The sequence below is a fragment of the Crocuta crocuta genome, unplaced genomic scaffold, assembly GCF_008692635.1.
Source record: "Crocuta crocuta isolate KB4526 unplaced genomic scaffold, BGI_CrCroc_1.0 scaffold218, whole genome shotgun sequence".
Lineage (NCBI taxonomy): Eukaryota > Metazoa > Chordata > Mammalia > Carnivora > Hyaenidae > Crocuta > Crocuta crocuta.
This window is the reverse complement of record NW_027533170.1, coordinates 2,337,482-2,409,570: the sequence shown is the minus strand read 5'-3', so window position 1 is coordinate 2,409,570 and position 72,089 is coordinate 2,337,482. Positions and strand designations below refer to the sequence as shown.

General features: G+C 41.6%; 1 long non-coding RNA gene across 1 annotated transcript; it reads left to right on the top strand.

Moving 5' to 3' along the window:
• Window positions 1–31,796: 31,796 nt before the first annotated feature.
• On the top strand, window positions 31,797–35,596 carry LOC144216850 (uncharacterized). Its single transcript, XR_013330771.1, has 3 exons — window positions 31,797–32,097; window positions 32,871–32,991; window positions 35,296–35,596. It is a non-coding gene; the product is annotated as an uncharacterized LOC144216850 (long non-coding RNA).
• Window positions 35,597–72,089: the final 36,493 nt, after the last annotated feature.

Genomic DNA, 72,089 nt, shown 5'->3' with positions numbered 1-72,089 from the left:
GAAACAATGAAAGTGGAAGAAAACATGTCTCCACAGTCACACTGTTATATATAGACATGACTGTAAACATGTAGCATGCCTACATTAAACTCCATAAGTAGGCCTTTTGTGTTTACTTTGAGAGAGACAGAGAGAGGGTGAGTTGGGGAGGGGCAGAGACAGAGGGAGACAGAATCCCAAGCAGGCTATGCACTGTCAGCATGGAGCCAGATATGGGGCTTGAACTCATGAAACCCTGAGATCATGACCTGAGATGAGACCAAGAGTCAAACGCTTAACTAACTGAGCCGCCCAGGTGCACCCCATAACTAGACTACCGACTGTCTCATCTATATCTCTTCAAGTTTACTTACTCCTGTTTGGGGGAAAAAAAAAAAAAGAAACATCTCATCATCTCATTGAGAAAAAAGAAGATGGGGGTCACCTTACAGATGGAAGTTTACAGCCAGTAGTGAGTAGGAAGGGACCACCATCATCCTAGGAGCCCAAATGGCAAAATGTAGGACGTGGTCTGGATAGCCAGCAAGGATGCTCTGAAGAAACACACCTTAAACTGCTGGCAAGAGGCAGAGAAGTCAGGGGATTGGGAAGGATGTTCCAGGTTAAGTCCCAAGTGGGTACGGTCCCAGGGAGGAAGAGTCCCAGCACTAGGAAATCGGAGGGAAGTGACTGGAACAGAGAGAATGAAGAGTAAGGTGAGGCTGGGATGTCCGTCCAAGGACAGAAGGTGCAGGGCCAGGGAGGGGTGCTGATCATGTTGCCTTCATCTGACGATAAAGAGGGGTCTATTGCAGTAAGATGCAATTGCAAGAGATAGTGGCATCTTTGTAGACCAGAGCCAGACCCCAGACTACACAGGGCCCTGGTAAGGACTTAATGGACTGGGGGTTTGGTTTTGCTTTGGTCTGACTTTTTCCTTTTGTTTTGCTGAAGTGCAAGGGGAAGCCATGGAAAGGTCATGAATGTGAAAATGAAAGGATCTGACTGGGGTTTCTAAAAGAGCAATCGGATTGCTGAAATGAACGGCAAAAGGGCAAGAGTTGGAAAAGGAAGAACGACTGGGTGATCATCCCGTCCCATCCTGCAGCAGGTGCGTGGTCACGGCGGAAATGAAAACAAGTAAATGCACTGACCAGAGGGAGGCAGTCTGAAAGACGTCCCTATATCCTTATCACCAGGATGCTTGTACATTTCATGGAAATAGGGAACAATGAAGGGAATGACCTTTGGGCAGAGAAAGTCCCAAGAGAGGACAGAGCATAATGAAGAGACCCAAGGATTCCTGCCTTTGTACCTTTTATTCAGTGGCAAGATGGGCAGTATCATGTTAACGTCCTATCCATTACAGGCGTGGAGACTTTTATGTTCCACACACTGCATCAGCAAAAGAAAGTTCCAAAGTACATTTAGAACTACCCACTTTCCTCCATGGATGTGGAAGCTATGGTAATGGTCACCTACCCTGTCTGGGAAGAAAGGAGGTCCTTTCTGAAGGAAGCCCCATGGTCACCACCAAGTGATGCTGTGCTGTTGGAAACCAGGGGATCAAGAGGCTGATTCCGGGATCCTGAATTATTAAGGACTGAACAATTAAAACCATGGTGGCTCATCAGAGAGGACCTCCTCTTATCAGACTCTAAAAGACAGTGTCTTTGTTTCAGAAGAGAAGACTGGTTTTGATATAGAAACCTAGCACACACAAAGGAGGCAGTCCTGTTTGTTACCTGTTCTCATGGCCTCACACGTGGCTCATTATTTTGCCTCCATACTGTAAGATGGAGCCTTGAGAACAGATGGATAACATCTTTGTCCACAACACTGGAACCACATAGTGTGAGCCAGCACGAACACCAGGGACCAGCACCCACTCAGAACCCAGGCTGTATCACTCACACAGATGCTGAGCAGACAACTCCCAATATGGGGAAACACACAGACTTGGCTAAATGCCTTTTCTTATGGGAAGGAAGAAGGGAAGGAGTGCCTCTGCGATACATTCAGCAAACAAGGAGTTAAGTGTGCCGGGCCATCTTCCCTAATGTGCAGGTAGTGACAGAGCCAAGGAGGTCACCATGGATACATCTGGCTGCATCTGCCTGAGTTATTTGTATTGAACAGATTGCTACAGGGTGTTTTTTTCTGGTCTCATTATGTGTGTGTAATGCCAATTAAATAACAGGAATGAAAATTAAAAAGGAAAATATCTGCCCCTGCTGGGTTTAATCTCATTAGTGCAAAGTCAAATGATTAGTCCTAAAAAGGGCTCCAACAGGCAGCAAGACTGCATTAAAGTTGCAAGTATCTTTTGCTTCACAAGAAAATGAATCAGAATCGCTCACTCTGTTGAAGACACCGGAGCCATTCCCTATAATAAGACGATGCTATGGATTTGTGTAGCATTGTGTCTCTACCTGACACAGGAGATACATCTAACTGAACAGCAGGAGGGCCACCATGACACATCCCAAACTTCAAATCCATAACATGAAATTACTGTGTCAGGCATTTTCAGGACAGGTGTCTTGTTTCCCTGGGTTGATTGTGAGCTCTGAAAGATGCTTACTTTACAGTGCTCAGGGCTTACATAATCTTCATGCATCAGACTTTTTTTCTAATTAACCAAACCAGCCAGCTATAAATTTGCCGGCAGCATTGGGTATCTCTCAGAGGGAAAAAAAAAAAAAAAAAGCAAAATGTAAGGGTCTGTCCAATTTAAGCCTCAGAGTGCATTTAAAATGAAGGGCTCGAGCAGCTGGGAAATATAGCAGCAGGCTGCTGGTCCTTAGCGAAGCCTCAGGTGGAATACCAAATTTGCCCTTCCTTCAGAAAGTTTGAGAAATGTCAGCGACAGCTGTTTCGAATCAAGATGATTCAAGAAGAAGAGTTGGAAGAGTAGACTATGCAAAAAAATGGCCAATCCCAGAAAATCTTCTTCAGTGACACCCTGACATGTAGCTTTACTTTCAACAAACTTTTATATTTTATCCCAGTTTGCGTTCACCCTGAGAAGCAGAGAAAACAGGAATCATGCTAATATTTCAGGTGGAGAAGGAGGCACACAGATACGGACCCCAAACATATTGAACATCTTTAGTGTATAGCCCTACCGAGCTGACCACTGCAAGGAAGCCAGCAAACGTGCAGAACACAGGCAAATACCTACCGAGGAAAAGTCACCTGGGGTGAGGCATGTCCAACATGCCCTTGCGCAGTACTGAAATAAATTCCTTTTCTGCCCCAAATAGAGAAGATGGGACATTTTCCCAGCCCCTGATCAGTGAAAAGTAATCTTCCTGATCAAACAACCTTTAACAGAGGTCCAGAGTTAGGCCTCTAGGGGTCTCTGAATCCCCAGAATTGTTATGGAAAAGTGTGAAGTGTGAAGTATATGTGTGTGTGTATTTGTGTGTGCATGTACAAACACCTGTGATAATTCATAAGGATACTTTTCAAATTCTCTACCTCTGTGACCTGTAAAAAGTTAAGAATCCTGATCTTAAGGCACCTGAGTGGCTCAGTCCATTGAGAGTCCAAGTCTTCATTTCGGCTCAGGTCATGATCCCAGCATCGTGGGATCAAGCCACGCATTGGGCTCTGCACTGAGCGTGGAGTCTGCTTAAGATTCTCTCTCTCTCTGCCTCTCCCCCTCTCTCAAGAAATAAGAAATATAGATAAATAAGTATTTAAAAAATAAATAAAAGTTTAAAAAAAGAATCCTGACCTCTAAAGATGAAGGGGATCCCCACATTTAGTTTGATGAGCCTGAAAAATAAATTAGAACTGCCTGTCTGAGTGTGGAACTAGGAATAGTGAAGACAGAAGGGCCCTGGATAAGGAGCCAAAATTCTAGTCATCAAAACTGGAACACGGTCAACTCTTAAAAGCAATGGAAAGCCCGGAGGCAGGACACTCTCAAGGGGAGGCAGTGCCCTGGATGGGATGATCATAGAGTTTTGGACTTAGATGTAGATTTGCCAACACCAACCGTGTGATCTTGGCCAAGGTATTCAACATCACTTATGTTCAGTTCCCTTCTTCTTGAAATAATAAAAATACGAAAATAATCAGTCCAATCACTTAGCATTGTTTCAAGGATCCAATAATAGGATATAGGTCAAGTTCCTGGCAAACAGAAGACCCTCAGTAAATTCTGGTTCACTTCCACTTCCCCTCCTTGGGAAGCTTGATAAAGGATAATAAGAAGAAAATGGAAGGAAGGAAGGAAGGAAGGAAGGAAGGAAGGAAGGAAGGAAAGGAGGGAGGAAAGAGGGAGGGAGGGAGGTGGGGAAGGGGAAAGGAAAGAAGGGGAAGGGAGGAGAGAGGAGGTCAGGAGGTAAAGGGAAGGAAGAGTTGAGTTGGGTTGACCCTGACCCTGGCCTAGAAAAATTATAAGGAATCAAATGAAAGTCAACATGTAGTTGGACAGGAGAGTAGAGATGGAACGATACAAAGACTACATAGAATGAGGCAAGCATGAACAGAGACACAGATATCCCTGGACCAGCCCTGAGACATGGGAACTTGGACATCAGGACTCAAATCCAAGGATTCTTGGATTTCTAGTCCAGTACTCTTCCTGTTATTTTTCCCTAAATCCTGCTCCTATGGATCTTGGTTGTTTCATGTTTGCCTTCCGTCCCTTTGCACTTAATTATATGACAAAACACAATTTGCAATGAAATGAATAGATCTATTGGCTGTAAACAACAAAAGGTAAATGTATAGGTATAAAATAATATCTGTATCACAAGCCAAATGTCAGAGCAAAGGCAGCAAAGAGATTATCAACACCTGTGAAAAATGCCACGTGGAGGGTGGTCCTCCATTATCGGGGGGGGGAGGAGGGACTCCATGCTGGACTCGGACAGTACCCTTCCTCCTCAACCCAGCAGGGGCGGCTGGCAGTAATCCAGTACAGGACTTTCCAACGTTGCCTGCTCTCTGCACCCTGGATCCCCTAGGATCATTCTGATTTTAAATTACACACGGGTGCCTGGGTGGGGGTAGGGTGGGGGGAAGCTCAGTCAGGTAAGCGTCTGACTTCAGCCCAGGTCATGATCTCACTGTCTATGAGTTCAAGCCCCACGTCGGGCTCTGTGCTGATGACTCAGAGCCTAGAGCCTGCTTCAGATTCTGTGTCTCTCCCTCTCTCTCTGCCCCTCTCTGCTCATGCTCTCTCTCTCTCTCAAAAATAAATAAACACTAAATAAATAAATATTCCTGGAAACAATCATTTGGCCTATCAGTAGAATAATGAACAAATTGTGCTTTATAATAGATAGACAGGTAGAAAAATAGGTAGGTAGGTAGGTAGGTGTGTGGGTAGGTAGATGATAGATAGATAGATAGATAGATAGATAGATAGATAGATAGATAGATAGATAGGTCAATCCAGTCAACATTCACTGTCCTACATTATTCAGAGGAACAACAACAACATAGAACAGAAACAGCCTTGGGGTGCCTGGGTGGCTCAGCCGGGTAAGAGTCCAACTTAAGCTCAGGTCATGGTCTTGCAGTTCATGAGTTTGAGCTCCACGTCGGGCTCTGTGCTGACAGCTCAGAGCCTGGAGCCTGCTTTGGATTCTGTGTCTCCCTTTCTCTCTGCCCTCCTCCTGCTTGTGCTGTGTCTCTCTGTCTCTCTCAAAAACAAGTAAACATTAATGCTCTTTTATTAAAAAGAAGAGAAACAGCATAACAGTTACATTCTTTCCTAAATATCTGTTGATCCTCACCTCTTCCAGCTCCTACAAATGCACAGACACACACCTACTCTGGAATTAAAGTGACTTCAAGGTAACCAATGTGAGTAACATTGTTCATTTCTCTGCTGTCAGAGCATGAAGACAGCAGAAGGACAGACGGTAACAAGGTTTCTACAGACCAGGGAAGAAGGAGTCCAAGAGCGCTGGGTTCCCTGAGAACTGGGGTGGAGACAGAGGACAGAATGGCAGGCACAGTCTGCTGGCTGGTTTAGTGATGCCAGAAACCAGTGGGCAAAGGTGGAGGGAAGCTTTATTGCCGGTCTCCATACAGCCTCTGGGAATAATGGGGTCTGGGCACTGTGTCTCGCTCCCCTTTCTCGGACTGCCCTAGTCTTGGCACTCTAATGTGCTTGGATACTTCCTACCAGGTGAGACTGAGAGAAAGCCACTGTTTCCCATTTTGTTTTGCTGTGTTGCTCCAGAGTACTCAGAAACTCTCCATCGGATCTATTTTGGTGCCCGACATGGGGAAAGTGTGACACGCAGTGCTTCGGATTTGGAAATCGACGTCCTGAAAGTGAACAAATATCTTCTCCCCTGCACATAACAGGTGCTTAAGGAAATGAGCACAGCCTGGGTCAGACGGCTGGTAGCTTTTGTATCCAAACACTCCGACATCAGTTCAACTGCAATCTCTGTGGAGTCAAAGAAGATCCCAGAGACCCTGTGTGGGATTTTGCAACAGAAATCCCACACTCAGCAAACCGGCCACAGATTTGCCTCCAACAAGAAAATGATTGTGTCACATTTGGCGGCAGAGAACAATGAGGTCTCTGTGTACAACTGTGAAATGACCCACCAGGAAATGCCAACGCAGCTGGAGGACTCCGGCCTCTACTCAACACTTTGAATCCTTTTTGGAAATGGGGAATAAATTAGATACAAAGTAAACAAAGGGAAATCTATCCAAGGTGTCGCACTGGGGAAAGAGGCAGAGGTCTGGGGAAATTAGCCTATGATTTCAGTTAAGGAATCGTAATCATTGCACAGCCACTAAAAATGCTTCTGGGGCTGCGAAGTCACACAGCCACTGACAGACATGAAACCTAGTGGCTTTGGGCATGACAGAACAGTAAATACCTAGTGTTTGAGGTAAGGACAGTCACAACCACAGTGCTTCTTGAAAAAACCTTTCTTTAAAAAATTTGAGTATAGTTGATGCACAATGCCAGGTTAGTTTCAAGGCCAGGTTAGTTTCAAGTTCAACCACAGCACTTTTTGAGCACTTCCTCTAAGGCAGAAATACTCAGAACTATTTCCAATACATGTTAAATACATCCTGGATATACAAGTAGAGTTATTGTTAACTTTCTTAATTCTCACAACTTTATGAGATAGGCCTTATTAGTAACAGACAGGTTACTTCACTTGGCCAGAATCACACAGCTATCAACTGTCAGAGTCACAATTCAAAGCCAATCCAGAAGTCTGATGCCAGAGGTATATTTTAGTCAACCATACGATTTTAGGGTCATTCGGTAATATCAAACTTGGATTCAGGTCCTACTAGTGTCCTGTTTATTTCTCTAATGCAGTTTTCTCAGAGGATGAACTGTGAGTAACTTAAAAGAAACTGCCTTAAAAAAAAAAAAAAAGAAAGAAAAAACGTATTTCCTAGTCCTGTTTATTCTTCCCAGGAGCACCATCTTCTAGAAGAGGAACATTGGAAGTAACCATACATCAGACACCTGAAGCAATCAGGCCTCAGAATGTAACACTGTTAAACAATCTCAAGGTAGTAACCTCAAACATTTAATGTTTCATTACTGGCAACTTTTGTCTCTCTATAACCTTCTTCAGAACAAATATGAACATTTTTCCCCTATAAGTATAAAGTATTATGTTTAACATGAATCGAATATAGCCCATTTTTCCTATCTTTCTTTCATCCGCCACAATGATCTTGAAATATAAAATGCATGTGCTCGCTAGGGAATGGCAGAAAATTAATTCCCAGCAAATTTTGTCAATGACTGTCACTCAGTTTCTCCCTTAAAGGATTGTTCTGTTGCAGCACAGACACATCATTAAGCATTACTGTGAAAAGAGATAGATAACACATTCCTATTTTGCAGGACTCAAGTCTGAGGGGAAATCAGATCTTGCTTAGTATTGTCATAGTTGCATAATTGCCCTTAAAATCCAGCTGTGAGTCATGTTCCTACGCGCAGTTACATGTGACCCAAGTCTCTTCTGAGCCGAGTACATGAATACTCTTTCCTCTGGCTCATTTGTGTGACAGCTGCTCACAGGCTCGCCATCGGTCTACTTCAACTCATTTGCTCCACAGACACCTCTCTGTCTTTGATCACACTAAATCGCTCTTAGCTATGTTCTCCTTGAGGGCAGGAAACCTATAGTTTATATGTCTCCTGATGTTCATATATAAATACTATGCCATCAATAAATAATAATCCAGTGAGTAAATTGCTTCACTAACAATGCATGTTTTAATGCATTCCCATATTTTTCTTGTCCAGTGATATTTTGCTAAACATAAGACAGAAGACACAAAGTGTCTCATTTCAGCCTTCCAGATGATAGTTGTTTAAAAATATTATCGGGAGCAGATGAGAGAAGACACTTATTGGATTATATAATTGTCTTATAATTATTACTCTGAGTTTCCTGACCCAGTTACTCTGCCTTCGGCTCTCAAGATGTGAGCTCAACTTCCATTCAATTCAAACTCTCCCAGATTGATCAGGCAAGAATAAAAAGTCACAAGGGAAGAAAATCCTCAGCTTTGAGTGACAGTCGTGGCTACCAACCTCAGGAAATAAACTCGGAGTGGAAAGTGTTCAAGGTACCTAAGAGAGAGTCTGGGAGGCAGACGGGACGCTGTAGGTGGGAAGGGTAGTTTTAAAGCAAGGGCAACTGGCATGTGAGGAAGAGGTGGACCTGACCTTCTCCACCTTCACTATGTGTTCAGGAAAACACAGAGAATCTTGTCATCTCATCAGTAAGTCCAGTAAGAACATCACAAAGGGTACATTAAAACGTTTAGCTGTTTCATTAAAAATAATGGATTGCACTCAGTTATAGGCCCCAGCAAATGGCAGGGATTTCGATTTAATCTCAAAGGACTGTCACCCAATTATTAATTGATCAGCTGTAAACAAAGTCCAGAATTACCATCTTTATCCCAAACACCTATTATATCATAACTACAGACCCAAACAAACTGGTTGGTAAAATCGGCTTAAGCACAGAGTATGCACTTTGGGAGTTGAGGCCTCCCAAATTATTCTAAAACCCTACACATCCCACACATTTTCTGGGAGATTAGGTCTCACACATTCCTCAAACTACTGAAGAACGTTTGCCAGAATTCAAGATGGAGTGAAAGCTGAAGAGAATACAGACCATAAACCCTTGCTCCAAGCCCAGCTCCACTCAACAAAAGTACCACGTTCATTCACAAAATACAAAGGGGTGCAGTTTGATATTATGTCCTTGCTAGTTTCTGATATCAGGCAAGCTTCAGAAAGTCAATCTGGACATCACTGTAATACTTACCAACAACACATCACCATTGGAGGCCCTGGGACAGATACATCTGCCTTAATGAATAGGAATGGCATCCCAGAATCTGAGAGCCACCTTTTGCTTCTCCTGTGTCTGTGACAAGACAGGGAAAGCCACCTGAGACAGGAACTCCGTCTACATCTGAACTCTTAAGGGCGGATCCATAGAGGAACATCGATCCCAGTTTGTGGCAGAGGGCAGCAGTAACTCACCTAGCAATACTGCCAGCAAGAGGAACACTGAACAGTTAATTACCAGGCTGGCTTCTGAACCTAAGGGGGATCTTAATAGACAGAACTAATTAAAATCAATACTCATACGGTAATCGCGAAAAGGAAAAAGAAAAGGGAGGCTCAAGATAACGTTTTTAGTGCGAAACTGAGCAATCTCCATTCTTCAGGCTGATCTTGCATTCTGGTTTACCAGCAAATGTGTACCGACGGATAGTCCTGCTGGAAAGGCCCAAGCACAGGCGGGAAAGACACCATACACACGAAGCCCGCCGGAAGGATTTCCGGAGCCTCTGGATGTGTGGTCAGAAGTGGTTAGGGACATTGCATTTGTAAAATGGGACCCAGGCTAAGATTAAGTGTACTGATGCTGAATACAGGAAAACTGGAAACAGAACACCTCTGGCTGTGCGACCTTCGAAAATTTATTTAATTTCTCTTGGCCCCAGTTTTTTCATCTGTAAAATGAGAGGAGAAAAACAGATGATCACTAAGATCCCTTTGGTTGTGTTTGGAACACCGTATTTCAGAGATGCAGATGGGAGCCAAAACTAGATGTTCAAAGAGAACAATATAAACAATGGGCCATCCCTTGTAAAAAAAAAAAAATTAATAATAATAATAATAATGTTTCAGGGCACCTGGGTGGGTCAGCAGGTTGAGTGTCTGACTTTGACTCAGGTCATGATTTTGTGGTTCACTAGTTCAAGCCCTAAACTGGGCTTGCTGTTGTCGGCACAGAGCCCATCTCAGATCATCCCTCTCTGTCTGGCCCTTCCCCACTCGCACTCTCTCTCTCAAAAATAAATAAACATTTAAAAGAAAGCAATGTCTCTTGTTCTGATTTTCCTTGAAAACATTGGAGTGTGTCACACTCTGTTCTTTGTTAATAGCTTTCCCACCTTCGTACTGGTGTGTGACCTTCAAGACAAATGCGGAGTTCAGTTTTGTTTTCAAAAAATTCTTTGGCAAAACGGTATGTGGAAGCTTAAAATCACATCCCAAAGCTTGATTATAAAACCATATTCTGGTTTCTGTCTAGATTGTTGTAGCACTGTTCATTATAGGGCATAACCCAGTAAAAGGCTAATCTTCCAATACAGCAAAAAATGTCCTCATACAAGATTCCAGTGCGGCTGAACTAACATTTCAGCTCCTTTCCTTTTCAATTTAATAATATGTACTAATGCCAGCCAAGAACAGCTCTGCAGGACCATGGACCAGGATGATAAGAAATCATTTTGACACACAGTGGCTGTGAGTGGCAGAAGGGAGAGAAAAAATATTTTTTACTGTATTATTTATCTTTTAATTGTTAATTTTTTAATTGGACATCCATATTCATGGTACAACATTCAGATAATACTAAAAGGAAACAGAGTGGAAGTTAAGTCTCCTTTTGGCTCATGTCCTTTAATATCCCCTCATTGGAAATGCCCGCAGGGGAAGCCACCATCATTAGTTTTTTATGTGATCATCCAAGGATACAAGTGACATGTATCCATAGGACTCCGTATCTTTTTAAAGCAAAAATGTTAGCATATTTTACCAATGGCATCTTCTTGTTTAACTTAAATCTGAGATAGTGTGCCTTTATTATTATTATTCCCTGCCTCATTATCTTAAAGGCACCTATTTAATTTTATGGATAGACATACTTTATATAATTGGTTCCTTACTGATGGACATTTAATGTGTTCCCCACTCATGTGTGATTGCAATCACTGCTTAAGTAAATATCTGAAGACATGACACTCTGTGCATGTGTGAATTTATCTATGGGAGAGATGAGAAGTAGAGAATTGCCAGGCCAGAGGTCTATGCATGTGTGATTTTGAAAGCTAGGAAAATTGTCTCTGAGAAGGTTATATCCATTTACATTCTCATAAGTAAAGGATGAGAGTGCTCTTTTCCCCATCTCCCCATCTCCGTCAACATTGTGTATTACCAAATAGTTTTCATATTTTACCTTCATGAGGGATGAAAATTTTTTTCTTGTGTTATTTTGAAATCCACTTAGTATGAGGAAGGTCACCATCTTGTCTTTGTCTAACACCTTGAAGCTAACAGTGAGGACCAGAAGAGTGTGTCTCACAGATCTGCAACTACAGGTGCTCAAAGGGACCGAGGGTCCCAGCTCTTGCCCTCTGCTCCCAGCCAATGACCAAGCATGTCAGGGACCCTGGGGCAGGTCTGTTTCATGAGACTTCTCCGAGAGTGACTTTGGCCAAGGACTCTCCAACAATCCTACAGAAGTTTCCCCAGTTGGTAGGGTGGCTTAGGACACTTTGGCCCAAACTTTCTTTCACTTAGCATCAGATTCACATCATGGTCTGAGAGCTGGTCCAGCCTCTCCCAGCTCCTTCTCCATTTCCTCTCAAATGCATTCCATCTCACACATGTAATCCTGTCTTGACATCCATGCCCCAGAGGATCCTGACTAAGACATTAACTATTCATATTCTTTTTCTTTTATAAATGTTTATTTATTTTGAGAGAGAGAGACAGAGCATGAGCAGGGGAGGGGCAGAGAGAAGAAGACACAGAATCAGAAGCAGGCTCCAGGCTCCGAGCTGTCAGCACACAGCCCAATGCGGGGCTTTAACCCACAAAGCGTGAATCATGTCCTGAGCTGAAATCAGACACTCAACCGACTAAGCCACCCAGGCGCCCCTTAACTGTTCATATTCTTTGCATAACGTTATGTCTTTGTTGGACTTTTCTTTAGTGATTTACAGGTGCTCAAATTTACTGAAAGCAGCACTTCTACCAAATGTTTTGCCACTGTATAATAGGAATCATGACCTATCCAGCCTCTGATAAGTTGTTGTTTTTTTTTTCCTGCTCAGCAGTTAGACTAAGGCCACCTATTTTATAGTTTTGTTATACCAGCTTCTTCTTTGTAGGTCCTAATTTCTATATGAGATGGGATATGTCTGGTTATGCTATGGGAATAAAACCTCAGTGCTTTAGCAAAGGTTTATTTCCTGGCTCACACGACATGTCTAGTGTCCAAGGTTGGCAGACTGCACAACTGTGCTTATGAGTGTCACTCATGGAGGAAGTTGACAGGGCCTCATCTCAGCAGGCACTGCTGTGATTACAGGACACTGAAGGAGATGTGGAGAACCACATTCTTCACACCTCTGCCCATAAGGGGCACATATCACATCCACTCAGGTTATACGAGCCAAGCAAGCCATAGGCCACGGTTAACATCAGAAACGGAGAAGCATAATTATCCAGTTTCAAAGGCAAGAGAGCTGGACACATTTGGTGCACAGGACTCTTATTACTGCAACAATTACTGTCTCTACTCATTCTCCCCCTTCTCCTCCTCCTTGTCACTTTCCTCACCCCACTCCTCTTCCTCTGTCTTCTGCTCCTCCATTTTCCCTCAGCAGACTCTTCCTTCCAAGGCTTCCCTGAAAAAACTCTTGAGTTGACTTTCTTTTTTTTTTAATGTTTTATTTATTTCTGAGAGAGAGAGAAAAAAACAGCATGAGCAGGTGAGGGTCAGAGAGAGAGGGAGATACAGAATCTGAAACAGGCTCCAGGCTCTGAGCTGTCAGCACAGAGCCCGACGTGGGGCTCGAACTCATGAACCGTGAGATGATGACCTGAGCTGAAGTCGGATGCTTAACTGACTGAGCCACCCAGGTGCCCCTTGAGTTGACTTTCATATAACCTTCAGCACCACTTTCTATGCAGGCCCAAGATCTCGCTTCTTCTACCAGTCACCAATATGCACAACCTTGCAATTCACAGACAAACCAAGTCTGAGAGTTCAGTATCAAGTGTCCGAAGTTTGTATGGCTAGGCTGGAATGTGACTTTTTAAAGGAAACCTGCAGTTTGGGAGTTGGGTCACTCAAAATTCACGAGTCCACTGTATGAGCCCACAATGACAGAGCTTCTTCCCATTTCCACAGAACCTATGTCCCAACCCCACACGAAAGTCTGGATTGTCAGGGCTGGCCTGCCCAATCCAAAGTGGTAATCTAAGACACATGTACTGACAGATGCAGGAATCTGCACAAATGGATCCCTCAAGGGGCCAGTCACAGGCTCACCTAAGAGCTTTAGTTATAGCTTTCAGCCAAAGGCAGTTAGGGCTCAAGGTAAACTAAACAAGTTTGGCAGAAATCCAATCTCGTTCAATAAGATATCACTCTTCCAGGTGGCCTGTTTGGCCCCAGGATTAAAAATGCCCCACTTAACTTTGGGGAAAGTGGTTTCTATTCAACTTTCAAAAATTCTATCCAAAGAAATACTTTTACTTAAAGCACTCCCTTTAGATCCACGGGGACTCGGGGACTAGGAAACTCTGCAATTATATTCATTTGAATTCACCAAGAGATGAACTTCTGCGGCTCCTCCTATAGATTCCACAGCTTAGCCTGGGAGACAACATAACAATACCATTGTTTCAGGCGCCTTTCAGAGCAAGAACAGCACCAGATGCCAAGACAAATAATTCAGGTGCTAGTCTTCAAGGTTCTATAAAGTCGCAGTAAGATTTTCAGAAATTGAACTTCTCTAAGATGGGATTTCCACTACCACAGAGTATATTAGTTGGGCTGGATGGCAAGAAGAGTATATCCCAAGTTAATCTTCTGTGACTCAGGTGTCCACCTGAGCCCCCAACATCCATAGATTTAACATTTCCATCAATCTTACCCCAAATTGTGTCAAATACGTCAAAGCTGAAGAATTTTATAATGTGTTCCAGTTAGTCAAAATAAACTCTTAAAAGACTTTCTACAATACACTTCTAGGCTCTCTCTTCAAAACTAAAGACCATCACCATCTTGACAACTCTCCTTCCCACTCCTCACCATCACTCCCACCCCCACCATGGCACTGAACCAATTCAATGTGAAACCCGCACTTCTCTGGCCTCACTCAAGCAAACACTGAATTTTATAATCATCTTCCTTGATTCCCCCTACTTCTGGGCTCCCAGCCAGAATACAAACAAGAAATGTGAAGGGTCATTTCCTGAGGTGAATGTGAAAAGTTTTTCAAAGTGATCGTGGGTGGCTTGCACTGTCTCTGCTTCAAAACCACTTTTTCCTGTTTTCATGCTTGATTTTGTGTGTCACTGACCAGCGTGTGGGAGAAGTGAAATTCTTCCAGCTGTGATTTCAGCCCCTGTTCCTCCCAGTTTTTTTCCAGCCCCCTCTCTATGGGTCAACTTGGCCTCAGACAATGCCCTTCACTTTCCAGAATTAACTGCTGCCATATTCAAATCCAGGCAGCAAGAACTCACAGTTCCTGCATGTAACAACCCTCCACCCTGAGAATCTGCATCCCCAGAAATGGGCTCACCTAGTACTGAAGGTCTATCCCTTACCGATTACCCTGAATAAGACTTGTAAAATACAATATGTAATTAAATATATCCCTTTAAAATTTTTCCTCATTTCTTTAATGAAGTTGACTTTTTTCTCTCGATTTATCTGGAAAAAGAATCATGGCTACACATCTGGTGTTTCGGTTTCTATAAACCTTTACCCTTACTATTTAGGCATGTACTTTCATTATATGTATTTGAGACAGAAAACGCCACGCTGAAGAAATTAATTTTTCTTAGATATTTGGTCTAGTATTTGGATGTGTGGGGATCAGAAAGAGGATGGATATATGGTTAAGGCACTAAATTTTGTGTATTCAGTACTGCTATAAGTGTGGCAAACTCAACAGAAGAAAATCGGGAAGACAGAAGAAGGGATACTTGTGTTACTCGATAATCCTGTTCATCTAAAAAAGAAAATTAAAAAAACAATTTTTAAAAAGAACAGAAAAATACTTAAGAGCCTCAATTCTAAGTCTACTAAATTTTATTTTAAACAGTATTCTTAGCCTCTCTATATTTTTTAAGACATTCGTTTAAAAAGAGATGCAGAGAGATACAAATACATGGATGGCTATTGCTTTCATTTACTAAATCTCAGCAGCTAGTGACAAATTTGGTTTCTTACCTTGAGTTCCTACTCCAGGCATTGACAGACTCCTCTTTTAACTTGACCTGAATTCTTTTTTTTTTTAATGTTTATTTTATTTTTGAGAGAGAGAAAGAGAGAGAGAGAGGTATAGGAGGAGGGGCAGAGAGAGAAGGAGACACAGAATCTGAAGCAGGCTCCAAGCTTGGAGCTATCAGCACAGAGCCCATTGTGAGGCTCAAACTCATGAACCATGAGATCATGACTTGAGCTGGAGTTGCTTAACCGACTGAACCACCAGACGCCCCTTAACTTGCCCTGAATTCTTCATTTGAAACCAAATGTTCCCAGGGTTCTAATACCTCTCGAAACGTTTTACACCAGAAGTCCTTACCAATTATTTTCATCATGTGAAAGCATCCATCTCCCCAGCTCGGTTGTTTTGATTTTGAAAAGAGACCTGGCTAACTTAAAACGAGTCCTCACTAAGGTGTTGAACCACGTTCGTGAGAAATGAGACCTTAGGGGCTGGCGTGCACTCCTGACTGTTACTGGAATGAGCATGTGCAATGAACGGCCTGTCCCCACCTCCCCAATCCCTCACCCCCTCACTACGCCCCCCAGTGGTAGCCGTGCAAAATGCATTCTAGTGGGCCTGCCTCCTAGCGCTGGTGTCTATGCTGTTCGCATACCATGCTCTTAATTAGGTTCCACTCAACGTCAAGCCGGCCATTAAATGGGAAAGAGAAACACCGACGCCGGAAAGTATGCCCTTATAATCATTTACGTGAAATCTCATGATCGCCATTTTTATAAGCACAGGGCCATCATTCCTATTTCTTGCCATTTGTTACTGGCAGCTGGAGCTTGTTCCTTTCCTGGTTTAGGTTGAGTAGGTCCTTGCTCACCACCGTAAGCAAAAGATTAGATACACAACAACTTTCTGTAAGAGTCTGGAATTGTTAAAGCAAGCGTTCCCAAACTTAACCCTTAAAAACATTGAGTCAGGAATTGGAAGTCTCTAAACAGTGACACGATGATCTCAGCTCCAAATGGGGACTCCCTGAGCTCTTCCCCATTTAGAGCTTAGATGTGACTGGGAGTATTTCTTCCGGACTCCCAACATTTCCCTTCTACGAAGGATGCTAATCAGAGGAATCCCTGATTGTTTGCTGGCCCAGACTCACACTACTGCTAGAGACAGTTAAATTTGGGGAGCATAAGAGGCATGCTCACCCCATCCTTCTTTGGGAGATCGAGCTTTATCCAAAGAAAGCACCCATTTTCCTCAACTCCCCCATGAGAGCCTATCTCTGCAGGGAGAAGACTGATTCACTCTAATTCGGACTTGAACTGAATGGTTAAGTCTGCCTAATTTTGGTGTTCGAGACTAACATGGCCACGGAGCTAACAGACTTTAAACCGTATCTGCTATATTTTGTAATATTTTGGTCTCTGTATTTTCTGGTGTTTTTCTCTCAATTTGTCTAAAACATAGAAAAGGAAAAGGATTTGTTTTATTTTGTTCTTAATGGGGGACACAAACGTGTGAACAACATATCATTAGGACTTCAAAGGAAAATATTCATGTATTAATGGGTTAGGAGACTTTACCGGTGCCTGGGAATAAATATGCATTGTTATATTCTAATGAATTAGAAGCATTCACCTGAAGGAGATTATCTATAAATTCTGGGCTATGCTATAGACATAACTCAGCATTAGTAGATTGGAAAACCAATAATACTAGACAGATGATCTGTATTTTAACATTCGTGCATTAGAGAAAACTAGTATGCAAATGAACCAACTTTCCCACAGCTTTCTGCACTTTCCCAGAGCTACAGTGTAAAAAAGCTAGAAGTTGTAATCCTCCCTAGAAGACAATATCAGATAAATCAGAGATCTTATCACCTCATACCTATTCAACTATTAATTTTTTAAGATGCAGGTTAATGGAGTACTACTTGGCGATGAAAAAGAATGAAATCTAGTCATTTGCAACAACGTGGAAGGAACTAGAGAGTATTATGCTAAGTGAAGTAAATCAGTCAGAGAAAGACAAATATATGATTTCCCTTATGTGTGGAATTTGAGGAACTCAACAGATGAACATAGCGGAAGGAAAGGAAAAATAAACTAAAAACAGAGGGCGGCAATCCATAAGACTCTTAAATAAAGAGAAAAAACTGAGGGTTTGTTGGTGAAGCAGGGAGTGGTGGAGGGGGAAGGGGTTACATGAGTGATGGGCATTAAGGAGAGCACTGGGTGTTGTACGTAAGAGATGGATCATTGGGTTCTACTCCTGAAGCCAAGACTACACTGTATGTTCTCCGACTTTAATTTAAATTAAAAAAAAATGATAGCAAACAAACAAAAAGAGATGCAGGTTACAATTATCCTCTCTAGGACCTTCACTGTATTCCTTATGTCAGAATAAGCCAAGGTATTTTTCCTCAACCCCTTCCCAAGACAGCTATCATCCTTTCCCCCTGCTAGTATCACACCTGCCTTCCTGGTTGCTCAAATTGTAATTTCTCATCTTCCCACCATCTGGAGAGTGATGGGCAATGAAGGAGTTGTTAGTTGTTTAACTAACTCTCTACTATGGTGGGATTGCTTTAAATTCCACTTCTTAGGCTCCACCATCTAAGCTTAGAGTCACAGTTCCCAAACTGTGCACCAAGGTGCCCTAGGACACACAGTGATCTCAGGTGTTTTAAACTTTTGAGGAAAACTTTATGATACTGATATTGTTCAGACACAGCACAAACTCCTAGCTTGAGATAGTGCATAGTTTCGACATTAGGTCACACTATTTCTTCCTTTTGATGATGGTCACATCTCTGCAAAACCCTGTTTTGGGAAGTTGCTAAGATAAACAGCAAGTATTTCATGAACATCAAAATGCAACTAGAAGTCTGATTCCAAAGTTTCAGAAACTGGAATTGCCAAAGAGATACATAGTAAGTAATTGGGATGTTTCAAGATTTTTTTTTAATTTTGGGGGGCACCTGGGTGGCCCAGTTGGATGAGCATCCAACTTTGGTTCAGGTCATAATGTCATGGTTCATGAATTCAAGCCCCACATTGGGATCTGTGCCGACAGCTCAGAGTCTGGAGCCTGCTTTGGATTCTGTGTCTCCATCTCTCTCTCTCTCCCCTTCCCCTGCTCACACCCTGTCTCTCTCTGCCTTTCAAAAGAATGAATAAAAATGTTTAAAAAAATTTTTTAAGAATATTTTTAAAAATTTTAATTCATGTATATTATTTTTTCAAATGGCTATTAAGTTGTTGGGCATAAATACATATTGTTTGGACCTAAGTAGTTAGAGGAAGAAAATTAAAAAAAGAGATTTCAGAGGTGCCTGAGTAGTTCAGCTGGTTAAGCCTCTGACTTCAGCTCAGGTCATGATCTCACAGCATGTGGGTTTGAGCCCTGCATTGGGCTCTGTGCTGGTAGCTCAGAGCCTGAAGCTGCTTTGGATTCTGTGTCTCCCTCTCTCTCTTCTCCTCCCCTGCTCACAGTCTGGCTTTTTCTCTCTCTCATAAATAAGTAAAACATCAATCAATCAATCAATCAATAAGAGATTTCAGCTTCAGCAAGGAAACATCCCTCTGCTGATATTTTTATCTCCTGTTTTTATTTTAAAAAACACTACCATAATGTGAAAAATCTACAAAGTACTATACATCAAAAGACATATACTGAGACCAACCCCCTCCAAAAAGGTGCTTTATAATTTTTTTTTTTAAATGTATCCCTATGTAAGAGAAACTAATTAGATGCATTGTCCATTGAAGAGTCTGAGGAAGAAGTAAACCAATAAGAGATAAACATGCACCTTTGATGCTTTTGAGAAGAGAAACCATGGAGGAGATGGTTCAACTCTGATGCAGAGACGCTCAAAGAGCCATGTGGCTACAGCTGGCATGAAATCTATCCCCTGAGACTTATTTCCATTCCTTGGTTCTCCTCAAGGTCACAGTTATATATGCCACTCACACAGCTATAACCATGGTGCACAAGGAGTGATTAATCTCTTCTCTCTATGCCACGTTCCACCCTAAAGAAACTCTGCCTGCATGTGCAGAAGGCTCCAACCTGGAGCCAAGCACTGGGGACCATAAAGCAAAGAAACTGTCTCTGCCAACTCTTCCTATCTTTTTCCTTTTGTCCAGGTACCCAGTGCATAGCTTTCTACACTTTTAAGCTCTTGGGGTTAAGAAAATCAAATAACCGAAGGAAATCAGCTATAAATGTATTGTCTTGTCCCCAAGCAAACATAAAATCATCCTGCAAACCCACCCAAGGCACAAAGATTTCCAACCCCCTGCCTGATGTATCCAGAGGGTAGGGCCCTTAATCACATTCTGCAGCAGTTACCATCATGTTTCTATTCTCCAGACTATTGTTTTTCCTTCCTTGACCATCTTGTTGTCCCTGTTCCCAAAGTCTGCTCTCTTTTTATCAGCCCTCATCATTGTCAATCTTGTCATCCTTGTCAAATCATAGCCCTACATTACAGTCTTGCTTCCCAAATTTAACCCTGATCTTCTATAAGGATTCAAAATCATCAGATTGAGCTCTAAGTAACAGAGGATTCGTAACTGTTAGAAATTTAAAAAAAATTTTTTTTCTAATGTTTATTTTTGTGAGAGAGAGAGACAGAGCCTGAGTATGAGAAAGGCAGAGAGAGAGGGAAAACACAGAATCTGAAACAGGCTCCAGGCTCTGAGCTGTCAGCACGGAGCCCGATGCGGGGCTGGAACCCACGAACCATGAGATCATGGCCTGAGCTGAAGTCCGATGCTCAACCAACTGAGCCACCCAGGTGCCCCTGTTAGAAACTTTTAATATCGTCTTATAATCCAAACCTTTGACTCTTCAAGATGAAGAAAACAAGTCATATAAATGATTTGTCGAGGTTCACATGGATTTAGGGAAATCTAAGTAAAGAATCTACCTCATCTGTCTTGCTGTAGACCGTACTATTTTAAAGTCTCTAGGATAAGCATAAATATACACCAAATATTAACGCAGTGTAGATAGGGATCATTAACTGATGTCTGAGCTCCGCGTTTTAAGCGGCTTCAGTGCAGCCCCAAATAACACAGCCCACCCCTCTGAGTGATCGCGGCAACTCCGTCCTTTCTGGTTGGGGGTGTGCTGGAGTGTGTGAGAAGAAGATGAAGGTACACAACGGAGTCGGGCAGTCTCTCTACTGGGCAGGTACCTCTCCTGATGGAAGTACTGCCCTAGAGGTATTTCTAAATGAAATCTTCCCGGAGGTCCGTGTAAAGGACAGCCGACCTAGTCCTTATGCGCAAACGTGGGCGCTGCGCCCTCTAGTGACAGCTGTCCAATCTGCAGTACAAGATGTGTTGGAACTGCGACCCTACTTTGAAGCTCCTTTCAGGTTTCCACCATGGAAATCTTTCCATCCGGAACCTTTTACAAAAGTGCCTATGATCCCATGAGCCCAGAGACACCAACAAACTGCATCTCTTGGGGCTGTGATGCTGAGAAGCTGGACCCAAGGCCATCCTCTTATCAGGACCCAAGGTTTCTCATGATGGCTGAGGGGATCTTTTAGGTTTAGACAAAATTCTTCTCCATTACGTTTGTCTATGACACTTTTTCTACGCCTGTTATTTCTTTTTATTCTTTATTTCTTGACACATACTAAAAGAGTACATGGAAATACCTAGAAAAGAGCCTGACACATAGTAAGCACTCAACAAGTGTGAGTCGCTATTCTCTCTTTGGTCTTTCATAATAGGCCTTAACGGCACATTATATTCCAAGATCTTGAATCAAAGATGTTGAGACATTATTCTTGGTCAAAAGCTGTCATTATTCATTAGATTTTGACCAATAATAATATCTGATGTCAACTGAACACTTACTATATGTATGCATTGTCCTAATTGCTTTATATACTCACTCACGTAATTCCCAGATCTATGGAGGTTAGTACAATTTTTATTCCCCTTTTATAGATTAGGGAACTGAGGCACATAAAAAACACATAATCTTCCCAGTGCAGCTGGTACGCACTGGAGCTGGGATTCGAATCTATGCAATCTGTTGCTAGAGCTCACACTCTTAATTATTAAACTCAACAAACTTTCCAAATTCCTCTTTACCTGAAGGCAGAAAGAACTTATACTTTTGATACACATAGGGAAACAAATAATGGAAATAACAAAATGGTTAAACTCCATTTTCAAAGGCTATTCTTATTAATGTTGACACACTATTTACATGATGTGCCCAAAGTATTATAGTGTATAAAATACACAGTTCTACTCTATCATATTTGGACAATTCTAAAATAAAGTTCTAGTTATAATACATGTTAATCCAATAGTTGATTAACAATCATTGTTCTTTTCTTTTCTTTTTTTTAATGTTTATTTATTTTTGAGAGAGAGACAGAGCATGAGTGGGGGAGGAGCAGAGAGAGGGAGACACAGAATCTGAAACAGGCTCCAGGCTCTGACCTGTCAGCACAGAACCTGACGCAGAGCTCAAACTCAGAACTGCGAGATCATGACTTGAGCCAAAGTCGGTGCTCAACCAACTGAGCTATCCAGGGGCCCCAGCAACAATCATTTTTCTTGTAACGCTTGGGTGGCTCAGTCAGTTAAGTTCAGTTGGTTAAGACTCTTGATTTTGGCTCAGGTTTGTGAGATCAAGCCCCAAGTCAGGCTCCTTGCTGCCAGGATTGAGCCTGCTTGGGATTCTATTCTCTCTCTATCCCTCTCTCTCTGCCCCTCCTCTGCACTCTCTTAAAACAAATAGATGGACATTAAAATAAATAAATAAATAAATAAGCCCATCTCTTTTTCTGTTTGTTTGTTTGTTTGTTTTTGAGAGAGAAAGAACATGAGTAGGGGAGGGACAGAGAGAGAGTGAGACACAGAATCTGAAGCAGACTCCAGGCTCTGAGCTGACAGTGGAGGGTCAGATGTGGGGCTTGGATCATGACCTGATCCAAAGTGGGACGCTGAACCAAATGAGCCTCCCAGACACCCCAAAAGTGCATCTCATTAAAAAATTAAAAAAAAACATTTTTCTTGCCTTCTTAGAATTCATAGTGTTACAGAATTCATACTTTTACAATGTTTTAAATGCATATTACTGAAAAATTATTTCTACATAAAATAATAAATTGCTGTGGGTGGTTTTGCAAACCCTTTAACTTTTCCACTTTTCCTAAAAGAAAAGTTAGATATGAAATCATTTCCCAATGCATATTTATCACAAAGTTTTATGCTTAAATGATATAATCCAGTACCTACAGTCATTACTCTGAGAAAAATATTGATTTTAACTGTAAATGGTTAGCATTAGGAGCATTAATAAGGGTCTAAATTTATTCATTTAGCTCTGTCACGATATGATTAACCATAGCTTTAGAAACATACTTAATCTGGGGTGCCTGGGTGGCTCAGTCGGTTGAGTGGCCAACTTCGGCTCAGTTCATGATCTAACAGTTTGTGAGTTCAAGCCCCACGTCCAGCTCTGTGCTGACAGCTCAGAGCCTGGAGCCTGCTTCAGATTCTGTGTCTCCCTCTCTCTCTGCCCCTCCCCTGCTTGTGTTCTGTCTCTCTGTCTCTCAAAAATAAATAAATGTTAAAAAAAAATTAAAAAAAGAAACATACTTAATCATATGTATTTTAATTCATGACACCTAATTCTCCTGTTAGACTTAAAGACGTGTCCATAAACAAAAATGTCGGTCAACTTGGACAGACACAGACTACCTCCCATGGACATTTCCTAAGAGCGAGCTGTCCAGATAAGGTCCCCAAGGTTCACAGTCCAAACAAGTGTATGTGCATCAAGTAGCAATGCCACTTGGGCCTCTCACTTTTGTAGATGCCAATGGGCACCGCAGATGTCATGAATCCTAACCTGTGTGTGCCCCCTCTTCCAGAATCTCTTCAGCCTCTAACTGCTCTATCATTACGTGCACTTATAGCTGTCAGATGCAATTCACCTTCATATCAGCAGGTGTGTAGCTCGACGAGGTAGAATTCTCAGGTCACCGAGGACTCAAGGCTACGTCTCCCTAACAGCCGCAAATTCCAAAACCCTCCTGTCCTCACCTGCTTTCTCTCTGCTCAGAGGCTCACAATTTCTACAAGTATCACTGCAAAGGCCACCTTGTTTCCCTCACTCCAGTCCTACTCCAGTTATGTATATCACATATACAGCGTGATAGCCCTTTTCATTGAAAACATTATAAAACGAACACCTGCACAGTTCTGAACAAGAAAGAAAATCTTTTGCAGCATGGAAACTATATAAGGAAAAGTTAAGTCTCCAACTTGCCACATCCCTCGGCCCACTTCCTAAAGGATATTTATTTCTGTATCCATCACACACATTTTCTTTCTCTTTTAGCATACCTGCAAACCAACGCTGGAGTTTGCCTCTTGGGTTGTAACCACCCCTACCAGGGACGGGAGGGCTGATCTGATGAGGGCATGTGTGACAGCCCGGATGGCCATTCCTTCAGAATGAACCAATGATGCCGACCATCACCATTCAACATCTAACTGATTTTATCTCATGCATGGGACATTTTCAACTGAACTGACAACAGTGGCCTTTTTCCATTGGAGGCAACATCTCACCTTAAACAAGAGAGCATGTGAATCTGGGAGGTGTTTTCCTAGAGCGGCGATATCCACAGTAGTTAGGGATGCAGGCTCTGTAGCCAGACAACTGAGGTGTGAGTCTTGGCTGTATCACTCATGCACTGTGTGATCTTCTACAAGTCACTTAACCTCTCTGTGCCTTAGTTTCTTATTTATAAAACAGGAATGATACCAATAATATCTATTTCATAGAGCGGACATGATGACTTAATGAGTTAACATTTGTATTGTGCTCATAATAGTGCCTGGTACATACTAAATATTATTAAAATGCCTATTAGGTAAAATTTAAAATAGTCTATGACACTAATTATATAAACACATACCCTGACTCAATGTGTTTCCCACTCAGCTTCCCTTCCAATTCCTCCTCCACATCCTATCTTTGTCAGTATTGGAACTACATGCAGAAGTCACAACTTACTAAGTTAATCATTTCATTTTATGAGTAGAATTTCAGTTTAAATCTTCAGTATTTGGATTTCAAATTAAGTGCATGATCAAGCATTAATGGTGTGATGATGGTTACTTTTAAAATCAGAAATACTGTTACAAAGGAATTTTCATTCCTTTTGAGGCAGGGAGAAATTATTTATTATGTATTAAATTTTTTGCTCTGCAAAGCAATAGCAGATTGATGAGCTGTTGGGGCCTGAATTATTCTCGAGGTTGAAAGATGCCTTTTGGTTGTATTAATCACCTCGCCCAGAACTAGAGTAGACACTGGCAAGCGGTGCTTCCACACAGCCCAGCCCAGCCCACACCGGCTTGCTCCGGGTAAAAGCAGATTTCTGTCGCTGCAGGGCTGGGTAGACCAAAGCTTCCCTGTCCACCATGTCCTCACCCATCCTGCAGATTCCATTGAGGTTTCTTGTTTACATTGATTGTAAGAGTACGAATCAAATATTAGGTTTGATTTAAAATGTCATTTTAAACCAAATAAAAGCCCACTTCTCATCCAGAAAATTCGTTGTATAATGGATGTCCCTCTCGGGAACACAGCTCCACACCACTGACCTCACTGGGTTCCCGTTCTTTCTCTTCCTCCTCATCTCCTCCTCCATCTGGCTATCTCATATGGTCACATATAAGGAGAAATTGCCAGCACCCCTCACACCTTTAAGTAAATTACTATTTCAATAGAAATGTTACATGGTGGCTTTAAAAAACTGAAGCATGGAGGGGTGCCTGTGTGTCTCAGCTGGTTAAGCGTCCAACTTTGGTTCATGTCATGACCTCACAGTTCATGAGCTCAAGCCCCATGATAGGCTCTGTGCTGACAGCACGGAGTCTGCTTGGGATTCTCTTTCTCTCCCTCTCTCTCCACCCATCCCCTGCTCTTGCACTCCCTCTCTTTCAAAATAAATAAACTTTTAAAAAAATGATGCATGGATACTTTCTGACAGGTGATAAACAGTTTTAACAGAGAGAGGACACTTAACTCATTTTCATTTATGAAGCACTAAACTAGACGCTGAGGATACAGAAATGGAGCCTATGTTCTGCTAGGAGGGACAGACAAAACATGTTATTGGACAATAAATAAAATGTGCACAGTTGGGATTCAATTAAATGATGGCACCAAAAGAAAGTCTAGAGCAAAACAGAAGAGAATCTACTTTAGAACAGGAGTGTTCAGGGGCGCCTGGGTGGCTTAGTCGGTTAAGCGTCCAACTTTCGCTTAGGTCATGATCTCGCAGTTCGTGGCTTCAAGCCCCGCGTCGGGCTCTGTGCTGACTGCCAGCTCAGAGCCTGGAGCCTGTTTCGGTCTGTGACTCCCTCTCTCTCTGACCCTCCCCTGCTCACGCTGTCTCTCTCTCTCTCTCCTAGAAATAAATAAAAAACATTAAAAAAAAAAAAAAAAGAACAGGAGTGTTCAACCTTGGCCATCACATTAGCATCTCCCGGGGAGCTCTTCAAACCCTCATCACACCTCAGATGAACTAAAGAACATCTGGGAGGTAGGATCAGCCACCAGTTTTTCAAGTTCCCCAAATGACCCCAAAGCATAGCTGAAATTGAGAATCAATTGCTTTATTCTTCCAGAAACAACAACAACAGCAACTAAAGAGCTACAAACACCTAAAAGCAATTTGGCCCCTTTTTGATTAAATTTAAGTTACTGTTATTACTACTTGTATGACCTTAAGTGAGCAATTTAACTTCTATACACTTCAATTTCCTCATTTGTGACATGGGCATATCATCATCTTTCTGTGGTGACTGTATTATTAAATAAGATCATGCATGTCAAATGTTAACCACAGTAACCTCCTCCAAGAGACTGTCCCATAAGTGTCAGCTGCCCATAAGAACACAGTTGCTGCTGCTATCGCCGTCATTTTTATTGTTATTGCTCCCTGCATTGTTGCAGAGGGCTGCACAATGGTCCCTTCGGGCCTCGAGCTGTCTACCACACAGACTCAGCACCAGTGCTCTGGCGGGATTTTCTTGGGCCTTTAACAACCTGCAACGATTTGCCTTCACATTTCCCCCATTCCTCGTACCTCCCTTGCACTACTTTTTCTGTTCCACACTTCCTTCTCGCCTTGAAGAAAAACAATTGCCAGCCTCAGCACAAAAGAGACAGGGGAATAGAAGGTTTCCCTGGGGCAGTAAGACACTGAGAGACTAGCCCTGTCCCTGCCCTTACCCCTTCATGACCTTCTGGCACCTACCTTTCCCAGCTCATCCTAGGATTCACTTCCCCAGTGAGAGCCCCATCACCATTGAATTTATCTCTTTCCACTGGGGGCGCCTGGGTGGCTCAGGTCATGATCTCACGGTTCGTGGGTTCAAGCCCCACATCAAGTTCTGTGCTGACACCTCTCAGCCTGGAGCCTGTTTCGGATTCTGTGTCTCCCTCTCTCTCTGCCCCTGCCCCACTCATGCTCTGTCTCTCTCTATCTCAAAAATAAATTTTTAAAAAAGTTAAAAAAATCATCTCTTTGCTCATAAGGTGAACAGGCTTCTACTTTTCTTTCCTGACCTTTGATGCAATCATGGCAGGGGCAGGGAGGGGAAGCATGTGGTTTTTTTTCCAAACATACAATTCATTTTTTTAGCTTTATTTATTTATTTTTGAGAGAGCGAGAGAGCAAGCACAAGCCAGGGAGGGCAGAGAGAAAGAGGGAGACACAGAATCCAAAGCAGGTTCCAGGCTCTGAGCTGTCAGCACAGAGCCCGATGTGGGGTTTGAACCCATGAAATCAGAAATCATGACCTGACCGGAATTTGGACACTTAACTGACTGAGCCACCCAGGCACCCCCAAACATGCAATTTTGATACATGTGCATACACATACACTTACATACAAATATATATACACTTACATACAAATATATATACATTTATATATATAATATATAAATATAAAATAAATGTATATATATTTGTATGTAACTATGTAAAATATATCTTATATTATATATAAGATATAATATATATAATATTAGCCATTGTCATTATTATTATTATTAATAATAATATTAGCCATTATATATTTTATATAATATACTATATATANATACATTATATATATTATATAATATACTATATATAATATATATTATATAATATACTATATATAATATAATACATATATGATGGCGTGTACTATTTCCACACAGCTTCCAAATTACTCATCCTCAAAATGAAGATAATATCTACAATCATCAGGCCTTTATTTCAAACCCATTGGCATTCATGGTAGACGTATAATACCACCTGCCCAAAAGTCAATCTCTGTGGCAGAATCATGACAGCATGCTTATCTTTGGCGATACCAGATATAAGAAAATGATGTTCCTGAAACGGATGTGCAGACACACACTGACGCCTACCACAGTGCAGTTGTGCACAGCTGCTTTCATCTGATTGAACTGGTCGTGTGTCTGAAGACTCTCAGGCATGTGTTCAGAATCCTGGCCAGCATTACTCAGAATGAATTACAGTCAGCAGCCACCTATGTGATAGATTATTAATATTCATTTTCATTTCAAATCATTTCTCCCGGCTTCACATATAAGGGCTGAGATCCACTGTGGTTAGCAGAGTGGAGGAAGCAAATAACCAGTGTGTCAAATTGATGTACTGCCTGTAGTAAGCACACAGTCTCCACCACAACTGTGAGAGCCCAGCCTTGGATGCCTACCAGACAATTATGAAGCATCTATTACTAAACCATGAGAGAGGAAAACGTACTACCACTGCTTTCAAATTTGTAACGATGACCAAGAAAAAAAATATGATACAGCCACACTGGTGGATGTTGACTTAAATATCCACAAAACAGCACTAACCACTTGCAGACAGCCTGTGGGACAGTCATATGGGCCGCTGGATTCAGCAAGTGCAGATTAGTGGAAGTTTTTCTTCTCCTTCTCCTTCTTTATCTCTCTATAACCCAGAACTACTCAGCTCCTGAGATTAAGAATAGGCTGAGAACTCACTGATCCAGCAATCTGACTGCAAAGGTATGACCTCTCACTCAACTGCCTGATCTACACTGGGTTGGAACCATCAAAGGAACTGGTAACCAAGACCTTCATTTCAGTTCAAAGATACCGTAAGATGGCCAAAAGCAAAACAAGCAAAGGAAAACCAATTACAATGACAGCATAAGAATATCTTTCAGACCTCAAGATATTGCCAACTGCAGTTGAAAATGAAAATTTGTCTCTCGCAGGGGTGCCTGAGTGGCTCAGTCAGTTAAGCGTCTGACTTCAGCTCAGGTCATGATCTCATGGTTTGTGGGTTGGAGCCCTGTGTCTGGCTCTGTGCTCACAGCTCAGAGACCTGGAGCCTGCTTCGGATTCTGTGTCTCCCTCTCCCTCTCTGCTGCTCCCCCACTTGCTCACACGCTCTTTCTCTCAAAAATAAATAAACATTTTAAAAAATTGAAATTTGGCTCTCCCATTAGCCATGTAAGTGTCTGTCCCAAATCAAAAGCAAAGTACGACATTCTATACCAAGTTTCAGTTTCTTCTCTAAATGATAGTAAAATCAACGATCTATCTGGAAAACCAACATGATAAATATAACTGCTGCTGAAGGACAGCCACCAAGTGGTTGGTGCATCTACCAGCGAGGGAAAATGCAACGTATTTGAGACACCCATTTCAGAACACTCTTAAACCTCATTGATTTCAGTTGTTTGGAGGAGGCACTCTGGCAAAGAATAGTTGCCTCTGGGTACATATTACACAGTGAAATAGAAAGAGACAGTACCTGCCAAAAGAATTTATAATCCTCTGGAAGAAGATAAACATCCCATACCCGCACCTTATTAGTATGCATAAAGTATACAATCTAATTGTGTAAAAAGGATTTCACATTCTTGGGACTGATGTTCAACTGAGTATGCATCAGTGAGCACATATAGGGGAACCTGGCTATTCAAAAGAAAAAATTTTTTGTAACTTTCTACTAAAACCCATGGTTTACAAACAATCAGCAGGAAAGGCACTACATGCCAGGGATTGAGTGAATACTCTAGCTTATCTTGACCTCAGGTGCCAGAGTACACCCAAGGATAAGTCATAATCCTTGAGAAATGTGCTGATAGCCGGCTCACATTGCTTAAAAATGGAATGCCCTCAAGGAAGTATCTCTGGTGCATATCCTGGGTCCAAACACGTGATGCTTCAGAATCTCCTATGCATGAGCTCCTCTCCCTTTGGTTTCAGAGAGAATGTGTGGTGCAGAGTTCCGAAATATTCTTTGGGAATCCAGTGTGTGGTACCATTAAAATATCACAGAGAAATAAGCAAACTCAGGGAGAACAAGTAGTTCTAATAAATTATCAGTGGTACAGAGTTGGAGTAGTTCATGGAGATACCAGAGAATACACGTCAGTGCACAATTCGGGGGTCACTCTTTCCAAGGAATTGGGAGCGTTGTTCACAAATCACAGTGTAAATGCTGCTTGAGGGACAGAATGGTGGAAACCCCAGGCCCTCTACCCAAGCTCCATTTTATCTGTTTTACAGAGAGTTTTCAGGTAAGATTTCGTGAAAGTTTGAGAACACTGGCCTAGGTTACTTCGACAGAAATCAAATTGCCCTAAAAACCTGTGTTTCCTCTGAGCACAGGGGTGAGTCAGGTGATTAAGCATCAGACTCTTGGTTTCTGTGCAGGTCATGATCTCAGGATGGTGAAATCGAGCTCCCCATTGGGTTCCACGCTGGATGTGGAGTAGAGCCTGCTTGAGATTCTCTCTCTCCCTCTCTCGCCTCCCCCACTTGCACACATTCTCTCTTTCTAAAATTAAACACAAAAAATCTTTAAAAAAATGTGTTTCCTCTACTTGTGGATGTTCCTACTTGTTCAGGAAAAGACACAAAGGAAAGACTTATATTGTGCACAGATACAATTCACACACCATGGTAAGGGCTGAACACTGTAATGTGTGTAATTGCAACTAACCATCCCATCCCAACTAACAACACAATGCTGTGGTTGCTAGTATCCCCAGTAGCCAAATGTCAGCAAAAACTGAGATCCAGAGAGGTGAAGGGGCTCCCTGAGAAAGAGCAAGCTAGGAAGTAGAAGAGCTTACATAGGAAGGACTCTAAAGTGAAGATTTGTTTCCTTGCAACTACCTCTTGCTTTCTAAGATGCAGGACTCATGAAAGCAAGGAGCTCCCTCAGAGCACTGCACAATGACGTACTGCTGAGATTGAAATGCTATCATTTGTAGGGCATCTGGGTACCTCAGTGGGTTAAACACTTGACTCTTGATTTCAGCTCAAGTCATGATCTCATGGTTCATGAGTTTGAGCCCCGTGTGGGGCTCTGTGCTGACAATGAGGAGCCTGTTCGGGATTCTCTCTCACTTACTCTGCCCCTCCCTGGCTCATGAGAACATGAGCTCTCGAAATAAATAAATAAACATTTTTAAAATAAAATAATGAAATAAAACGTTATCATTTAGAGTTAAATTATACACTGTCTTGTTCCAAATTCTACTACAAACAACAACAGAAGCCAAAGATTTGACACCCTTCTCCCCATTAACTTGTCTTTCAAAAGACCGTTGATGGGGCACCTGGGTGGCTCAGCCGGTTAAGCCTCCGACTTTGGCTCAGGTCATGATCTCACGGTTTGTGGGTTCAAGCCCCGCATCGGGCTCTGTGCTGACAGCTAGCTCAGAGCCTGGAGGCTGTTTCGGATTCTGTGTCTCCCTCTCTCTCTGACACCCCCCTGCTCACGCTGCCTCTCTCTCAAAAATAAATAAAACATTAAAAAAAAAGAAGACCATTGAATAGACTGTTCACCATGACTGTTTTATTTCAGCACGAGAACGCTCTTATTCAGGAGAATAACTGGGAGAATTTCAGATGAATCTGCAGGCAGCCTCAGTGCAGTTTCTTCCCCAGAGCTGCACAAAGCTGCCATTTCCTCGTTCTACCAGCTGGGCTTTCCTTCCTCTCCACAAACCTTCAATTCTACAACACTGCCTCACTGTAGAGGGGCAAGTTCAAGGCCCAGAGAGCCGAAGGGTGTGTGTCTTTTTCCATTTTAAGTGCGGGCTCCTCAGTAACATGGTAGAGGTTCCATGCTCAGAATTTTTCACACAGTAATTTTGTGACATCACTGCTTTCCTCTTTTGTGTTTGAGATGATTCTGAATCTACTCTATGCAATTTTCCCACTCCCCCTTCACCCCGCAATCACGACGGTGCCTTCAAGTGTTGTTAAAAGTAGGGACAAAGTACAAGAACCACTTGACCCACATTCAAGAGGCACCTTTTGAATATAAAAAGTCTGCAGTTGTACCAAGTTTTAAAGGCCTTTACCCTACTTCTTGCTGCCATCTCTCGTCCTTGTTCACTGCCATCCACTGGGGTCAAGTCCTCAACTCCGCGACCAAGAAGCCAGAAAGAACAAGGAAGAACAAAATGAAAATACACTGGGACAAAAGAGGAAAAAGAGAAAAGAAGCGTGGTGTGTAAGGTTGTATGATGGCCCCCTTTGTGCATAGTAGAGCAAAACCTTGGTTTGCGAGCATAATTCATTCCAGAAACATGCCTGTAATCCAAAGCACTTGTACATCAAAGCAAATTTTCCCATAAGATAAAATGGAAACTCAGATGATTCGTTCCACCACCCAAAAGTATTCATGTAAAAATGATTATAATACTGTTATATAATACAAAATAATAAAGAGAATACAAAATAGAAAGAAAAATCAATTAACCTGCATTCACCATTGTAAACTTTTGTGGCTGGTGTGAAGGAGACGAGAGAGGAGGGCTATTGTGGAGGACGACTTTCACTATCATTAACAGATGTTGACTACAGTACAGTATTAGTAAACTCTTGTCATATACTGTATTTCATGTAACTGGTAATAAGGCAGCAGAGGGAAGGGTCTCAATCTTTAGGCAGCCTGACCTAGAATGAAACAAAGCATTCCAAAGCTCACTCTTATATGGAAAAGCAAAGTACTGTCCATAAGTGCTTTGAAGTGACAAAAAATGCACTAGTGTCAATTGTAGGCATCTTCCAACGTTCTGAAAAATCACTGATTTCTGTCAAACACTGCGGCTTGAGACCCACCATCTGAGCATGGGAGTCTATCACTCACAATGACGCGCACACGCTCACGAGACAACCATTGGTTCAGTTGTGATCATGTGACACTCGGCACCACGTACTACTCATGTTGTATGACATTGCTCATTTATCAAGTTAAAATTTATTAGAAATGTTTGCTTGTCTTGCAGAACATTTACAGAACAAGTGACTCTGCAATCCAAGGTTTCGCTGTATTTAAAGTGGAGAGAAAGCGAGAGAAGCATCAGCAGTACCGAGTATTTGGGATGCAGCTATTCGGTTGCTATCAAGGTGAGTAAATGCATCCAGCATACCAGCAAACGCACACATACGGCAAGAACCATTAAGGGGAATTAGAATTTGGAGAATACGTACCCTATGCCAAGCCCTAGATATAACTATCAAATCTGTCTCAATAACTCAGTACACGGTTATAAAACTAAGAAACATTTTCTCTAGCACTCAAGGATCTCAATATCCTGAGAATCTAATGAGCCTCTTGTCTGACCCATTTATTTCTTTTCCAACCCTCTAGCCGCCGGACAGCGGGTTGGACTCACCCAAGTGAGGTCTCAAATTACAGTGGATTCTGATGATCACTTTCCCTCATTTCTCCTACTTTCATAAGTAAGCGAGGTGACTCTACAGAGCCATTTTTAAAAAATAAATTGGCATACTTAACTACACAGCTGACCCAGATTGTTACTCACCCCCTGGTCACCCTGACTCATGAAACTGATCTATTGTAGGCATGTAAAAGTCGCCATATACTACTGTGACATTCTTAAATGGTCACAAACTCGCGCTATAAAGGCCCATCTAGCAATAAAGGCCATCTTCAGCTAAAAGGTTAATTCTCTTATCAGCTGAAAAGTCTGCCCTCTTGGGCATATCTCAAAGCTGAGAACTTATTACAGAAGGCACCATCTCATTGGGTATACGGAGCAAATAACCCTGTTAAGAATGTAGAATGAAGAATGCCTATTCAAACAGAGTCAAAGCAGGTGAACAAGGTAAGGGAAGGAGGCAGTCAAGTATGAGGCTGCTGGGGGATATAATTTATGGCAGTTTGATAATTTGGGCATGTCCAGTGTTAAGAGAGCAGTTTGCCTGGCACCAGGGAGGGGCTAACAAAAGCACCCAGCGAGGAGACCTCCATGTAAGGATGCCAAAAATCCACCTCAGTGAACTGAGAGGATGATGGCAAAGGGGGTCTGCAGCGTTGGCCAGCCTGCCCACCATGCTGTCACAAAGGCCAGGCTCGAGGCAGCTAAGAAAGGGCTTAATTATCCAGCCATTCCTCATTTGAGTTGGAGGGAGCCAGCAGGAGGAGCAGGCTGGACCACCAATTATGTTAGTCAGGAGGTTATTTAGTCTAAGATCAGAAATAGAGGTGAGGCAGAGCCAGCGGGGGGCAAAGCATCAAAGGTCCTCTTGACCATCAGGGGGTTCCCCTTCCCACTGTGGGCCAGGCCATTCCCATGACCTAATGCTTCAGTAGGTCTTCATTTCTGGCACGACCGAAATTCTGACCTTCTGTCTCAGAAAAGGATGTCATAACCCAGGATGCCAGGCGAACTTTAATCAGTGATAATTTTAAATACATTTTACTGCATAGTGAGTTGGAATGCCAAATGCTATTTTATAACAACACTTGTTTTAAGAACACGTCACTGTAACAAAAGCATATTTCTCTGACGTCTGCGATCATTACAGCTCACAGAATGAACGTCAGTGGCAGAATCATTCAACAAGACACTTAAGGCTGGAAATACTCGTCCTGGCACCTCCTTCAGTGACGATTCCAGAGAAATCCTTCTCCGTCCTCTGAAAATATCCCTGACCCTTGACAAAAAGGCCTGAATAACTAACTATATTAGCACTACACTATGCCCTAAGTCATGAAATCACAGTGGAGAAATGGGTAGAGAACAGGGTTTAAGAGAATTTTAGCCACTCAACTATTTAGAGGGTCTTCTTTTTACCATACTTTTAAAAGCGGACACACATCCAGTGGGCTAAATACCCTAAACCTGAAACACATAAACTCTCCCTGAAATACACAAACTCTCCCTAACATGTGTAAATTCCAAACGTGAATTATATGAACAACCCTAGCCAAAACCAAACCTTATATTCTCATTTGCCTTTTGGTTGCAAGATATATTCATACTCACCAACAAGATTTCCTAAGATATTTTAATCTCCTACCGCTGGCCATAAATAAGGAGAAAAGTAACAATCTATTTGATATTATATATCTTTTTAATAATTTATTCTATAAACATTTATTTTATTCTATTCCGGAAACATTTGGATTTAATTGGCAAAGATTGATGTGTGTGATAGAATTTAATAGTTACAAAAATATGCTGTGTTTTATTAAGACTAGGCTTAATCTTAATAAATACAATTAATCATCTAAAATTAATAACTGTGATCATTATTGATAATGCTTTCCATTTTTCATATCTTCGAGGTAGCCAATGTCATGAATCTTGCTATTGTAGTAATATATTCTGTTTTAAAGCATCCCCTAAAATACACATGTATACATTGCTTTCTTTACTGTGAATTTTTTTCTTTTTCTTCCAGTTTTGAATACATTTTGGGTTCCGTGTTGATGGAGGAAGGAAATATCCAGGTTGTTTCACTGATGCTTACTGGTGGAAAAGGATATGAATAAGAATAAACTCCAGTAATTTTACCCCTCCATTAAAACCCATCACTTTGGCACTTCTGAGGTTGTGAGTCGGGGGTCTGTCCCCTGCATCACAGTTGCCTCCTTTCCAAATGGACGACAAGCAGGTATAAAATGCTGTCTGACCCGGGACAATAGCTCAGGATAGTACATGCCACTTGGTGGATTAAAAATTTATAAGATATTTTTCCATCTCTGCTTGGAATACAAATGAATATATTCTTGTCTTGTGGAAAGGGATTTCTTAGTCAGAGCTGAAGAGATGTGTAACACCTTAAATTCTGTGGGGTTTGCCTTCCTAATTATATTACACAAGAAATAAACCAAACAACCAGAGCACCTGGCAGTAGAGTCCCATTCTACATACCCCCCCCAACATACAAATAATCACTCTTTACATATAAATCCCAGAAGGTGGGAATAGTACAGCTTCAACACACACACACACACACACACACACACACACACACACACCTGTACCATGTCAATATAACATTTTTCATTAAAGATTTCATTTCACATCACACCATGTATGTAAAACCTAACAGCTGTCTTGTGTTTCCAAATGTCACATTCATGTTTTCCCTTTGGTACCAGCAAGGGGCTAACAAAAGCACCTAAGGAGGAGACCTCCAAGTAAAGATGCTAAAAATCCACCCCAGGAAACTAAGGGGTTTTCCGCCAGCCATGTGGCAGCACGCTGATAGAAGTGTGGCGGGGCAGTGGGTGGGGGAAGTTGGTACGTGCACACAGGGGTGCATCGAAAATCTGGAGACCGTCTTTTGCCCCCTAAGTTACCTAGACAGGAAACCTTTTGTTATGGGTAGCCATGTAACTTTGTTTAAACACATCAGCAGAGAAAACTGATTTTCTCCCTTAAGGCAAGGGTTGAAGGTAATCTACAAATATGTGTCATCTTTTGAAACATGGTATTAATTTGTTGTGATCTCTCATAGTGCTGATTATCCACATTCCTTCTAATGAGACATGACCCTCCCTGCAGGCCCTTTTCTTTCTTGCTTTGTCCTGGATTGCTGCAGTTACCAGGATACAATACAACAGCATCACAATTTCTGTGATTAGAAATAATTCTGGGTATGAGTAGATTCAGAGATGACCGAAAGCATTATAATGCCTCAGCAATGTTGGGCTCAAAGATTTTTATTAAAAATAAACTACTATTTTTGAATAAAAGAAAAGTGTTATTCACCCTACCCACAAACCAGAGAAAGTTTTTTCAAGGCATTAGTAGAAGGATACAGGCAGAGAACAGAAAGGAAAGATGTTTAAGATGAAATAAAAATTGAATTCCTATAATCATGTAGCAAGAATGAAACTTAAGCCCCAGGTTCTCAGAGATCCAAGGGAACGGCTGAGAGTTTCCAGGTAAAATCCCAACTGAGAAGATAATTCAGCTAGCCATCGTAACCATCTGGGGTGATGAATGTAAAAATGCCCAACAAAAGGTAACTATCAGAAGTCAAGAATTTTTCCTTGCAACTACTTTTTTTTAAACGTTTATTTATTTTTGCACGTGCAAGAGAGAAAGAGCCAAAGTCACACCCTTAACTGACTGAGTCATCCAGGTGTCCCAAGGTGTTTTACATTCTGTTTTTATGCTGTTGTTCTAAGGTCTCAAAGTGCAGTATGCATTTTACACTTGCAGCACATCTCACTTTGGCCTAGCCGTATTTCAAGAGCTCGAGAGTCACCTACAGCTGTAGGCTACAGTGCTGGACAGTGCAGGAACACAGCAAATGTGATGAAAAGAAAACAACCAAGAATTCATTAAGTGGTAGCAAACGGTTTCCCTTTTGATATGTACATATATATATCCGAATCAATGAACAGTGTAAGCTCCAAGAATATAAACAGGTAAAACAGTTTAAAAAGTCAAAATTCACCCACCTTACGTTAGAATAATATAAGTGACTCTGCCAAAGGAAGGGAGAGGAATATCACCCAGTCTTTAAAGGAACAGAAACAGTCACAAAACACATGGTCTGTAGATTTGGTTACGGGGAATATCAAAACTTTTTTCATATCGGAACTCAAAAGACAACTGGCAAAAACAAATATTTGCCACAAATATAACCAACAAGGTTTTAATAATTCTGTGGAGTGCATGTAAATCAAGGGGCAAACCGGTAAGAACCCCAACAGATTAATGGACAAGAAAAGGAGAGAATTTAGAAAAGAAAATAATCAAATAGTGAGCAAACAAATGGGGGAAGGGGCCCACCTCACTAGTAATCCCAGAAAGGCAAATTTAAACAAGAAGATGGTTTAACGCTCTCTCCTTCCTCTGACACCCAACATTCGTGTCTTCTAGCTGTTCTCATCTTTGATACAACCTTTTTTTTTTTTTTTACAAATAGTTTATTTTCAAATTAGTTTCCACATAACACTCAGTGCTCATCCCCACAAGTGTCCTCCTCCATGCCCATCCCCCCCTCCCCCCCACATCCATCAGTCCTCAGTTTTTGTCAGCATTCAAGAGTCTCTCATGGTTTGCCTCTCTCCCTTTCCCCCACCATTTCCGCCCTTCTTCTCCCCCTTGTTCCTCTGTCAAGTTCCTCCTAATCCTCCTATACGTGCAAACATATGATATTTGTCCTGTGAAGAAATGGGCAGAAGACATGAACAGACACTTCTCCAAAGAGGACATCCAGATGGCCAACAGACACATGAAACGATGCTCAGCATCCCTCCTCATCAGGGAAATACAAATCAAAACCACACTGTGATACAACCTTTGAGGATACAGCTATGATTAGCAAATGCTATGACATGGTATCTTCTACCATTTTAAAGAACTCTGGATGTAAGTAGAGTAGAAAATGACTAAAAATCATTATAATAGCTGACTTCTTTCATGTTCAAAGAATTTGAGACAGAGAGAGAGGCACAAAGAATCATGACATACCTGAGTGCATAGGACCTCAGACATCTAAAACACAGTGAAGGTGGGTGCCTGGGTGGCTCAGTAGGTTAAATATCTGACTTCAGTTCAGGTCATGATCTCATGGTTCACGAGTTTGAGCCTCATGTGGGGCTCTGTGCTGACAGCCTGGAGTCTGCTTCAGATTTTCTTTCTCCCTCTCTCTGCTCCTCCCCTGCTCCTGCTCTCTCTCTCTCTCTAAGAATAAATAAAAACATTTTAAAAATAAAATAAAACACTGTGAAGGAATGGAAATGAAGCTTTACATTAAGGAAAGTTACTTTTGTTTTTCAAACTCTCACAACCTCAGGTATCATAGGTGATCTCAATTGTTCATCTGCTGCAATGACATAGAGTAAAAGTAATGAAAATAGTAATCACCAAAAAAGATAAATTTTAACATCCATGTTTGTTGCAGTACAGGAAATGCATTGGTTAAGAGGTTAAGACTCAGCCTACCCAAATTGTAATGAATGTAACAAATGCGAATATAGTACCTACTAAGTGCCAATGCTATTCCAATCAAATCCTGACAATAGGCATTATTAATATACCCATTTTATAAACCAATGGGGCATCTTACAGATATAGAGCTAAGTAACTTTTTTGGGAACACACTGTTAGTAAGAGTATGCATTAATTACTATCCCACCCATAGGAGACATAAGCACATTCTTAAAAGCAGGCTGAATTTCAGCTAATTAAATATTTAATGAATGCCTATTATGTTAGCATATTGGTTTTAAAGAGGTCCAATTTATGACACAATTGAGTGTCCTTTCATCTGCTGAAGTAACACTTATGATACTGTAGTAAGGAATACCTTACATGTACTAAGGTATAAAGTGCATTAAAATAACTTTATAAGATTTAGAACAGCTTGATTACACATATGTTTGTAGAGTTTTATGGTTGTCCTATCTTCCCGTCAAGGGTTCTGGTGACTTATAACAACAATCCATCTTTAGTCAGAAACACAGGCTCCCTCACTGGTATCGCTGGAAAAATCCATGTTATTTTCGTTTCTCCCACAGCTGCAGGAAAGAGGAGTAGAAAACACCATTTTGGAAGTGGATATGACGTGGAGAATGTTCCACAAAACAAAAAGGGAGATGCAAAGCCTGTTCTTTCTATCCCCTTTGGATGGAGAGATGGGGGGAAAGAAGACAACACCATCCTGAATACATACTCTTGAGGGCTAAGTCATGGAGAAGAAATTATGATAATTAGGCTGAAGGGAAAACTCAAAGCAGAGTGGAGCTGTGGTCACATTCTTATTTGTGTTCAAAAGAGTGCATACACCCTCACACACCCAACCCCACCTGTTCCTTTAGCTTGGAGGTGACAGGACAGTGCATTTAGCAAGGGGAAGTATCTGGGTTGGGCTCTCTGGCCACCCTGGGCTCCTTTGTAGAACGGAAGGGCCTGGACTCTTTCCCATACCATGGGCTTGCAGAGAGAAGTCAAGGCTGGTCCATCTCGGGAGGTCATCTCGTTGTTTGTCGTGATTGGCTGAAACAACTGTGTGGTTCAGGGCTGCAGAGCAGGTCACCCCAGCCTGAGGGCTGATCAGAGACATAGCCAGAGCTCAGGCACTGGGCCAGAGCCAGTAAGGACTAAGCCAGTGCCTCACCCAGCCAAAAGACTCGATCACGAATTCACCAGTCATAGACATGAGGATGAAATGGCAACACCAAGCAGACAAGGATGACCTCAGAAACCAGAGGCCCAGGGGAAAGGATAAAGCCCCACAGTGGGTCTCAAGCCACCTTCTTGCCACTTCAAAGATGTCCAAATCCCCACCCCATCACTAATTACCTACACTCCATCTTGGAGACAAAACTGGAAGAAGAAGAAAGTAAATTTATTAGCATTTATCTGAGAGAGAATGAGGCAAAAGTGGTTTAATTTTTTGAGGAGAACTAAAATTTGTGTGTTGGATTAAAGTTTACTTCTTTTTTCTGCATTCAGCAGGTCAGGGCTCAGGAAGATGAAGAAATTTATAGGAAAAAAAAGTGACTTTTTTTTGCATTAGTATCTGAATGTGTTGTGTACCTTTATTGCTTGACTTCAATATGGCATAAATCTGTTTTCTAGAGACCTGCATTATGATGGACTTTCTTCCAAAATATTGTCATATTGTGGCAGACAAAGAGAGAGAGAGAGACAGGAAGAGAGAGACTCTGCTTTGGAATTAGTTCCTTTGTAGAAAAATCTGCCATTAATAAAAGCATTACTTATCCCTCATTGCAAACTAAGCACTATTCTAAATAGCTTCCAGTATGAACTCATGAATCCTCAGGATCATACTATGAGGGGCAATTTTTTATCATTCCCATTTCACAGATTCAAAAAGTGAGGCCTGGAAAGGTTAAACGACCCACTGTGTTTGGACTGAATGGCGGTGATAAAGCTCACAGTTTCTATGTTTATTGCCCGTTCTATGCTACTTTTTGGGCAAACAAGTCACTTCCAGGCTAAATGTGTCCACTCTTCCAGCAGTCCTCTGATAGCTAAAGGTTGCTCGTCAGAGATGCGAAGCCCTTACATTTCACTGGAGGCAACCCTCTGACTGACCTATTCCCTGGGCTCCAGAACCTGCCAGCTGGGTGACCCTACTCGAATGCATCAGCATCACCTCAAACTCGGAATTCCCCCAGCTCAACATGGCTTCTTCCTCCCAGAATCACTCCAATCATGGTATTCTCGACTTCAAATTGGCACCAGTATCTTTTCAAGTCACACCTGGAATCAACTCTAGAACTACCTTCTGTTCCTCATCCTTCACATGTAGTCTGCATCAGGTCCTGAAGATTCAACCTCTCTATAACCTCTCAAAGGCTGCCTTATCTCTACTTTCACTTCAATTTGCTGGTAATGAAAGTAGGCTCTAGAGTCATAGCTAGTTAAAATCTTGTTTCCAAAACTTATTAGAAATATGACCTTGCACAGGGTCTTAGCTCAAGCTGCTATAACAGAAATACCCTAGGTTGGAGCCTTAACAATGAACACTTATTTCTCACAGTTCTAGAGGATGGAAGTCTGACACCAGGGGCCAGCATGGTTCTCAGTGAGAGCCCTCTTCCTGCTTACATATAGCTGTCTTCTTGCTGTGTCCTTCCATGGTGGAGAGAGGGCGCTCTGGACTGCTCTTCTTATCATGGGGATTCTGCTTTCATGAACTCTCCCCACCTAATCACCTTCCAAATACCATCACATCAGGGATTTAGGTCTTCAGCATTTGAATTTTGAGGAAACAAAGAGTTTATAACTCTTTCTTGCCCAAACTTCTCCATCTATGAAGTAGAGATGAATAATAGCATCTGTTGCTCAGGGTGCTATATAAGGATTAAATCATGTCTGAAAAACACCTGGGACAGTTCCTTTTACATAATATAAATGTATTTTCATCATTCTTACACATATGCTTTTTCATTACCCCACAGTGCTATGACCTAGGTTCAGCCCTTCTTCACCTTTCACCTGGACAAATTACAATATACCCATAACCACCTCCAAAGTCCTCCAACCCCATGCTTCTCCAAGCCAATATGTATATTGTTATAACTAAGACAGAGATGGGATCATGTCACTCAACAAATCCCTAGCACCAGCAAGGTAAGGAAGAGCCCCTCCAATTCAGCATGCAATGCCCTCCATGACCCAGCCCCTGACACTACCTGAGCTCCCCACCACCACCTACCTCTCCTACAATGCTCTAGCCCTACTGAATTCCTCACAGTTCACTGAAAACACTATCATATTACTTGGCTCTTTGATTTTGTACCCACCCCTCCCTCTGCCTGAAATATGTTCTCCTCCTAACCCAATCCTTACCTTGGCACACTTGGAAAGTTTCTAGTTATCTCTCAAAACTCAGTTAAAACACTGTCTCTTCATAAGGAATTTCCTGGGCCATTTTTTTTGTGCCACATTATACTCCATACATATTACTTACCTTAGACTTAGCAAACACAGTCTCCTATGCTGGACCCAGTACTCTAGAAGGTCCTACTTTGTCCATCTGCATGTGACCTTCCCATTTGGGACAAAGACTCCAGGAGAAGTAAAGAGGACTCAGGTATCTGAAGTCTGCATCTCCCCCCTCCTTCTAGACCCAGTAATCAGACCCAATAAGTGGCCCTGAGCTCTCTTCCAAGGCTTGCAAAGGCCTCTTCTCTGGCCCAACTCCCAAATACTGACAATGCCACCAGCATGCTCACCCCTAGACCATAGGGATCACCAAGGGGCATATACTTGCAAGAGAGTATGAATGGCACTTGGACATAAGAGTTTGAATTGTCCAAACATACCTGTAAGGTTTTGCGTGGTGTAGGATAAAGCCAGAGATGTGAAAAAATCAGATTGGGAGATCCATTTGTTCTCTTGTTTGAAAACGTTAGGGGCATGCCTGTCTATGTAATTTCTGTCAGAGAATCTACAAAGATTTAGGGTTAACCATTTAACTATGAATATTTCTATAATCTACAAATACTAATGTAGTCTCATCACATTTACTCTTTACTCAAATAAAAAAGAAGTACAGTCAATTCTCATTATTCATAGTAGTTATGTTCCAGACAGTTGCCATGAACATTGATTTAGCAAATACTGAACCACTGCTCCTACGGGAAATATAGGATTCGGTTCCTGTGAGCTTCTGTTCACAATATTTTCATCAACCAATCAGTTCATCACCTTGTTTTATGTTGTGCTTCTCTTTAAAGACACCATATTTAATATATAGGTGATTCATTAACATTGAACAGTGAACAACACTATAACTCATACCTGATGACATTTCTCTAACACATGTAATTTCTCTATAAGCACATTATAGCCAACTTACACTAATAAGCACTGTATAGTACTTCAGTACTATGTTTGGGAGCCATTTAAACAGTGAAATCAGCGACAAAAATGTGAAAAACATGGCACTAAATAGATAATAAAAAGGACACTTGGAGCATGAGAGTTGAAACAAGAAGTAAGAGCATCACCTTACTGTACTTCAGCAGGGAACATGTATATTAGTCAATTCACATTTTTTGTCACTCTCTACAATGTTTGCAAATGACTATAAAAGTGCTTTATTTATGGGGCAGGAGAAGGCAGGTACAAATGCATTTTCGTAAGTAAGCAAACTCACAAATACAGACTGCAAAAGTGTATTGACTGTAGGTAGAAATTCGGGATCTCTCTTAAGGATTCACCCCATCATGGTCCAAGATCCCCAGGGACTTATGGCATCCAGAAGGGGAAGTCAGAGAAAGAGGGTGGCTCATTGGTTCATACGTTCTACATGTATTTACTAAGGGCCTCTTATGAGCCAGACTCTATGCAAAGTGCCAGGGACTGAGAATCACCAGTTTATTCTCAGGGAAGACTCAGAAAAGCTAAGGAGACCACTTGAGCAGTGACAGTAATAAATATGCAATGACTAGTTGAGAGAAACACCCTGGAGAAAAGAAATATGGTTCTATAGGAGCTTTTACAAAGTACCCTCACCGACTGGGGATGTCACCAACATGGGGGTGGCCTGCACAACAGCCTCTGTCTTCTCCCTGGGTGGCAGAGTCTTCATTCTACTTAGGTGTTTTCCCTCCATATGACTCAGAGAGGGGATTCTATGGTCAGCCCAAGTGCAAGTCTACAATAGAGTATGTCAACAAGCATGACACCATTACCCTTGCAGCAATGACTGCATATATGCCTAAAGCTTCGTGAGATAGAAGATAAGACTGCCAGCATCGCACCTAAGAAAGATTGTCCTGCTGGTACACAGAAACACGTAGCAAGAGCCAGATTGTCTTCTTTCACCGTGTACATCCTGTGGCAGATACCTGGGAGCCATGAGGAAAGATAAAATGACATACTGAAGGAGGTAGACGAAGGCTGATGCCATCATTGAGGTGAGCAAACTTCAAACCCTTCCCCTCAGCGTGCACACACACACACACACACACACACACACACACACCCTATGTAAGATAATAAATTGGCCTCAGTATTTAAGCCAAGAGCAGCTGGTCTGTCTAACTCCAAGTGACACCGTCCATAGAGTCTACTAAGTGAACTTGCAGTCCTGAGATGTAGGACATAATCGCCTATATAAACCACTCAAGAAGGAAGGGCAGAGTAGGAATCAGAGACTTCTCTTAAGAAGTGAAGGTTCAATGAACATCCAGTGATGTGAAGGTATTAAGATGAGAGAGCCTGAGAGGCTATATCCAGTCCCACTGAACACTGAATAAGCCCAGATACATAACTGGTACAATCAGGAATTCCTTTTGATGGAATTCTGATATTTGCTGCCCTCTCCTACAACCAGCCTATAAGAGGCCCCATTCTGTCATTCAACCCCTGGGGTTTCCCTTTTTCACAAGAGAAAGACCACCCATATTATCATGTAACGTTGATCTACATTTGCTTGATCAGTAACAAATAAACTGAAAATAACCTACTTGAGTTCCAATCCACATTTTTGCCAAACTGTAAGGGTATTCCCTTACAGTGTTATGTAGTCCCAGGTAGGAAAGATCTTCCAGGAAGAGAGCACAACACAAAAACCTGTGGCAGAAGTAAACATCATGTTTTCAAGAATCTGAAAGAGGGAGGGGGATTGAGATGTGGAAGGAGATGAAGCTAGAGGTAAGGGCACACAGATAAACACACAAGCTAGAGAGGGGATGGCTATTTTTTAAAAATAGTTTATTGTCAAGTTGGTTTCCATATAACACCCAGTGCTCATCCCCACAAGTGCCCTCCTCCATGCCCATCACCCCTCCTCCCACTCCCCACCCCCCCCATCAGCCCTCAGTTTGTTCTTGGCATTCAAGAGTCTCTCATGGTTTGCCTCCCTCCCTCTCCCCAACTATTTTTCACCTTCTTCTCCCCCATGGTCCTCTGTTAAGTTCCTCTTAATCTTCCTATAAGTGCAAACATATGGTAGCTGTCCTTCTCTGCCTGACTTATTTTGCTCAGCATAATATCCTCAAGTTCCATCCATGTTTACGGAATGCTCTGGGAAGGACAGGGAGGCCTAGCCTCTGCCAGAAGAAGGCATGCCTGTACTACAAAAGTAGTGGATGAGGCAAGCTGAAGAGGTGAGATTTGGAAGCTGAGAAGGTGCTCACTGAATGCTCCTAATTGTTCTGGGATGTCCTATGCTGAGGCTGAGGGCAGAGTTCCCAGTCTTTCCACAGGCCATCCAAGGAATTGCATAGGAGCATAAATCCACTCCCTGCAAGTTAACCTCAGCCAAGAATGTCTCAGGCTGGGGCGGCTGGGTGGTTCAGTCGGTTAAGCGTCCAACTTCAGCTCAGGTCATGATCTCACAATTCATGGGTTGAAGCCCCATGTCGGGCTCTGTGCTGACTGCCAGCTCAGAACCTGAAGCCTGCTTCAGATTCTGTGTCTCCCTCTCTCTTTGACCCTACCCTGCTCAGCTGTCTCTCTCTCTCTCTGAAATAAATAAAACATTTTAAAAAATTAAAAAAAAAAAAAGAATGTCTCAGGCTTGGGCTCTCAAGGCTTTGAGAACCCTATATCCCCCATATCCCAGGCATTAGATAAATCAGGAATACCATGTCAGAAAAGATTCATCGTCTGCCTTTACAGACCTGATCTCAACTCTCTTTTCCTCCTAGGAAACTCTCGTCACCTGAAGTAAAAACAGTTTTCCCCTTCATCCCCTGAAATGCAAAATGTCTCAGTCCATCTTCTTTCCCAGATAATCAAGTCACACACCATACCATTAGCTGTCACGCACAAGGGGCATCCCCATAGACTTCTGATTACATTGGTTATTCTGGAAAAGGGGATTTCCACTCACCTACTAAAGGCTATCAACCCTACCTGCCTCCTTGGTATGGGAAATTAAACTGGGGCAAGGAAGGTTGGGGCTATGACCACCTTTGGAAAAGGGGAGCTACCTTGAGTGTCTGAAAAGTGATTTACTCTGCCAAGGGTGACAAGAATGACATCAGCAGCAGGACACCCATCTATGCCTGTCTTTTGCTTCCCCTCTCAAGGCAGGAACTAAATCTCTGGTCTAGCACCGTGGCTGCCACATGGCAGGTCCAAAAAACTCTAGTTCCATTCAACAGACAGTGCATGTACATCACTCCCAGCTACAGGAGATCCTTAGATTAGAAAGACTCCTGAGTCCTTCTCCAGGGTGGTCTACAATTTCCGAGCAAGATTGTTAAATAACCCAGTAATATCCAGCCTTTCTTCTTGCCTGTTAAATTTCAGTATCACATCTGGGCATAGTACCGATACATTCCAGCATTTTTTCTTTGCTGCTAAAGTTAAGGACATATCCTCCTGTTTCAGCGGTATTAAACTGCCTCCCAGTCTCTCCAGGAAATGGCCCATATCCATTTTAAGTGTGTGAGGAAGACCAGCCACCTGTTATGGGTTCTAGACACAGCCATGGCGTCTCCCGTATGTTTCCACATCAAAGACCTGATAGTGCACATTACTTTTCCATCATATGACACAGCCCACTTACTGCCTGCAGGAGAGAGACCCCTTCAATGGCAGCTTTGGTACCTTGTCATGCTTGCCTCTAAAAGGCCCAATGACTACACAATGGTTGTTACTCCCTGTTTTCCCTGATTCGATTCCGCTAATAATCCTGAACAGTTGGAACCCAAAGTAGGAAACACAGACCCTAGAGCAAAGTCGGACCTCATGGGTTGCTAGATTCTTCATTTTTAGCCCCACTTCATTCACAAGCACAGGCGCAATGATCTTTTTAAAATGTCTTAAGAACCTTATCGTAAATAAAAATGATAAATGTTGACCTTCATGGTCTCTTTCCAGCCCTAAAAATCTATGATTCGTTTCGTCTCAAGACTTCACATTTGCAAGGCCCAAGGAGGTTGAAGTAACAAGCCAATGTAAATAGCAGGTAATGGGCCCTGATAAATGTCTTGAACTGAAGAGTAGCCAAAGGGAAAAGAAAAGAGAAAAAGGAAACAAGAAAGAAAGTGTAATAAAACTGCAAATGTCTTTGTAGCTGCCATCAGAGATGGTGGGAAGCCTCGAATGCTGCCCTTGAGAGCAACTCAAAACTAAGCAGGCTGTGAACACAAGCAGAGGGCACTTCTCGCCTTCGCAAAACCATTCTTTAAGAAAGTCAACAGTTTTAACTTCACCATTCCAAGCGTGGAGATGTGGCACCGAGCGGCCAGCTGTCCCCACACTTTGTACTATCAGGACGTGGCTTGGCTAAAGGTGCCTGAATTGTCAGTAGCCAAAGGGTTGTGTTTTCTGGCCAAACGGTCAGCCTGGCAGGAGGGAAAGCATGTTCATCTCTCCTCAGGCATACACACAAAAGAAGTTTTTGCCTAGAGACTGGACAGAACAGAAGAACCAAATCTATTTTTGGCTCCTGAATCCTTTTCCCACACTGTCTGCAGGTTTCCCCCAGCCATCTTCCTGGCCGGTCTTCCCCTCCGCTACTCTGGGACCAGATCCGCAGCCACCACTTTCATTCCACCTTTTCGAGTCTGCTGAAAATAAACCCAAGGCCAGCACTGCAGAGGTCTTGTCATCCCCTGGAGTGGCGCGTCCTGGTGCAACTCTCTGCACTATGTCTGATGGCCTTCGGAAAGTGCTGCTCAGAGACTCTTATATTGCCAGAATGATTTTATGCTACCAGGTCAAGAGCTGTGTTCCTTGGCAATAGGTTTGGTCTATGACATTGGTCTGTCAGCCCACAACACCACACTTCGTCTAGGAAGACCAGAAAGTTTTTTAAATTCATAGTAGGTTCATGGTCTAGATTGGGGCCTAGAATTATTATTTAAAAATTGTTAACTTTGCATGAATTAAAATGTAATAAATGAAGTTTTGTTAAAGAAATGAAATAAATAAAATAAAAGAAGATAAGATAAAATAAAAAATAAGAGGTGCCTGGGTAGTTCAGTTGGTTAAGTGCCTGATTCTTAATTTCGGCTCAGGTCATGATCTCACAGTTCGGGAGTTTGAGCCCCACGTCAAATTCTGCACTGACTGTGTGGAGTCTGCTTGGGATTCTCTCTCCCTCTCTCTGACCTTTCCCTGCTCTCTCTCACTTGCGCGCTCTCTCTCAAAATATATAAATGAACATTTTGTTAAGTTAAAAAGATAAAATTAATTAAAAAGTAAAATAAAATTGCCCAAGAACAACTACTCTGAAATTCTTGCAACATTCTTTCTTTGCTGTACTTCCTGCTTCCACTTCCTGAATTTTTTTTCATATTCTTTTTTTTAAATGTTTTTTTAAATTTATTTCTGAGAGAGAGAGAGACAGCGTGAGCAGGGGAGTGTCAGAGAGAGAGATATAGACAGAGAATCTGAAACAGGCTCCAGGCTCTGAGCTGTCAGCACAGAGCCCGACATGGGGCTCAAACCTACCAGCTGTGAGATCATGACCTGAGCCAAAGTCAGACGCGCAAATGACTGAGCCACGCAGGCGCCCCTTCATATGCTAAACCTATCTTAATACCTTGGATCTAGGGGTATCTTTTGGTCTTTGCTCTTCAATTTCCTCCATCATAATTTTTTTGTGTGTGGACAGACTGCTTAACGTACTCAATAATGGAAGCTCCTAGGGAACTCGATAAAAGTAGTAAAATTGCTCATCGTTTATATTAAGCGTTCACAGAAGAAGCCTGGTGAGATAAGGAATGGGAGAGCATGTGTCCTTTTGGTTCCCTGTTGGGGCAAGAATGAAATTACAAACCAGTCTGTGTTCTCCGCATGCTGGTCTGTGTTCACGGTTTAGAGTTATCAGTATGACATCCAGACTATGGAGTCATTTGTCTGTCATAATTTTTATTTAGAGAGCTAAAAAATATAGTGATTTTCATTAGGCAACTGAGCCATGACTGACATTACAACAATTTGTTCCAACAAAGCCAATACTTCTCTGCTATTTTTTTAGTACGGTGCATACCCACAGGGCTAATGTGCTTGCTGTTTAATCCACTGATACTATCTAGGTTGGTCTTTTTTTATCCCTTTGTATATGTCCTGGGGCCACGGAGAGCATGGTGTTCTGTCTTCCAGCTTTAGAATCTTATCTCCCCAAAGCACTAAAGAGTAAATAACTTAGAAGAGAAAGCTTCCCATAGCATATTACTAATGAAGAGGATTTTAGCTATTTCCAGAATGTTCTTCACATCAGGGTATTTCACTTCTCAATAAGTACATAAATGAAACCTAGCCTTATTAATCCTAAAACCCAGCATTTCGTATTTTCCTCCTTCAGCTTCCAGCCTTCAATGTGTAATGACATTGTATCTGTATCTATCCTTTTTATCATGAAGGCAATTTCCTCCCTATTAATTAACCTCAGTGCTAATTAGCTTATTTAAGACCTACTTGTAGAGCTTACAGAAAATAACAACATAGCCATGATGTCAGCAATCAAAGCCAAACAAGATTGGGATGAGGCCAGGGATAAAAGCTCATCAGTGAGATTCAGGGATCAAGGAGAAAGGGGTGTTATAACTTCAAAAGACTTTGCACGGGAGTGTTAGTGGCCGTCTGCTAATTTGTAAGAGCCATTTCAGAAAGACTCATTTGAGGAATAAACTGAAGGAGAAAGCTGTATCTATATGCCAGTGCTATTTCACTTTCACTCTCCAGCCCTCTCATCCTCTACTCCTTCCAAATCACTAGTTCTGGGACAGGGGTGGAATTGTCTGGCTTACCAGAAATACCTGATGAGCCCAGACTAGCAAAGAAAAAAAAGACAACTGTTATTCACGTTTACGTAGGATCCAATTGTGGTGGGCAGAATTTAAAGAAATTCCTACCCCTGGGAAGACATACAACACCAATGTCTAAGCAGTCCATCAGGTGCTATTTATTTATTACCTAATAGTCCTGGGGTTGGTTTGCCTGCTTATTTCCAGTGCAAGGCAGAGTAGGAACTATAGCAACAACCTTTGAAATCCCAGCTTCCTTGAACCCTTTGCAAAAAATGCTCGGTGTACCACCAGCCACCCCCAACATCAATGTTATCAATTTTGAGTGTTTTCATACTGCTCTGCTAAGTACCATGAGGCAAACAGGAATAGTATAAAACATGGTTGCTACTGGTCCTGATTGGCCATTATAGGAATGTGCATGCATGTTTTCAAATGTACACGTGTGTGCCCACCTGTACTCCCACATATCCTTGACTTTGACCTGCTCCCCTGTTTCCTTTTTTTTAAATCATGGGTTTCTAAGTTTATTTATTTATCTTGAGAGAGAGAGAGAGAAAGCAGGGGACGGCAGAAAGAAGGGGAGAGAGAGGATCCCAAGCAGGTTCCATGCTGTGAGTGCAGAGCCCAATGCGGGGCTTGATCCCATGAACCGTGAGATCAGGACCTGAGCTGAAATCAAGACTTGGACCCTCAACCAGATGAACCACCCAGGCGTCCCTGCTCCCCTGTTTCTAATAACCCTAAAGCTATTCCCCTTATACGGCCTCCTGCATCATCACCCAGCCACAACCATTGATTATTCAGAGCAATCCAGCAAACACAAGGCAGCTGAGCAGCCAGAGTGAGGGAGTTTCACACAGGTCACATCCCACTGAAGCACCACAATACTTAACACACTTTTGCAGGTATGGTCACAGCTCAGATTTAATTAAAGCACTCAATCGCACCATTACCATTTCTGGTGACAGCTCAGGTATAAATATATTAAGCACAATTCTTTCCAGGCACCGCTTGTCGGCACTCTACTTAAATGCCCTTTTGTCTTCTCTATCCTCTTTCCAAAGCCCTGAACTTTTAGCTTATAAAGGATTAGTACCTATACACTTCCCCCTTCAATTCCCAAGTTAAATTACCATCTTTAGCATTTTTTTTTTTTTTTGGAATCCTCAGGAGTAATAAGTCTCTTCCATTGGACCATAATTCCTGCCTTTGAACCTTAATCAAAACCGCATTGACATCCCAACCTCCTTCCTCATTGCTGACTTCTCTATATCTCGTCTCGCACAGGCCCAGATGTAAATCTTCACTCCTCCTACAGATACTGGGCATTGCTTTGTATCTCCTCCTACCATGCTCTGGGCTTCTCTCATTTCTCCATTTGCTGTTGGAATCCTTTTGTCTCATTTAGTCACTCATTCATCCAACATCTGTTTACTGAGCACCAACTCAGTGCCAGGAACTGTTCAAGGGCTGGAGGTACACTGGTGAACAAAATAGATTAAGACACCTACCTTTTCAGAGCTTCCATTCTAGAAAGTGGAATCAAAGCAATTAAAAATTAACATGCAGCTTAAAAGTTATTAGACTGTGGTTAGTACCTTAGAAATAAAAAGAGAAAAGGAGACCAGGACAAGGTGACCAGGAGTATGGTGAAGGTAACCTAATGGAGGAAGACTTGAACTTGGCAAGAGAGTTAGTTAAGCAGATATCTTGAGGAAGAGCATTCGAGAGGAAAAGAGAACCAGCACAACCAAAGGCTCTCGGGCCAAAGGGCACTATGGCCTTGTGTGGAACATTCAGTGAGCAACGATTGGCCAATGTGGCCAGAATAGTGTGGGTGAGGGGAAGAGCAGGCCCCTCTGGAATATCACTCAGTCTTCTCTACTTACTGGTGGACTCATTGTCTCCCACTCAAAGTAGATCATATCCCTTTTAAAATGGATTTTAAAATATCCCTTTTAAATTTTAAAATTTAAAAATCATATCCCTTTTAAACATGATAATATGCATCTGTGTGGGGGTAGTTTCTAAATCTTTAAAAATAAAAAGTGGTTTCCCAGATTAATTTAAAAAATCTTGACACAGATTACTTTGCATGACCTCCTCTAGATGGGGGCTATCTTCTTAAACTTCTGTCCCTCGTATTTCTGGGGGATATGCCATATCCTTGCTCTGAATGAATGGACTATATGTCCTATAGGATACACGAGGAGAAGGCAGACACTGAGTGGTACACAGTAGAGGGGGAAATGCGCAAAGAAAATGAGCGAGCCACCAGGCAAGAGAGATGAGAACAGGGCAACGGTCCTTTCACACTGAAATGACTCAGTCCTTCTCTACCCCATCTTGGCACTCCTAATAAATCTGTGGGTCCAGGGACATGGGAAAGATGCATGCATCTTGTAGAAGACAGCATTGAGGCAAAAAACTGCATAAGTAAGATTGTTTTTAAAAATATATATATTTGTGCATTGAACAAATAATTGTTGTCCTGTGGGGACAAAGATGAGCAAAACATGGCCCTGAACCTAAGTTGCTCACAGTCTCCTTAGGTTGTTAAGTCGACACATAAGCAGAATATAAATTAATAAATCATCTTGATTTTAAAGGCAGGAGTTCTAAATCAGTATGCTCTTCAGATTTCACCTCTGGGGGTGTTTTTTTACAATGCTCTGGCAGCCCATCCTGACACCTCTAACCCAGTGTTTTGTAAACTTCAGTACATGCACACTAGAATCACCTGAAGAGTTTTTGAGATAATACCATTCTGCGTCCAAGCCCAGAAATTCTGATTTAATTGCTCTGGGATGATTCTAGTGTTCAGCCAAGATTGAACACCTCTGTAGTAGATAGAATAATTGTCCCAAGACGATCATGTTTTAATATCTAAACCTATGAATATGTTACCTTACCTGGTAAAGGAGCTTTGCATATAAGATTATGCTAAGGACCTTGAGATGAGACTACCTGGACATCCAGGTGGGCCCAGTGTAACCACCAGGGGCAAGAGGTAGGTGGGACATTCAGAGTCAGTAGTAAGAGATGTGGTAACAGAAGGAAGAGGATGGACAGAAGCAAGGAAGGATCATGAGCCAAGGAGCATAGGTGGCCTGTCAATGCTGAAAAAAACATTTAAAAGCAAAGAAATACATTCTCTCTTAGGACCTCCAGTAGGAACAGAGCTCTGCTGACACCGATACCTTATTTTTAGACTTCTGACCTTCACAACTATAAAAGAATAAATTTTTGTTGTTTTAAGCTATTAAGTTTATGGTGATTTGTTACGGCAGCAATAGGCAATGAATATACCAGTGTTTTTGCCAGTATGTCTGGAATGGAACTCAGGTATTGGAAATGTGTGTGTGTGTGTGTGTGTGTGTGTGTGTTTTAAGTTCACCAGGTAAATCAAAATGTATGTTCCCATTTGCAAACTATCAAGGGAAAAAAATAAAGTTCCCATTTCTTTCCTGCCCCCCTAATGAAATGCTAGTAAAAGCATGGATTGCCAGTAAAAGACCAACTCTCCAAGCCCATAGTGAGAAGGGAGCATGGGAGGATGAAGAGTATAATTACTGTGCTATAAATACTCCCACCATGGCCAAATTTCAAGCTTAACAGCTAGCTAGCATAATCCCTAAGAATTAAGTGATGGTCTCTCCACAATTAGTACAAACTGGCTCCAGCACAATGCTGGTGGGGAATTGGGGGGAAACCACAGGGCAGGGTTTTTTTTTTTTTTTTACTTAATTAATTTTTAATTGTATTTAAATCCAAGTTGGATGCTTAACCAGCTGGGTTATCCAGGCATATCTCTCCTCAAGTTTCTGACTTATATCATTTTTCTTCTCCCTGAAGAACATCTTTTAACATTCTTCTGTGGGGTAAGTCTGCTGGCAATATATTCCCTCAGTTTCTGTATGTCTGAGAAAATCTACTTTTTCAAGTTTGAAGGATAATTTAGCTGGATATAGAATTCTGGGTTGGTGGGAACTTTTCTCTCAACAGTTAAAATATTTCACTTTGTTCTCTTGTTTTCATGGTTTCTTATTCTTGCTTCTCTAGGTAAAGATTTATTTTTTTTATTTTTGGGTTTTAATTTTGTTTTGTTTTTTATTTTATTTCCAGTATAATTAACATACAGTGTTACCTTAGTTTCAGGTGTACAAGATAGTGATTCAACAATTCTATATATTACTCAGTGCTCATCAAGATACATGTACTCTTCTTTGTGTTTTTTTAAATCAGGTTAAAAATTTTATCTTTCTTTTGTGTTTTCTGTAATTTATATAGTATCGTATGTTATGATGTAGGAAGGATTTTTGTTTTTTGTTTTTCTTGTTTCTCTGCTACTTATTCTGCTTAGTGTTCTCTGAGTTTCCTGGATCTATGATTTGATATCTGTCATTAATTTAGGAAGATCACAACAATTATTGCTTCAAATATTCATTTGTTTTTTCTCCTTCTGTTATTCCAGTTACACATATTACATCTTTTGAAATTGTCCCACAGTTCTTGGATGTTCTGTTGTGATTTTTTTCACTTTTCTTTTTGCATGTCAGTTTGAGAAGTTTCTATTGTCCTACCTTCAAGCTCATGGATTCCTTCCTTGGCCATGCTGAGTCCAGTGATGGGCTCATCAAAGGCACTTTTTATTTCTGTTTTGATGTCCAGTATTTTTTTTGATACTTTCTAAGTATCTCTGTTCTGAAAATAAGAGTTATTTTACATTCTTGATTTGACAATTCCAATACTGTGTGTCATATCTGCTTCTGGTTCTGGGGATAGCTTTGTCTCTTTAGACTTTCTTTTCTTACCTTTTGTCACACATTGTAATGTTCTGTTTAAAGTTTCACATGTACCAGTTAACAGGAATTGAGGTATATGGCCCTTCAGGGTGAGTATTTATGTTAATCTGACTGATGTAGTTACAGGTGCCAGAGCTTCAAATTCTTCCAGTGTCTTTATTTATATCTCCCCTGCCCTCCCTTGATCTTTGCTTCACCGAGTATTCTCCTCCCCATAAAGAGTCTGTGTCTTGAAGCTCTTTCAACTATAACCAACTGTTACACTGGGTCCCTACTGATGTAGTGATAACGTACGGAGAGACGCAGTATTCTGTAATCTTCCAATTAAAACTCACTAGTCTTCTGGCTGGTCTTTCTTCGGGCTGTGATCTTCACAGTGCTTCTTCAAAGAGCTTCCTCTTCTCCCTGGCCCTGTCAACTATGTCCACCACTGCCACCACTGCACCCTTACATGAAATAGGTAAGCTGGAGGGAGCTGGGTATGAGGAATGCCATGACCTCAGCTGGAACATGGTAAGCCTTTCCCCGGAAAGCTGGGTTGGAAAGTGTCCTCTGGTTGCATAGAGGGCTCCAGACAAGAGCCATAGACCTTTTTTGTTTCTTTACCATAAGAACCCAAGGTGGCTCCTGGTGGTAAAGCCCATCAAGTGTGGTCCCCCAGATGTTTCTCACTCTTAAACAGTCCACACTCAGCATTGAACAATTCATCAAAATTACCACTTGAGTGTTCCTTCTAGTCTATGGTTCCAGCAGCTTCTGCTTGAGGGAAATAGATTTTGGCCATGACTCTCAGGATGTACCTTTCTCTCCAGATTTCATTCTGGTGGTTTGCCCAGAGACCTTGGTTCTCTGACAGTTCCAAAACAAACAAACAAACAAACAAACAAACAAAACATTGGTTTTCAGTGTGTCCAGCTTTTTCTTGTTGTAAGGATATCAGAGTGGAGCTGATGCTATATACTTTGTGTTTTTAGGCACAGGAGCAATGTTATATGATTTCTGTTTTTAAAAGGCCACTCTGTGCACTTTGTGTCCTTTGAAGATCTCAAAAGGAAGTAGGCTGGGCCAAGGTAGGTCTTAGATCTTTCCAGTTTCCTCAACAAGCATTGTCTTAATTGCAACCAAACACTTGTAAAAGAAAGAAAAAGAGCATGCAGGGACCACTTTAATTCCATCTGAGAACATACAAGATGTTCTATACAGGAAGGAATCTCAGGGTATGGGGATTCATTCTGCACACCTCCTGGTAATTTCTTCAAAACACCTTGTCCACATTGGCGGCTCTCCCAAGTCAAAGCATCTTCCCAGTGCTGTCCCATAGCAACACAGTTTCTGTGCATGATTAGTACCATCCCCATTTGTTTGCTTAGGTTTCTGTCTCCCATCCTCCTACCAGAATGCCCACGCCACACTCAATGTTCAGAGTTCAACTCATGTGTCACACATACGAATGATATTTTCTCTAAATAGAACCATTTTCTAAACATAATAAGATAAAAACAGGGAGGGAGGCAAACCATACAAGATACTTAAATACAAATAACAAACTGAGGGTTGCTGGAAGGGAGGTGGGTGGGGAATGGGCTAAATGGGCTATGGGCATTGAAGTGGGCACTTGTTGGGATTAGCACTGAGTGTTATATGTGAATGATGAGTCACTGGGTTCTGCTCCTGAAACCAATACTACACTATATGTTCACTAACCTGAATTTTAATAAATAAATTAAAAAAAAATAAATAGTATTTTTTAAAAAAAAGAACCACTTTCTATTTTTCCCTCCTTCTTAAATCCCTATCATGTATACAGTTGACACCAAAGAATGTAGCACTGGTTTGTTCTCAGTTGAGCTAAGTTTAAATTTCTTCAACTGTCCTAGAGTTCTAGCACAGAGGGAATACATATTGGATGTACAATAACTCGTTGTTAATTGAGAAAGGGATTGACAGCAGTTGGCCTTGGTGGGCTACTGGTTTTGCATGCTGGTGAAATTTGTAAGAGAGTCACAAATTTAATTTAAATCAATTAAAATGTATCTGCAAAGTTCGATTTAATCACTAATAAAAAGGACTCTTAATGTGTTGTGTATAAGGCATTTATATATCTGTCCACATGCAAACATATTTTCCTTTTTTACTAAGGAAAACAAAGGTAAGTATAATGTCCCTGTCTCATATGCTTTACCTAGTCTGCATTTTAATTTATGTCATTAGACCTAACCTGTTCTAAGAATGGTAGTCCTGAGGCAGCAGCGTATAAATCATAGAATAAAGAAATCTGAGAGCTAGAAAGGATGCAAGAGCATCTCTGGTCCAATCTTACTTCAAAAAGGGACACCAGAGTTCAAAAGCGATTAAGAGACTTGTCCAGGATCAAAGTGCCAATGTCTGGAGTCCAAGTTCTCTAGATCCCACTGGGGAGACAACTCTCCATCAGCAGGTGCTAGGTACACCAGAGGCCTAAGGTGGGTACAACGATGTGATCTTAGAGTGCACGTGTCCACCTGTTTCCTCTGTGTCTTGTGGAAAAGAGATACCGTGAAATCACCCCTGCTGTCTGTTCCCAAAGACTAAAGGCCCAACCTGTGAACAACTATTTTGACATGCATAGAAAATATTTACAGGCCCCTTGGCTTTTCTACAGTGAGTGTAAATTCCTTTGTAGAAACATCTATAGTACAAAGGGTATTATGCTAATCTAAATTGTCTGGTAATGTCCTAAGAGGTCAGCCCAAGAGGGCCAATTTAACTACAAATGCACATTCCAAAGAATGCCTCATGTGAGAAGGGTTTTTGTTTTTGTTTTGTGTTTTTAACAGAACACTAATTAACATCAATATCTGCCTGTATCCACTGATTAGCATGCAGAAAAGCCAGCACCAATTAATACAACAATATGCCAACAAGCACACAGCACAGATAAGCCATATTAGGAAAGCATACGGCAAGAAGCTTGGAGCTTTGGCTCTGAAGGACTTCTGTTTCAGTCTCCCCCAGTACTTTTTATAGTTTTTAATTAAGGTCTTCAAACATGCACTTGTACCAAATACAGAGAAAGGGTAGGAGGGCAAAAATTCCAATAATCCTGGATCCTTTGCTTAAGATGTGGTTCTAAAGTGGAGCGAGTTTCTGATTGATTGTGTTATTGGGTTTTTTCCCTTGCCAGCCACCTGGACCATTTAAATCCAATTCACTGATGGGGACTTTACACCACTTTCTTGTGAGGTTCTTTTTTCTCACGTGTCAATCACTCAAGTAATGAATGGAAGCAGGAGAGCTGATCCAATGAGAAAGACAAGAAGGAAGAGCAGAAAACAGGGAAGTGCCCTCAAGTTTGGACTTCAACTGTGTCTAACTTCTTCAGTCTTCCCTTTGGTCATTTCACTTTCATGTACCAAACAAAGACATTTTAAAGAATTTTAAAATGCATTCCCTGAAGGGTTTTCTTTCACAATGAAGCCTTGCTTTCAACATCTCTTTTCTGCACACTCTGTAGGATGCCTGGACAATTTCCAATGCTGCTTTGGCCTGTAAACTCACTGTTATATTTTCTTTTCAACAATTACTGTCCCAAACACACTACAGGTGACCCAAAATCCTTCTGTAAGGTATAGTTTTAAGGAGAGTAGCCATGGGCAGAGTTTTGATTCTTTATCTCCAAAGGACAGACACATAGACCTACAGAAAGTCACCACCAGGCTCCAGAATGAGGCAGAACAAAAACATCAGATTCAAAGGCTTCTTGCACTTTAGAAATGGGTCTTTTCCTCTCTGTTTTTCTTTTCTTTTCAGTTCCCAGTCTGTGTACTACCTGCTTTGGCCATTACTGGGATTATTTAACTACCATAATTCCTACAAAATGTTCTCCTGGGTTACAAAAAACAGAAAGCATTGAAAGACAAATTTTTTGTGGCATCTCACCTAGTTCTGGGATATAGCCATTCTTGGTCAGAAGTTTGAACATTGGAGGGGCACCTGGGTGATCCAGTTGGTGGAGTGTCTGTCCAGCTCTTGATTTTGACTCAGGTTATGGACTCAATCCCCACATCGGGGTCCATGCTGGCAGTGCAGAGCCTCCTTGGGATTCTCTCTCCCTCTCTGTCTCAAAATAAATAAATAAACTTAAAAAAAAAAAAGAAGTTTGAACACTGGGGATTTCATATACAACCTTTATTTTTCTCCCTTCAAGATTTCCAATGGGGGCGCCTAGGTAGCTTGGTCAGTTAAGCATCTGACTTCAGCTCAGGTCATGATCTCACAGTTCATGGGTTCCAGTCCTACATCAGGATCTGTGCTGACAGCTGAGAGCCTTAAGCCTGCTTCAGATTCTGTGTCTCCCTGTCTCTGCCCCTTCCCCACTCATACTCTCTCTCTTCAAAATAAATAAATATTTTTTTATTTGAAAAAAAAGATTTCCAATGGATTCTTTTTAAATCTCTCCGTTTCACCATTTGAAGACCTGCCAGACTGTTTTCCAAAGCAATTACATCATTTATGTATCTACCAGCAATATCTCAGGATTCTGATTTCTCTACTTACTCACCACCAGTTACTATCTTTCTTTATATTTTTTAATTTGTTTACTATCTTTTGACTAAGGCTGTCCTAAGGAGTATTAAGTAATAGATCACTTGGTTTTCATTTGCATTTCCTTGATGACTAACAATGCTGAACACACAATGTGTTTACCAGACATTTGTACACTTTCTTTGGAGGAATGTCTACTCAGATCCTTTGTCCATATTTTTTCATTGAGTTATCTCTTTATCATTGAGTTGTAATAATTCTTTAAATATTCTTATATATCAGCCTGTTATCAGAGGTATGATTTGCAAAGCTTTTCTCCCTTTCTGTGGAGTGTCCTTTCACTTTCTAGATGATATCATTTGATGACAAAAGTATTTTATTTTGTTGATGTCTCAGATGCATTCTTGCCCCTGAGGCTCTCACCAAACTAGAAGCAGCAGAAAGCCAGAAATTCACCTTCATACTATTCCTACGTATCCACTTCTTAGCTATGAATCATGTTAATGATTATAAGAGAATAGTTAAGAAGCACCCAGAGTTATCTTTTGAGCAAAATGTCAAGATATTTCACATCTCAGAAGCACAGATTTTCTCCCCCTAAAACCTATGTCTGAAGTCTGCTGATTACTGGAGTCTACAGAAAAGAAGGACAAACTGAAGATTTCAAACCTAGACCACATTCAGAATGATGGATTTTATTCAGTCTGAAAGGGGCTTCAAGACAGGAGATGCTATTTTTAAAAAGCACTTAACATGCAATCAAAAAGTTTGTTTCACATTTATTTGTTTGGTAAGGTTAATTCTTGTGCAATTTTGTTTCATTTAACTCAGTTAAATGAATTATGCAGATACCAACCAAATAAAAGAATCGCAAAAACCAAGTTACTAATTTGAGTTGTTTCAGCCAGTAATGCTATTGAGAGCTTTCTCTACAAAGGAGAAAGAAGACTGGAATGATTTAATGAGTCCAGGATATGTGGGGATCCAGGAATGGGTCATTATAGTCTAAAGTTGTCTCTCTGTAAACAGATCAATTCTCACCGCACTTGTTTTGTTAGGGGGAATAGTAGTGAAGCCAGGAAGGGCTATAATCATTTGTTTTGCTGAATGACTACAAGATATCTCTTTTGTTTTTTCCCTTTCATGGTGGCCTTGATCATGTCAGAGCTATACCTAAAAGTGACCACTCACAGGCTCACTGTATGAATTAAGCCTATGAGGATGAAACAGGACTACTGTATGTTCACTATGCAGGTAAAAATAGCTAATTCAGTGCTGTTGGCAGATTACTGCAAACAATTCCAAACATTTCTTCTGCCAATAGCAAAGATATCGAAGAAATGTTGTCTAACATCACCAGGAAAATGCCTTTAATTAGATTGGGGGTTTGTTTTTCAAACCCTTATTAAATAAAAATGCTCTCTCCTTCCCACTGAGAAAAAAAATAATGTGAACAGATAAATCAAAGCTATATGTTCGGTCCTATAATTCTATCCTCATCTTCCAAAACACAGTCTCTGGGGGACTTCTGGGGGCAAAAGAATTTTCACTAGAATTGTAAATGTGACATTGAAGAGCATCTTTTATTTTTCCAAAAAAAAACTTAGGATTTTTGGAAAATTGTGTATCAACTTGACTGTGTTCACAAGAAAATATCAGGGTTATTGGCAAAGCAAAGATTGCTACATCAGAGTAATAACACCTTGGATTCATATAATTCTGCCAAATTTTGAGCGCATTTGAGAATATTGTCTTGTCCATGTACCCAGTGCCCTAAGATGAAGGAATGATTCTACCTGTCATAAAGACCCAAAAGCTGAAACATAGGGGTGCCTGGGTGACTGAGTCAGTTGAGCATCCAACTTGATTTTGGCCCAGGGCTGTAGAATCGAGTCCATGCTGAACGTGGAGCCTGTTTAAGGTTCTCTCCCTCCCTCTCTCTTACTGTCTCTCTTTTTTCTCTCTCTCTCTCCTTCTTCCCCCATCCCCTGCTTGCACTCACTCTCTATCTAAAATAAAAATTAAGGGTGCCTGGATGGCTCAGTTGGTTGAGTGTCTGACTCTGGATTTTGGCTCAGGTCATGGTCTCCCAGTTCATGGGTTTGAGACCTGCATCAGGCCAACTTGACAGCATGAAGCCTGCTTGGGAATCTCGCTCTTCCTGTCTTTCTTCTTCTCTCCTGCTCATTCCCTCTCTCTCAAAATAAATAAACTTAAAAAGAAGAATATTAAAATTAAAAAATAAAGCTGAAATACTATTTCCACAACACAAATAATTAGTGACTCTTTGATTGCTTTATCCCTTGCTATTTCTAGACTTTCTAACTTCTACACATCACCCTTCCCTGATGCATCTTCCCTCCAGCCCCTCAGTCTAGGTAAACCACGCAGGGAAATACCCTCTCTTCTTCCACAGATTGTAGTTTTCTGACTCTCAACTATGACTGGAAGTGACGAGGTACTACCTGCTTGGATAACCTTACTCAGAATCCAGACAAACTCACCAAGCTCTAAGGTTGCTGTTTCTATCTCAAAATTGTCAGTTAAAGGGCCCAGAGATCTGGATTCAGTAAATACTCCCCTACCAACACACACACACACACACACACACACAAACACACATTACTTTCTACTATCCCGCCCAGAAATGGCCCCTCTAACATAACCACATGTCTTTCTTCTGCTCTAGATCATAAGTGGACGTACCAAAAAGTTACCCCAGGGAGGAAGAAGGAGTTTGGAGTCTGTGGTAGTCCTCTACTTGCTGTGACATCTTCTGAGAAGCAAATTCCCACACATACATGCCTATGCTTGGTCCTCCAGGGCCAGTGAAGCTTCCAGGACAACTTTCCCAGAACCTTGTCCTACTCATACAACCACTAAAGCTATGCAATGAAAGGAGAAAAGCTCTGGGCTTTCTCCAAGAGAAAAGACCTACTCCAGCAGATGTATGTCTGAACCCCAGCTTTAATATGACTTAAGCTTGGACAAAAGCTATAATGTCCATTGGGCATAGGTGTCCACATTTTAAAAAGAGCAATATTACTTTCACAGGTTGTCGTGAAGATGAGTAGAGACACTGGATGTAGAGCACTTAGCATTGGGCCTGACGCTGAGGCCTCATATGTGGGGAACATGTTGCAGTATGATAGCTGATGATCGGTGAATGGTCTCCAAGGCCACTGTGAATACATGAAGCCATGCTTTTCATGGATGTGCCCATGGCTGTGGGCTGTGAACCCGCCACCAATTATTCTATGTCTAGAATCTCATCTTAGGAAACCACCAAAGGTCAGAATCCCATAATTTAAAGTATATGACTGATGGTAAAATACCATGACTGCAGGACCTTCCTTCCCTATTAAACTCTTAAAACTTGTGTGAGCAAACCTCAGAATATAGCACATAGTCCCTGGTATTCCAAGAGGCATTTACTGGGCTTGTCCTGAGCACAAAGCACCTGCTTACTGCTTCCAGGAAAACCAGGAGGGATAAGTGCATTTGCTTTTCACAAGGAATTACAACCTACAAGGTAGCTAAACATACAGTCCTATGTGCTGGTGACAGACGACATGCAATCCAAGAAAACATATTCACAGAGCCCTTTCAGGAAGCACAGGCCCTTCCATGGGTCTTGCACAGACTTGTCAAGGACTGACACTCGAAGGTTATACCTAAGGCCCAGAAGTAAAGCACAGCAAAGAAGAGATACAAGCATGGATTCCTCTGGGTAGAGAGACTGACAACCCTCATTCCGTAAACTCAGCCCACCTAACTGGACTCACTGCTCTCCGTGTGCTGTGAATGGGATGTAGGACAGCTGCTGGAGAGTGGTGTTCTCACACATGTGCCTTTCTTTGGACTACCGGGACTCAGGAGGGCCCTGAGACATGCGGCCAGGTCTGTTTTCCTTTGTAACCCTGCTCTCTCTGGGTGTCTTATAGGCCCCTCATCCAGAGCCCTCCATCCCCCTTACAAGCATGACCAAGACATCTGCTTCCAACAAAAAATGGGTTTGTAGATCTTTTGGAGAGTCCAAGTATTGCATGAAGCAACAAAGTAAAAGCTAAGAGTAACAAGGTCATTCAAGGGCATGGACAGGAACTGTGGGACATATGGGCCCATTTGGACAACTCAGCCAAGCAATGAGCAAATCCTGACTGATGGTGTCCTGTGGAGCCTCAGCTCCTTCCTATCAGCCTGCAAGGGAGTTGGCTCTTCTTTTTCCACTCCTGGTGAGGCTGCAAATGCCAGCCTCAATCTGGACAGGAGACACGCCTCAGTTAGCACCCAGGTTAGAAGAGGCAGTGAGCAGCTCCTCTCTTGCCTGCTGAGGCACCCTCAGACGGGGCCCCGGTTTACAGAGCGGCATCTGGTACCCTCTCATCACTCACTGCTAGCTCAACAGCCTCAGGATCCACATCCACTAGCCTGGAAAACTCCAATTACGCAGCTGGTGGCCCTGTCAAGAAATGGAAGCATCTTCTCTGGTTTCCCCCTCCAGTCCAGCCTCCCCGAGCCAAGCTCCCTCCCCATCCCTGTGATGCCACCTACACACAGTAGCCAAAGATCCTTCTAAAGCAAAGTGCCGATAGCTCCACTGCCTTGCTTCAAAAGCCCCCATTTCTCTGCCGATCTTCGGAATAATACCCAAACCCCATGGCTCAAAGTACAATGCACTTCATGACCTGCCCTCGCCACACTTTCCAGCTGTCTCCTGCCATTTCCTCCCTTCCTGTCCATGTACTGGCTCTCATGCAGAATTTCTTCCAACCCCATAAGAATATTACTCATTCCACCTCTGTCTGTATTTCTGTCCCTGTCTCTGTCTCTCTCTCTCAATCCTTGTGCAAACCCTTTCCTTTGAATATGACCCACTCTGCAGCACCAACCCTTCATCCTTTTGCTCAGCAGAACTCTTTCAAGGCTGAAACTAAATGTCAATGCTTCCTACAAGCCTTTATCTGCTCCTAACGCTAAGTAATGTACCCCTCCTTTGTATTTCCAAAGCACCCTATACTTCTCATAGATGATCATGCATTATACTATGTACTTGTTAATGATGTATCTATATCATTTATCACCCCCCCACACACTCACAACATACATACTATATATTGGGCTCTTGGGAAGCCAGACTCTGATATCCACCATTACAGGCATATCCCTCAATGTATCATAGTGGTTAAAACATACGTATGTAGTCTATAAGGATCTACTGAATAAGTGGGTGATAGAAAAGTGTATCAGGGTGCCTGGGTGGCTCAGTCAGCTGAGTGTGGGATTTCTGCTCAGGTCATGATCTCACAGCTCAAGTTCAAGCCCTGCGTCAGGCTCTGTGCTGACAGCTTGGAGCCTGAAGCCTGCCTCAGATTCTGGGTCTCTATCTTTCTCTGCCTCGCCCTCACTTGTGTTCTCTCTCTCAATAAATAAATAAATAAATAAATAAATAAATAAATAAACATTAAAAAGAAAAGAAAAGAAAATTGACTCAGCATCAAAATTGAATACAAGACTTTCTTACAACTAAGGTAAACTTTGGATGAAGAAATGATCTAATAAAGCATCCAGTTCAACTCTTTTTTTTTTAAAGATAAGGGAATGGAGCCCACAGAAGCTAAGTGGCTATTTGACTGACAATGAGGATCCCCACCTTGAGTAAACCTAGATCCTTAAATTCGCCAGCAGGAGCTCATAAACACTAAAAATTTCAAGAACCCACCATGAAGGGGATAATTTCTTCTTTGGGGCATGATCCTTAAGACTCTGGCCTCATATCAGATTAACATTCAGCTGCCCACTGGCAGTGTTCCCTCCAGAGGAAACGCCATTGTTAGCCTACTCTGCTGGGTATATCATATAAGGTAGAGACCCACTCTAAGGATTTCACACCATTCTGTCCATTTTTTCTCCATCTGTGTTGAAAAAATGGGCATGGACAACCAGTGCCATGATATCAGAGTCCCCTCAACACCCTTTTCTGGTCTAGCATAATAAAGAGCAATGAGAGAAATCTTGGGCCTACTCATCTTAAGTTCTGGTGCTGATTTATTGAGTAATGTATGACAAGTTGATATATAATACTATTATCGGTGGAACAATAACTGACATAAATTTATAATATCACCTTTGCTTGCTGTGCAGATTTATTTTAATGGCATATTATAATCCAAATTGCTGCATTTGGTAAACTTGAGTGGATTGGATATTTTACAAATATTCTTTTGGCAAGCAGCACCCAGCTCCTGGCCCCTTCCCATGCTGCAGGGACATATGAGTAGAGGGAAGTCAGGGCCGCTGGGGCTGGACACAGGGTGCGCAATCAGGGGCCCCTGATTGTTCAGCACCAACTGGTTGAGGGGTCCCCCAGCAATGAGTGATGTTCTGTTGCCCTTTGGGTTCAGTAGGAAGCCTTGAGTGACTTCCCTTAATAACATGACCCAGGATCCCAGCTCTTGTCCTGGCCTCTGGCTTGGACAAGAATGAGAGTTAAAATGTATCATCAATTAAAAAAATTTTTTAATGTACATTTATTTTTGAGGAAGTGAGACAGAGTATGAGCCAGAGATGGGCATAGAGAGAAAGATAGAATATGACACAGGTTCCAGGCTCTGAGCTGTCAGCACAGAGCCCAACATGGGGCTCAAACTTACGAACCATGAGATCATGACCTGAGCCGAAGTCAGGACCCTCAACTGACTGAGCCAGTCAGGTGCCCCATCATCAATTTTTTAAAAACATAAGTTACACTGTTCAAAACCATCTCTATGAGGTTTTTCTTGAATTCTAAAAGAAGCTAATTTCCACTCCCTGACGGAGGCTCTCCTGGCTCCATGGTGAGGACAACAGCAAATTACTTGGGGCCCCGTGTGAAGCAAGCAAAAAGTTCTTTGCCTTCCATCATCTCATCACCCATGGTCACCCAGAAGACAACTTCCCTCAGGAGAGAGCAATGCTGGAAATGCTTTGATGTATCCTAGTCCTCAGCGTAGGAAGCAACAGAGCAACTTTGCCTCCAGAAATATCCCGAAAACACCAGATGTGTGAACGGGTAATATCATATTCAAGGAACACTCTATTTAGAGACAGAATCTGTAGCCAACTCATCAGTGACATAAATGTATTTTATGGAGAAAACAACAGAAACATTATTCTCTGGGGGAAAAATCATAAATAAACAAGTCTGATGTGAGGTAAAGAAACATAACCAATAGTTCTAGACCCTTCTCCTTTATCTGAATCAACTGTTCCACATTCTCTCATAGACTAGCTTCAACTAACTCCTTTTGAAACATGACTTTAAACTAGAGGAATGGCATACTCTTAAAATCTAAAATAGGATTCAATTACAAATGATGAAATTCCTAATTAGCCAGAGACATCCTCCACCAATTCCTGGTTGTGAGGTCACTTGATCACATGGCTCTACCAGGGTCTGCTCTCAGAAAGGCACTGAGCCCTCTCTCTAGCCTTTGTGAAGTCTAGCTCTGCCCTCAGGAAGCTCCTTCCATACAGCCCTCCATCCAAAGGCTTGGGTTGGACAAAAGCCACACCGGTTTTCTGGTTCTATGAACATGACTTTCTCTAGGGTCACCTTTATTGTATCAAGCAAACACACTTGCCTTCTGAAATGCTTTTCAAAAAATCAAAATGAGGAGTCCCAGAAGACTGGTACATCCTCACTTAAAACATTGCAGATGTCACCTCTCCTTAAAGGAATTTTTCTCACGCAACAGAAAACAAAAGCTTCTTTCATCCTGACTCCCGACTCTGTTCTTATTTGTTTGGTATGGAGAGGGTTTTGAAATTGCCAGCAAGAGACTTCTAAAAGCTATACTATTTGCTTCCATGCTGGCCTGTTGTGTGATGGGAACAGTGTCTTGTTCACCTTTGTACACAATACCTATAACACAATTCCAGAGCCTTTGTACTTGCTCAATAAATGCAACTGAATGTTGACTGAATGATTGTTCTTAATAAGACACTGGATAGCCAAAGAGATCTCCACAATGTTTGGATAAGCAAATTGTCATTCAGCCCCAAACCCCTGCCCAAAGGAGGAACTGCATTTACAATAGCATGGCTTTTGTGTGAGTTTGGGTGACAAGAAGTTATTTCACCATTTAGATCTGACTCCCTTGCTCTGGATTATGAGTGCTTACGTTGAACTGAAAGCAACCTCCCTGAAATATACCATTGATTTGGTACAAATTAGCCTTGAAATCCACATCTTGGAAGCTCTGCATTCTAGCAGTGGAATACCACCTCTTTGCCTACTCTAAGAACTTGGACCTGGTAAAAGAATTTTGGGAAGGGTAACCAGGTAATAAGTTGATCTTCACATAAACCTCTCCATTCTTGGGAGGAACAAAATGAAACTGATGGGAACCTTCTTTTACTAAGGCCATAGATGTACCAAAGGTTATGCAAAAGGACATTCCTATTCATTTTCAATCTTTTTTTTAAATTTTTATTTATTTTTGAGGGAGACAGGGAGAGAGACAGACGGACAGAGAAAAAGCAGGAAGAGGCGGAGAGAGAGAGAGAGACAAAGAATTTGAACCAGGCTCCAGGCACCCAACACAGGGCTCAAACTCATGAGCCATGAGATCATGACCTGAGCTGAAGTCAGATGCTTAGCTGACTGAGACACTCAGGTGCCCCTCATTCTGAATCTTAATGTGGCTAAAGTCTTATCAAGTTGCTAAACACATTTGGCCATTCATTCATTCTCAAGAATCTTTTGCCTGTTCGTAAATGCCAGTCACTGTACTGGACATACAGAAATTGAAGATATAGTCAAATTTCTCAAGAAACTTACATTCTAATTTTAAAGAAGTAAACCAAAAAATATAGCACTCTGTAATAAATACTCTGAGGTCTACAGACACAAAGATCTAGGGAAATTTAACAAGAGAAATCCTTATATTAGTCAGCAAAGATTATGGATGTCTTCTCTAAATTGGAAATGCTTGACTTGATTCACTGGATGACAGAGTAAAACTTAGCCAGCCAAAGAAAAGGAAGGGTATTAGAAGCAAAAAGATTAGCCTGCATAATAGCATGTGGAATACAGACACTAAAAAATGTTCAGGCTTACAGATGGCTTAACATATTTGGAATACAGGTTGAAATAAGGAATTGACAAACAGGTGAAACTGGATGTATACACAAGGGCCAAATCACAAAAGAATTAATCTTACGCTAAGGAGGTTAGCCTTTATCCTTCAGAATAGAGAGTCACTGAAAAGTTTTGAGATGGAAAATAGTAATACGATATTTGCATGTTGGAAAGATCACTCTAGTGGCATGGTAGAAAGTAGATGGAAGGGAGCAAGAGTAAGTCAAGGAGAAATAAGGAGACTGTCAGGATGATCTAAGATGGAAGGAAGGGAGCAGCAGTAGGAATAGACAGGAAGTGACTGATCTGAAACACACCAAGGAAATAGAATCAGTAGGATGCAATGGCCCTTTGGACAATGGTTGAATGGCAGAAATAAGTCTAGAATGATTCCAAGGTTTCTAGCTCATGTGACCAGGTGGAGAGAGGTATCTTCACACAGCTGCTTTTCTCAGTGTTGTATGTGGACCAGAATCACTAGAGCTGTTTGCAAACAATGTCAGTTCCTCACCCCATCCTAGATATTTTAATGAATCAGAATTTATGCATGATGAAGTTAGAAACACGCTCCAAAAAAGTAAGATGTGCAGAAAAACGAGCTGGTGAGATAGTAAGGAAGGTGATGAGCTTCATTTAAAGCCTGTTGTCTTTGAGAAGCCAGAGGAACACCCACAGAGATGGGTTTAATAAGCAGCAGATAATATAGGGCTCTGGTGCAGGGAAAAGAAAAGGTCTGAAACTGTTTTCTTTGGAAGTCAACAGCTTTTGAGTGCTACCTAAAGATATGGGTGGTTTTTACACAAAATCATGCTGGAGGGTACAGAAAGGAAGCCATAAGAAAAGGCGCAAGAGGAGCCCTGGGAACAGTAAGATGTAAGATGCTATCAGCAGGCCACAAGGAAATATGGCAGGTAATAGCAGGAAAGCACAGGTTTCAGCCCCACCTGTTACTAAACTGGCAGAGATGAGACCTAGGGTAAGCACAGCCTTTCTAATGATTCTAATCCATTATATCTCTAGGGAAGGGAAAGAGAGTTTGACAAATGGCTACCACTTAAGTCTGTAGTGAGAGGTTTCATAATGCCTTATGATGACTTGTTCAGGCTAGTTTCTACCTAAATCTCCCCCAAAAAAGACAACGTTGGTCACTACAAAAAAAAAAAAAAAANGTCACTAAAAAAAAAAAAAAAAAAAAAGGAAAAAAGAAAGAAAGAAAAGCAAAGCACAGTAGCCATTGGTTTGGCTGCATGCACACAAGCATCATGGACCCCTGTTAGATCCCAACTTAGCCCCAGAATGTGGGGCCGAGTGATGGAAAAAACAAAGTGATAAAACTTGCTCATGTGTGCTCTGTGACAGCACCACATCTGAGTCATTGCTGGGCTGTGGACTCCAGAAGACACAGGCCAGCCTCTAACTGCATTAAGAATAAACAGTGACAAGACACTCTTCAATGACAGGCATTAGGAACAAGCCCTTCAAATCCATTCGAGGGAACTTTCCCACTTCAGGCTAGACACTGTGGCCCCAAATGGCACCCCGGTGACAGGCATAGAGAAGATTTCATTGTTTTCCTAGACTTCAAATGCATTTATTTCAAACACTTTAAACCTTCAAAGTACCCCCCATCTATGGATATTTCAAACAGCAGCCCTAGTACAGTAGAGTTACTCTCATCCAACAGTGGTATTTTTCCCCTCATAACCAACAACATTCATTGTATTTGAAGATTTGGTCGATTCCCCTGCCAGACCACTTAACCATAAGTGGTCCACCCCATAGCCATCACTACACAACAACTTATTTACAGCTATCAGAACGCCTAATGCCCTTCCTAAACCATCATTTTGTGGAAGCACTTCTAAAGTTTCTATTTGGTCAAACAAGTTCTCACGGTGTTTTCCAGTATTCCTCCCATAGAACGGGAGACAACTGATTGGCATAGCTACACAGAGATGACAGACACGCAGGGTTTACAGCATGTCTAGTATCTTGGCTAATATTCATTCATCAAAGGTCAGATAAGTGGAATGCTAAACTGTGTTAATGATTCTGATCCCAACCTACCTGATGGTTTATCAAGCAGGGTATTCAAGTCTCCCAGGATTCTCTTCCTGTGCCTCAATTTCCTCATCTAAAAAATAGGGATAATAACTTTACCTACCTTGTATGCGTGTTGAGACAGTTAAATAAGGTAGTCTATATAAACACACAAAAAGTGCTCCATAAAGTTGGCTCTTACTATTTTCATTGCCAAAATCAATAAAGCACCATTTTAATCTGTACTTCATGTGGGTTAAAAAAAATTACTTGAAGGAAAAACTCCTCCTCATCAGGAACAAGTCCTTTTCATTTGTTTTTATTATTATTATCCAAGACCCTTAAAAATATCCAAATGAAACCTATTTAACAAAGATAGTAGTTTATATCTTTAGCAATACTTAAATTTTAGCCTATATAGATGACACATGATTCTGTTGGTGAGGGTAGTATGTTGCAGAAAAGAGTAAAGACTTTTGCATAAATAGAAGTTCTGGTTCCCTTAATTTCCAGCTTTAAAACACTGAAAAAGGTCCTTAAATCTGAATTCCATTTCCCCATTCAGGGAAAGGAAACCATATTGTTACCTGGGAAGGATTTGTGTAAGGATTAAAAATGAGATAATGTAACAGGCTCCAATGAACATATTTCTCTTCCCCTCTGGTAGCAACACCAAAACTTGTCAGGAAGTTTATCACTTAAGGAACATTTGTCTAAAATTAAGAGCTAAGGCCGGACAAGAGTTAACTACGGCCCTGACCTATCAATAAAACCACGATTTTTCATCTTTCCTAATACTAATTGCACTTAAATCTTGAAAATTCAAGCAATGCCCGGTCACATACCACCTCAGGAAGGAAAAACAACAAGAACAACAACGCTAAGTGGAACTCAGTCAAGATTGTGTAGAATTAAGGCTCAGCATTTGTACTAGGCCAAGCACTCAAGTCAAATATCTTCAGAAATCATCCATGTAATAGAAATAAGAGAAGCAGTTTGTGTAGAACAATCAGGAGGGGTGAGGACAGTGGCAAATTAAAAAGTATCTGCCCTTTCTAAAGTGACCAGTGACAACAGTGTGCTTTACCCAAACTGTCCCTACGTGAGAACACAAGCCCAGTGTTTCCAGAACTTAGCGTATCAAGAAAGGCCAGAAATCACATTTGTATGTGAAATATTCTGAATTCTAAATATTAGCATGGAGTCCTACTAAAAACACATCAACACTCTGGGCCAAATAAAAATCCTCTGTGCCAAATTCAGTCCATCAGGTTACAACTTCTGATTTATAAATCATCATTATGATCACCATATGGCCACGCCTGGCAGAGTCCCAAAGTGGCCACTAATGTGAACTCTTTCTTTCTTACTATCCATAACTAGCTTTGTTCTTCTTCACTTTGTATTCAAACAAGGCTAGCAAGGTAATGTTAAAGGCAACATGGAAATGACGTTTCAAAGAAATAAACTTGCTTGGGCCAATCTCCAGGCAAATTTGTTTGTTTGTTTATGGTTGGTTTTTTTTTTTTTTAATTTTTATTTTTGAGAG